We start from the raw sequence: 72,089 nt of genomic DNA, 5'->3' as shown, positions 1-72,089 counted from the left end.
TAAAGACTTTTACACCACTGGCGGAGTGCAAAGGGAGTGTAAAATGCTACCATGCTGATAGGGTGCCATTTTACACCAGCTGCAGGACAAAGCTTGTTGGAACAATACATTGCCACCTTTCATACAGAGCCGAGTCATGCATTCTCAGAAGTTCAGCTGAAAGGAATCCTAATGTCTGATGTGATGTGGCTCACTCTAGCTAGATAAGCAAAAAGAAAAGTAGTACTTGTGGCACCTTAGAGACTAACCAATTTATTTGAGCATAAGCTTTCGTGAGCTACAGCTCACTTCATCGGATGCATACTGTGGAAAGTGTAGAAGATCTTTTTATACACACAAAGCATAAAAAAATACCTCCCCCACCCCACTCTCCTGCTGGTAATAGCTTATCTAAAGTGACCACTCTCCTTACAATGTGTATGATAATCAAGGTGGGCCATTTCCAGCACAAATCCAGGGTTTAACAAGAGCGTCTGAGGGGGGAGGGGTAGGAAAAAACCAAGGGGAAATAGGTTACCTTACATAATGACTTAGCCACTCCCAGTCTCTATTCAAGCCTAAGTTAATTGTATCCAATTTGCAAATGAATTCCAATTCAGTTTTCTTTTCTTCATTCCTCTTGCTTTCCTTCCCTGTCTCTTCTCATTAGTCGGTTTATGTCCATTTCCTCTCAGTCAACTTTTTGAAACATCCATTTGTTCTGTTAAAACCAGCTTTTCTTCCATCCTAAACTGTGTCTCTGTTTTGAATCATCCTTTTCCCTAATAGCCAAAGAGATATATATTATGTATTATGCCTGTTTTTTCCCTCTCTTCCTTGTTTTCTTTCCCCGGGGGAAACGTCTTTTTCCCCCTCTCCTTCCCGTTTCAATCTTTAGCTCTCCTTCCATCCCTTTTTCAAAAAAAAAAAAAAAAATCTTTCAACAGCTTCCTGCTTCCCCCGGCTCCATTCCTTCCATGTTCACCCATCTTCTCTTTCTTCTTCCTCCTCTTTCCATTTTCCCTTTTCTCTCCTGACCCTTGGTCTACTCAAAGAATCTGCTCCTCTCACTTGCCTGGGTAGGAGATCAGGGCTGCTCATTACTAGTGGAGAGGAGGAAGCAATGACTGTTACTCCCAATTTAGGAGAAAGACAGCTGAATGGCAACATCAAAATGAGCAGTGGGGTGGGCAGGAGCTCTGTACATTACATATCTTAAGTTATCAAACCCAAGGCCAGATTTAGGGGCAGGTGACAGTCTAGGTCAGGGGCAGGCAACTATGGCACGTGTGCCAAAGGCGGCATGCGATGTGCCACAAGTACTCCTTTTCTTTTTGCGAATACAGACTAACACGGCTGTTACTCTGAAACCTGATTTTCAGTAGCACTCACACTGCCCGGGTCCTGGCCACCAGTCCCAGGGGCTCCGCTGCTGACCTGGGGTACCAGCTGCCAGCCTCCTGCCAGCTGAGGTTCCGTCCGCTGGCCCCAGGTCCCAGCCACTGGTCCCAGGGGCTCTGCTGCCGGCCTGGGGTTCTGTCTGCCAGCCCCGCTCAGCCCACTGCCAGCCCTGGGTCATGGCCACCTGTCCCGGGGGCTCCGCTGCTGGCCAACCCACTGCCGGCCCAGGGTCCCGGCCCAGCCGCCAGCCTGGGGCTCTGCAGCAGCCCCCAGCTGTGGCCCTCAAGCCCCAGCCTGGGGCAGTGAGGGGTATAGACAGGGCCAAGAGGGGGCACAGCTCAGCATGGATCGCAAAGATTCTTTTACTGGCACATGAAACTATAAATTAGAGTGAACAAATGAAGACTCGGCATACCACTTCGGAAAGGTTGGCGACCCCGGTCTAAGTCAATAAGAAAGCACTAGTTCAAAAGTGAGATTTCCCATGAGCATAAAATGCCTAGAAATAGAAATGCAATGAATATTTTGTAGGAAACAAAAACAGGCATCCAACGTTTTCAAACACGGTCAAAGGAAGATTCTGAACTGATAACTGATGAAAAAAATGGATGAAAAAGCTCCTGCCCTCATGGGACAGATGTCAAGCAGATGCTCACTTGCTTACAAATTGCTGAAGTTCCATAAAAGGAAAAAAGACAAACTGTTATTGTATAACAGATGCTTAAGTGCAGAATGGGAACGAAAGCCTTTTAGGTTTAAAAAGCTATCAGCTAGTCTCATTTTCACAATACGAAAGGCAGCCGCTATATGAAAGAAATAAGTCTATCAGAGAAACAAATCAAACAGATTTTGCTGATATGCTCAGCTTAGCGTCCCCCCCCACCCCAATACCCAGCCTTGACTCTAGTAATAAACATTTATTCCAAGATCAAACTCCTCTACATTCAGATAAAACTAGCAAGATGCCCACGTGTTATAGCACCATCTATTGAATCTGGATAAAATTATATCCACTTACATTTTCATCTGGCCATTCAAAGCTGCAAGCTAGTGACTTCCTTCATGCTGATGTTTTCAGTATTTCCATTCTGGTTTTCATTATACAGATGCTATGTGCTTATATGAAACTTCAGCAATATTTCCACAGCCTATGGCAGCTCTCTTAAATGCAAGTTTTAACACAGAAAATATATTCATACACTTTTGTTACAATGAGAGGACAGGCACTGTAAGCGCGTTATCAGTGTTTGGTTAGATCAGTGGTTCTCAAACTTTTCTACTGGTGACCTCTTTCACGTAGCAAGCCTCTGAGTGCGACCCCCCTCATAAATATATTAAAAAGTGTTTTTAATCTAACACCATTATAAATGCTGGAGGCAAAGCGGGGTTTGGGATAGAGGCTGACAGTTCGTGACTCCCCCATGTAATAACCTCGCGACCCCCTGAGGGGTGCTGACCCCCAGTTTGAGGACCCCTGGGTTAGATAATATCCATAACTTCTCTGAAAAGGCTCAGCCCACCCCTTGTTAAAACAGGAATCTAGCAAAACATGAATAAAGCAGACAGCAGAGGCAAATTGTTTGGTGCCATCTTTTTCTCTTTTCCTTTAGTTTTTAGTAAATTTTATACACCTAGAAAATGCCTGATTGCACTGTGCCCCTACTGCATATAAACAGCCTTCCATTTATTGGGGAGCCAAACTTCCTGCCTTGTCCTACCATCATGCCCCATTCTCCCTAGAGACCATCTAAGAGTAATGGGCTGAATCATCCTATGCCCACTCAGAGCTTGGCCACTCTGCTCAGACTGCCAATCAAGGTGGCAATTATTTACATTTGTTAGGGTGGCTTGGTCTGAAATTAACTGGGCAGCACAGCATGGGGAGGAGGTGACCAGCCCTCTGTAAAGAAAGAAGTGGTTTGGGACTATTTAGAAAAAGCTGGATGAGCACAAGTCCATGGGGCCGGATGCGCTGCATCCGAGAGTGCTAAAGGAGTTGGCGGATGTGATTGCAGAGCCATTGGCCATTATCTTTGAAAACTCATGGCGATTGGGGGAGATCCCGGACGACTGGAAAAAGGCTAATGTAGTGTCCATCTTCAAAAAAGGGAAGGAGGATGATCCTGGGAACTACAGGCCAGTCAGCCTCACCTCAGTCCCTGGAAAAATCATGGAGCAGGTCCTCAAGGAATCAATCCTGAAGCACTTACACGAGAGGAAAGTGATCAGGAACAGTCAGCATGGATTCACCAAGGGCAAGTCATGCCTGACTAATCTAATTGCCTTCTATGACGAGATAACTGGCTCTGTGGATGAGGACGTGTTGTTCCTTGACTTCAGCAAAGCTTTAGACATGGTGTCCCACAGTATTCTTGCCAGTAAGTTAAAGAAGTATGGGCTGGATGAATGGACGAGAAGGTGGATAGAAAGCTGGCTAGATTGTCGGGCTCAAAGGGTAGTGATCAATGGCTCCATGTCTAGCTGGCAGCCGGTATCAAGCGGAGTGCCCTAAGAGTCGGTCCTGGGGCCGGTTTTATTCAATATCTTCATAAATGATCTGGAGGATGGTGTGGATTGCACCCTCAGCAAGTTTGCAGATGACACTAAACTGGGAGGAGAGGTAGATACGCTGGAGGGTAGGGATAGGATACAGAGGGCCCTAGACAAATTAGAAGATTGGGCCAAAAGAAATCTGATGAGGTTCAACAAGGACAAGGGCAGAGTCCTGCACTTAGGACGGAAGAATCCCATGCACCGCTACAGACTAAGGACCGAATGGCTGGGCAGCAGTTCTGCAGAAAAGGACCTGGGGGTTACAGTGGACAAGAAGCTGGATATGAGTCAACAGTGTGCCGTTGTTGCCAAGAAGGCCAATGGCATTTTAGGATGTATAAGTAGGGACACTGCCAACAGATCGAGGGACGTGATTGTTCCCCTCTATTTGACATTGGTGAGGCCTCATTTGGAGTACTGTGTCCAGTTTTGGGCCCCACACTACAAGAAGGATGTGGAAAAATTGGAAAACATCCAGTGGAGGGCAACAAAAATGATTAGGGGACTGGAACACATGACTTATGAGGAGAGGCTGAGAGAACTGGGATTGTTTAGTCTGCAGAAGAGAAGAATGAGGGGCGATTTGATAGCTGCTTTCAACTACCTGAAAGGGGGTTCCAAAGAGGATAGAGCTCGGCTGTTTTCAGTGGTGGCAGATGACAGAACAAGGAGTAATGTTCTCAAGTTGCAGTGGGGGAGGTTTAGGTTGGATATTAGGAAGAAGTTTTTCACTAGGACGGTGGTGAAACACGGGAATGCGTTACTTAGGGAGGTGGTGGAATCTCCTTCCTTAGAAGTTTTTAAAGTCAGGCTTGACAAAGCCCTGGATGGGATGATTTAGTTGGGGATTGGTCCTGCTTTGAGCAGGGAGTTGGATTAGATGACTCCTGAGGTCCCTTCCAACCCTGATAGTCTATGATTCTAAGACCAACCACGTTCCACAGCCTCTGTAAAGTGCAAGAGTTCATTTCAAAATTGTTGACCCAGAGATTAAAGGCTCCATATCTCATTCCCATGAATATGGTAGTCTCCCTTGAAGATTTTTTTGGTAGAAGCTGAGACCTTAAATAAAATACATCAAGAGAACTTGAAGTGGACATCAGCTGTAGTGTCTCTCAATATCTCTGGAATGCTTGATCTATTTTTAAACCCAGGGAAATTAGAACAATATGTTCCTCCTTTTAGCTCCTTATTTCATTCTCTGTCTCACCTCGGGTTCCTGCCTGTTTCACTTGCATTTCTCTATTGAGTCTTCATTTCCACATCCTGCACAGTGCATGTTCTCTGAAAGCTTTCCTGCTTCTTTTGATTGTTCTTCACGTGTCTTATGTCTGTTTTTTCTAAACTTTCTTCAATAGCCATTTTAGGAGAAATGGTTATAGTCAGTTACTGGGAACAATTAAAAGCTGTCAAGCATTCCTGAAAAGTAAACGAAGAACAAGAAAGTATTTGTAATTTTTGTGCAGAATTTCCTCCAATGGGCTAGTTTACAGAGCGAGCCAGACCAGTAAATAAGAGAGGAAGCAGGGTTTTTTAAAAATAACCAGTAAAACCATTTTTTAAAAAACATTGTACAGGCTACAAGAAATTAATCTTTATTTACACCTATTGTGTTCTTTAAAACCCACTGATGTGATAGTGTTATACAGCTAGAAATCATTAGAAGTTTCTTAGTTCCTTACAATATTCAATTGATATGACTGTGAATGTAAGGGCTCTCTTTTGATCTTACATGCTATATCACTGTATTTACTATTACTGTGTATAGTAAATTCCAGGGTTAGGTAATGCCAGCAGATGCACTATAAACACTGACTCTTAACGTAAGAAATATTTGACTGTACGTGTGAACCAACAGGGCATATACAGAGAAAGTTTCCCTCTTTTATTACAAGGTTCCTTTTTTCATTTTAATAAACTGAATAGTTCATTGCCAGCTAATATAATGGGCCAGTTTCACTGGTACATGCCACCATTACGTTGTACCATTCTGGCAAGGAAAAGCAGCCACAGTCTTGGCTAATCCGAGTCCCTGGAGTGGTGCAAAGCAGCTCGACTGCACCAGTGTAGCTCACTTATTATATTTAGATGGCATGATTGTGGCTATTGCAGTTTACCAAATCCCCTTTGACCTAATCCAGATCTCAATTTTACAGGTGTAAATCAGGAATAACTCCATTAAGTCAGTGGTATTTTACTGCTTTTTTACCAGTGTGCATTGGACAAGAATCAAGCTCCTTGTGTGTGTTACAAATGTTCCCCTTTCACTTGAAACATGCTATAATTTACTGTTCAAATGAATATTCTTAAGATTAAGCATAACTCATTAATACCTGGGGCTCAGGGTAGAAAAACTGTTAGATGAGGGTCATCCAGGAACTCTTGAAGACAAAGAATATAAAACCAACAAACCAAACAACAAATTCTTAAAAGATGTGGTAGAAACATCACAAATCAAAGTCAAATTTAAGAGTTTGCAGAACCATATATCTGAGGAAATACTGCACTAGGAATAAAAGATCAAGTGATATTTTTGAAGAAATAAATGGAAGAGGCACTCTCATGCTTTCATTTTTTTTTTAAAATAAGGAATTATCCATGGGTCTGACAGCATTATAAACCAAAACAAGTTTAGTGCTATTTCTCCCCATCCTCCTAATATGATAAGATAAGAATTTCTTGGGAGAGAAATACTGTACTTTCATTTATCTAAGGCTGACAAACATACAGGTTATTCCTTATGTTTCACTCCCAAAAAAACTTTTCAGTGCTTCTAAGATGTTCAGCCTGTATATTTTAATTTCCATCACTGTTTAGAAAGCACAACCCCTGCACCTCACCCCCCCCGCAAAAACAAAAACCCAACAACCCCTCCCACCAGATCCTCTTCCTCATGTTGAGTAATCCTACTGAAGTCAATGGGACTATGTTGAGTAAGGTCCTAGATAATGTGAATAAGTGTATTAGAAGCCAATCCTGAATAATATTTTAATCCTAAATCTGTCCTTTTATGGGAAGTCTAGAAGCATTTTGTTCTATACATTACAGAAAGCTAAATCATTTCTGCAAAGTTTCACTTCCTAATTTCCTTGTGACTGGCAATTTTGTTTGTTGTTTGTTGATCCAGGTAATCACAGTGCACTTCGTCACCAAAATGTTGTCTCCTGTTTCTGATGGATTCATTCCAAGGATACAAGTAGCCTTTTGGCTTTATTGTTTGGTCAGTGTAGTGACTTTAAACAAATGACTGTACGGTTCACATGGGAGGAAAGAGCCACTGTACATTTGTGGATAACGGCAAAGCATTCTGCTCTAACATCTGAGTACAAGTAATGTAACAATTTCTCAGGGGCCCAGGAAAGCTATCAAATGCATGTCTCTGATGAAAAGTTATGATTTTCACATGGGAGGTGATAAAGGTCCATTGAAAGAGAAAGTTACAAACTGAGTCAGATACAAGAGTGTAAGAAAACAAAGTAACAGCTGCAACAAACGAACATATTTTTGTCAAAATCCTACTATAACTGAATTGCTTTATAAACAGAACCAGAACTGGATCATTCATACATTATATGGGCCAAATGATGCAGTGCTTATTCTGCCAAGGATTCCAAATCCTTGGGATTAATTATAAATGCTCCAGGATTTGTCCCTGTAATACTACAGGCTTGTCAAAACTTAAAACACTACAGGGGCACAGCCTGCAGCGCGTCAGCATGGACACTACCTACACTGACAGGAGGGATTCTCCCATTGGTGTAGTTAATTCACCTCCCCAAGAGGTGGTAGCTATGTCAACAGAATAATTCTGCCATTTACCTAGGGCTGTCTACACAGGGATTTAGGTTGGCTTAATTAGGTCACTCAGAGATGTGACTTTTTCACACCCCATGAGCAGCGTAGCTGGGTTGATCTCGTTTTCTAGTGCGGACCAATCCTAGATGTTTCCTGTAAACTAACAGCGATTACCACTTGGAAACAAGTAGGCCTGGTTGAACTCTATGTTGTGAAAATTTGTTGGGAATTCATCCCTTTTTTCCCTGTCTGGAAACCAACCTTGACTTTTTTGAACTTAGTTATTCACAAGGACTCAATACTTTTGATTAGTAATTTTTACCCTATTGATTGTTTGCAAACTGTTCTCCTGTAATATTCCATTTTCATGATTTACATCATGCAATCGATCCCTTAAGTCATATGGTAGTATTTCTGCTTCCTGACTAGAACTTTCTAAAACAGGAGAACAAAGGATTTCAGATTAATTAATGCTAAGCTTGAATGATCTGGGGGACTTGGAGCCACTTTCATGCAAAGCGGGTGGTTGTCCAAACAGTGAAGAGTAACGAAAAACATGACCCAGAAATCACAGCAAACTCAGCTTGGTGCTTTGTTTAGGCTGGATAGTCAGAAAAATGATTTGTGAATGTTTTCCCCAATCTAACAATACTGACCATTTTTGTATGGTTGCCATTTCTGGGTGTCATATCCAAAGACGGTAGGTAGCTTAACAGTTCCCCCCACCCAAAAATATCTAAACAAAGCCATATATATTCTGATGCCCCGATTCTCCTCTGATTAAAAGTGATATGAGAAGTATCTCCACTAAAGTCAATGGAGTTACATCAGTACAAGACTGTTGAGAGGAGAATCAGGCTTGGACATGGAATGGTATGTTTACCAGAACATTGCTCTTCCTCTATTTACACAGCATTCTTCTAGTGAAACAGCTCCCTTCATGTACCTGCTTTTAACTACAACAGAATAGTGGGGTGGACGTTTACAAGGTTTTCCTGGCCTCGTTCCCTAACACCATTTCACTGTTGGTATGTTTTCATTTATAGTAGTAGGGTATATGGTTTCTCTTCAGAGGATTTTTCTTTAGTCACCAGCTACTGTACTAACAGATTACATTGATCATCTAGTTGCAGATAAAGTGAAGTAATGTGTGCCCTCCTATCCCTCCCTGTGCTTTGTATCATGCTCCATTTTGTACATCATCATTTTTAAATGATACTATTTACTAATACAGGGCCAAGTTCAGCCTCCCTTATGCCGAGAAATACTGATGTGAATGGTTATGTCTCAGGGTCACACTGTCAGCGTGAAGGCAGGCCACAGACCTGATACGTCATTCCCTGGGCAACAGCAGTCATGGGGTCCAGCCCTGAGAGTCCACACAAAAAGGAAAATATTTCCACATCCCACAAGGGCCAGCCCCCTCCCACACACAACGGAGGGGAGGCCAACTCCCAGGAAGTCTCCGCTCTCAGGATTTAGTCCCGGAGGTTTCCGCAAAAGAAACCAACTGGGCCTTGTTCTTTCCTCAGAGGTCTCAGGCTGGCAGAGCTCTCAAGCCATTCTCCGGCCTATAGCCCACACACCCCTGGTAGGGAAGAGGGAGTTCTGCTTGTTTCAGAGTAACACTCCAGCTAGGTTGGGTTCCTCCCTGCTAAGGGCCTGCCCCCAGGCCTGACAAGCCACACAGGTGCAGCAGGTGGTTATGACCACAGGAGCTCTTTAACCCCTTCTTCACTGCTGCGGGTAGGGTCATCTGCCCCCACCACACTTGGGTATTCCCATTCAGATCAGTGGGGTTTTGCCTAGGATAATACATTACTCCTTATGAGGAGCAAAATGTAGTCCTTAGACGTTTAGATTTCAAAATCATTGTTTTATTAAATATTTTTAAAGCAGTAAAGAGAATTAAAAGAAAGGCTGCCATGTGGATTCTGGCATTTCTCCTGTTGTACCAACAGGAAACATTTCCAACTACATATTTGTGATGCTCTGTACCTCAGGGGAACACCCAGCACCACGTTCATCCTTATAATATGATTGTGTGGTATCTAATGCAAAGGTTTGCCATGTCGGGTGTCTTCGGAAGGCTCATGATGTACTGAGCATTGTTCTTATGGTAATGTTATAGTAATAGTTGTTATAGTCATGTTATAGGTTGTAATTTCATATATATATATAGTTATGAGGCTGGAAAATGTGTTCTCATGGCTTAAAGCAAGCCCAAGAGGCCTTGTCTGCATGTTGGACTACATGGCTGATAGGATACATCCATCGGACAAAATGTTTATGTCATCTACATGTCTGCCATAACTAAGATGCATTGACAAGAAAATGCTAGTGAATCTGAATCAAATTGGAAATTGATTACAAGCACATTACAGGGCCATTTGCACCTGAGGTACAATGCAACCGTCCCTGAATAGACCATTGAGAAAAGCAACTCTCCTACTCAGGAGGTACTTATGCCAACCTGAACTACATGATTGCATTACATACACATCTTCCCTTTTAACATATAAAAAGGGAAAGTCTGACAGATTTTCCAACTGCTTTTGATATTGCAACATGTACATGTTACAGTAAACCAGAATGCAGTTTAGATCTTATCAACCAAATGGTCCTTTAAAAAGAATAAAGAAGAGAAAAGGTTGAAGCTGCCAGTCCATGCTTAGACTATATTGAGAAGAGGAACTTTCCAAAAATTGTATTAATAAGGGCTAGATTGAGCCCATATGTCATTACACCACCTCAAAAGTATTTCAGGCTCATGGAGCATAGTTCTCTTGGCTCCCCACTTCCTCCATGAAGGGAAAAAGAAAAGGAGTACTAGTGGCACCTTAGAGACTAACCAATTTATTTGAGCATAAGAGCTACAATTGGTTAGTCTCTAAGGTGCCACTAGTCCTCCTTTTCTTTTTGCGACTACAGACTAACACGGCTGCTACTATGAAACCCGTGATCCATGAAGGGAGTACTTTGCTGATGGTCTATACCAACACGTTATCAACTCCACCCCTGCTCAGTTCTACTAGCCAATGCCCTGAAGAGCAGAGCTAGTGCTCTACCTCCACCCACTGAGTCCTTGCCCAATGGCTTGCCACAAGCCCTCCATATTGCCTCAGCAGACCCTTATGCCCACACCGAGCCCCAGTGAAACGACTGGGCTCTGCACAGGCACAGGGGTCTGCCACTGAAGATGCACTTGCATCATCAGGGCCTAAAATAGTAAAAAATAGACAGACAGATATGCAAATAACGGCTAGCAAAAATATCTTGTGCTGATAGCAAATAACGTAAGCTATACGCACAAGTACAAATGCAGCCGATGAAAAAAAGGAATTTATATTCAGGATGCAACTAATCAGTTAGTACTTCATCCTCAGAGCCCATTAGAATTACCCATCACACCACTTTTTCTAAGCTGTTCAGCAAGAAGTGTTTTAGCGCATTCTATTCAGAAGAAATCTTTTTATCTTGAATAGTTAAAACACATTTGGCAAGAGGAAGCAGTGATGCATTAGAATCCGATAAAGTACACTCGGAAAGAGACTCTGACTCTTAGATCTATCTTGCTTGCCTTGTTAATTAAGTTAGTTCCTATTCTGTAATCTGCAAAGGTGTTTTTAAAAACAACTGACCTATAAACATGGACTGAACCAAATTTAATGGGAGAATGGCTCCATTAAGAACTGATTCAAATGATTCCAGGATATGACTATAATTGACATTTTCAATATTGTTTATGAAAACTGATCTATTGAATCACAGTCAATAATTGCTATCCAAGGGACTTACCTTTCACACAGTGGAAGACCCCTAGGGACTCGAAAGAGTAATTGGAGTACTAAACCTCTGACTGCTAGGAGCTGGGACTGGATGACAGAGGGTGGATCACTTGGTAAATTTCCCTGTTCTGTTCACTCCCTCTGAAGCTTCTGGCACTGGCCACAGTCAGAAGGCAGGATATTGGGCTAGATGGACCAGAGGTCTGACCCAGTATGTCCATTCTTATGTAGCATATCACATTAGTCATTGCAAGTTAAGAATGGAGCCCTTTTTCCATTTGCCTGTCATTCATGAACCAGTCCTATTTCTTTGGATATATTTGTCATTTGAGAATTCTTTGAGTAGTCGCAGAAAACAATATGAAATAATACAAAAACTATTTATGTGAAATTTTTCTTCTTTGGCTAGTCATCTAAATCAGTGTTTTTCAAAGTTCGGGTCGCGACCCAGTGCTGGGTCGCGGCATGTAAGGCACTGGGTTGCCTTGCTCAACACCCAGGGACCCTAGCGGCTCTGTTCAGCACTGCTGACCAGGACGTTAAAAGTATGGTATGCGGTGCTGCCCACCTAAGGCAGGCTAGTGCCCACCTGTTCTGACACCATGCTGTGCCCTGGAAGCAGCCAGCAGTGGGTCTGGCTTCTAGGCAGGGGGGCCACAGGGCTCCACACACTGTTCCTGCCCCGAGAATTGGCTCCATATTCCTATTGGCTGGTTCCTGGCCAATGGGAACTTGGGGGTGGGGGAGGCTGTGTCTGTGGGTGAGAGCTGCTCAGAGCTGCTTGAGCGCCTCTGCCTAGGAGCTGGACCTGCTGCTGGCTGCTTTCGGGGTACAGCGTGTTCTGCGATGCCAGGACAGGTGGGAAGCCTGCCTCTGCATCCCGGCTGTGCTGCTGACCGAGAGCTGCTGGAGATAAGTCTGCATCCCAACCCCATGCCCCAAACCCCTGCCCCGAGCCCCCCAACCCAGAACCCCTTCCTGCACCCCAAACCTTGCATCCCCAGCCCCACCCCAGAGCCTGCACCCCCAGCCCAGAGCCCTGACCCCGTCCTGCACCTCAACCCCCCACCCCAGCTCTTAGCCCTCCCTGAACCCAGAGTCCCTCCTGCGCCCCAAACTCCTGATCCCCAGCTTCATCCTAGAGCCTACACCCCCAGCCCAGACCCCCTCCCGCATCCCAACCTCCTGCCCCAGGCCAGAGCCCCCTCCCACACTCGGAGCTGCTTCTGCACTCCAAACCCCTCATCCCCGCCCCACCCCAGAGCCTGCACCCTCAGCCTAGAGCCCTGACCTCCTCCTGCACCCCAACCCCCTGCCCCAGCCCAAAGCCCCCTCCTACACCTTGAACCCCTCATCCCCAGGTCCGTTGAGTCACGGGCATCCACAATTTTCTTCAACTTGGTCCCCAGAAATTTTTTTTGGAAACCACTGATCTAAATCATATGCTGATATTTCTGCTTGGATGACTGGAAAGCTTTACATAAGCTTTCCATTACAAACAAATAGAAAATGAATTTCTACTAGGAATACTCAAATGAATTAATCCTTTGTGCTAGAATTCAGGAAATTTTCTGGATTCACATACACTTTTGTTCATTATTTTCAAATATTTGGACAGACGGCCCCATGAATAGCAGGGGTGTGACACGGGGCTTCAATTCACAAATAAGTTAATGAATCGGGTTTGGCACTATTCAAAAAGCTACAAATGAAACCAACCGGATATCAGTTTTAGACACACTGTTCACCTCCCGTCTGCCGCAGAAATTAATGTGGCTGTTTGTATGAGATAGAACCCTAAAAAAAAAAAAAAAAAAAAATCATCACTCTTTTCAGGCTACTACACTCAATTAATTTTGTTGTAAATACTCTCAGCACCTGGTTCTTCTCACTGAAGTCAAGGAAACTACAATGATGTAAAACTATCATGAGAAGAGACTCAAGCACTCAATCACTAGTTAATACCACCACTTACCGCGCTGCTAGCCTGAACGCTGTGGGATTTTGCTCATGCACTAACAAGCTAGAACACACAATAATAGCTCTATTAGGTCAATCATCTTCAAACTAAACACTTGTTGGAGGCAGGCATACGACACAAAAGGCATAATGGCATTTACTTTTCTACTCCATTGGGGTATGTTAAGGCAGACACTATCTGTACCAGGGACCAGCCAGTGAGAGCAACACTGGAACTGTTAAGCAAGGCTGCAAGTTTGACACTAGACAGAGAACAGAAGAGATGTGAATGGTCTTCTCTCACAATGTTTTTAATAGTTAGCCTATTCAGCACAGGGGAAAGTAAAAGTGAAAACATTCACATGACCTTTAATATTTTTTGTTGTTGACAACAGCAACGGTCATCCAGGACTCAATGTACACTTTCTCCACCCAAGGGGGCAATGGAGAGCTGTGGGTGCTCTATAATGCCTCAGGTGCACCACAGTGCCAGCGATCAGCACGGAAGCCTCTATGCCTGCCAGACATGCACACACAACTCAAATAGAAGGATTCATCACGAGAGCGGACAGAAAGGAAAGGCTGCAAAATACCCTAGGGATGAAGGCTTACCCAGGCATAACCAAAGCTAAATGCATCATGATCAACTTGGCCCCCTGGAGCAGTCTGTTAGAGGACTAGTCTAGCTTCCTGGGACTATTCAGGCCTAGCACCTGGGGTACCCCATTCTAGTTTATCTCTGCATTTGAGGGCAGTTAGATGGGCCTGAATCTTGGCCAGTGAGATCTATAGGCCAGTACCTCCTTGGGTGTTTTTTTCGGAAGCCATTCTGCTTAATACTTAACAAGAACGTCTGAAGGGGGGGTGGTAGGAAAAAACAAGGGGAAATAGGCTTGAATAGAGACTGGGAATGGCTATTTCCCCTTGTTTTTTCCTACCCCCCCCTTCAGACATTCTTGTTAAACCCTGGATTTGTGCTGGAAATGGCCCAACTTGATTATCATACACATTGTAAGAAGAGTGATCACTTTAGATAAGCTATTGCCAGCAGGAGAGTGGGGTGGGAGGGGAGGTACTTTTTCATGCTTTGTGTGTATATAAAAAGAGAGCTTCTACACTTTCCACAGTATGCATCCGATGAAGTGAGCTGTAGCTCACGAAAGCTTATGCTCAAATAAATTGGTTAGTCTCTAAGGTGCCACAAGTACTCCTTTTCTTTTTGCGAATACAGACTAACACGGCTGTTACTCTGAAACCTATTCAGCTCTCTGTTGCACAGCCCCTGTCCCTGCCCCCCACGGCTTCTGTTCAGATCTGTATGCTGTATCTTCTGCTAGATCCCGCCTAGGAGAGCCTGGTTGTTGTTGATGCTGCTGTGACATACTGTCAAGGCTGAATTCCCCCCTCTGTCACTTTGAGTACAGAAGGTGGGGGCCTGCAAGGATTTTAAAAATTAATACTTGCCACTCCAGGCTTGTCTTAAACTCCCAAGGTTACAGCTTTTCTCTGACCTTGGCTTGGTAAACGCTGCCACCACCCAAATGCCAAAAACCCCCTTGGACCTAGGAAGAAGCACTTGGGAATTCCTCCCTGTGGGGAACCTTCAAGTCCTTTCACCCCACCTCTGGGGAAGAGCTGAGAAAGAAAATAAAGGAAATGAGCTGTTGCTACCAGCTAATCAAACAACGTGCACAAACCTCGTAGGACACCAAAAATCCAATCCTCTTCTTAAAAAAAAAAAAAAAAAAAGGTAAATGTTAAAAACAAAGAGGAAGAAAATACATCCAGAATACATACATACAATAAACACATTTAGACTTTTGCTAGATTTTAAAAGAGCAATTCCAAAAATTAAGCACCCAAAATAGCTTTCTTGGGGGTTAGTTTAAAGAAGGCATTCTCAAACTGGGGGTTGGGACCCTCAGGAGGTCATGAGGTTATTACACAGGGGGTCGCGAGCTGTCAGCCTCCACCCCAAACCCTGCTTTGCATTCAGCATTTATAATGGTGTTAAATAGATTTAAAAGGGTTTTTAATTTAGAAGGTGTCGCACCCAAAGGCTTGCTATGTGAAAGGGGTCACCAGTACAAAAGTCTGAAAACCCCTGGCTTAAAGGTTACAAGCAAACAAAAGCATCTGGGGTTAGCACAGAGGAGTCCACAAGCTCTAAAAAAATAAACAGAAATAAACCTAATTGCATCTTCCTAAACATTCCTAATTTACTTAGGAATCTGGGTTGTTAAAAGTAGTTCTAGATATGATCTGATGGTTTTCATATCTGCTTCAAACTTTACAGAGCATTCCTGCTGCCCCTCTCTTCACCCCAGAGAAAACAAAGGGAAAGTTTCTTTCCCCCATTTTAAGAAGTTCTAGCCTTCCCATTGGCTCTTTTGGTCAGGTGTCCCCCCCCCCCTCCTTTACCCTGGGGGACTTTTTAACCCTTTAGAGGTAAAGCAAGTAGAGAACAGCTACTAAGACAGACTAACTGACGGGCTGGGTGTCCATCAAAGGGAGCTAATGGAACAGATCCTTTTAAAGGATGTCACACCTCCATGCACAACTGACTAGGAGAAGGAACCCAGTCTGCTGGCCTACAGCCCACAAGAACTGACGGGGGAAAGAAAAAAGAGTAAATCTGCTTCTCAGCAGATTGATCCTTCATACTGTGTGATTCGAACCGGAAACCCACAAACAGAATATTAAAGCTAGCAATGACATTTTCAAGGACACCCACACACCGGGAGACATTTCTGATGTTCAGTTCTGATGAAGTGATCACTTTTGTGGAAAGCTCTGTACAAACTGCTGCATTTCAACCCACGCTCTGCAAATTCTACCCGCGGTACATTTCCCAGAGAGAGTTTTGAACAGCTTTACTGAAGCTTTTTTGACGTGGAGACAGCATTTTCAAACAGGAAATGACCTGTAAGGTCATTTGGGCTCCCACTGCAGGAGCATTTACCGTCACATCTGCCCCTCCCTCTGCCCAGCAACCAATCCTGTTCTCCCCCGCCTCCATCCAGCCTCATCCCTGCTCCTCCTGGGGCTCTCTACCTCTCTCTCCCAGCCCTGAGGGTGGAGAGCTGCAGCTGCATCTCCTCTCCCCATTTCATGGGGAGGGACTCCAGGTGTCCTTCACCCCTTTGCTCCCGTCTCAGGTGTTGGAGGGAATGAGGGAGGACCAGAGGAGTCTTCCCATTGCTTGCAGGACAGGACATGCAGCAGAGCCGCCCCGAGCTGCCAGGCTCTTTCTGCCGCCTCCCTTCCTGTGAGGACAGCCTCAGCTTCTAAGAGGAACTCTGCTGGCTTCCTGAAGCACCTTGATTAGCTGCTCCACCTCAGGAGCTGAGGAAGGCTCAGAAGGGGTTTTTCCCCCCAGCCAGGATTGAAATTTGCTAGAGGGCTGGAGCATCTCAAACTATCATCAGCCCGGCTCCCAGCTCAGCGGGCATCCCATCGCTCACAGAACACAAATCACAAGAGTCGGCGACACTGTAATTAGGCGCCTCGTGGAAAAGCCAGCCTTGGAGAAGGGCTCAGCAGCTCTCATTGTTCTCAGTGGGTGCTGAGCAATTCTGAAAGGCTGGCTACTCACGTCTTTTAGGTACCAAATGGCTGCTGAGCTCTTTTGGAAACCTGGCCTCCCATGCCCTGTCTGTTTTCTGATTGGCATCACAGCGTGCCTGCCAGTTCTGCCTCCCACAGGCACCATCACGCATAGGGAGGTCAAGCCAAGGGAAGACAATATGAAGACAGAGCTAATCATCTGGTTCCTGAATGCAAGCTAAACAGGTTTTATTGATGAGATGCATGAAAAGGCAAAAAAAAAATAGATATAGTTCTAGGTGCTGTATGCAAAATTAGCCAGGCAATAAATTCTTAAAAAAAAAAAAATTGACAACCATCTTTGCCATCCCAGGTCACCCAGCATTTAGCATACCCCAGTAAATATGTGGGATCTAATTCACTATTGCCCTGCAAATTGGGTAGTAATTTACACCTGTAACATGCTACCAGAGCAGAACAATTGTTTTAGATTAGGGCAGGAATGGTCTGTTTTTTCTATGTTTGTACAGCAATGAAAACAAATTCACTCATTGCTAGGCACTCCCTCATGGCCAGGTACAGCATAGCAGCTCTCTCCTTTCACAGGTACCTCAGGCCAACAGTTGCTCTAGAGCAGAGGTGGTTTCTCTGCCAGTAACTCAGCCTTCTGGCCAGGTCACCATCTTAAGTCCAACCCTTCCAGGTGGGCAAGTGTCCAAACTAAGTTCTCAAGTGACTTACCAGGAAAAAAAAGAATCCTTCTGCCATGGGACTCTTTTTCAGTCTGCTTTCAGTCCTTATTCTGCAGCCCCTTTGTCACCCTAGATAGCCCTTGAAGTTAGCTTATGGCCTCCTTCCCTGAGGCCAGCAGGAAGAACCTAATCCCATCATCTACTCTGGTTTCCAGCCAGGGATTCTGTACTGGACACCTAGACCTGCTCCTTTTCCTGTGCTGCCATTTTCTCTGGGCCACTTCCTAGCTCAAAGCTTCTTGGGTTGCTCCTCTACCCTCTGTGCTCCTACTTTGAGGCTCCTACTTTTGATTCCCCCTCCATCTCTCCCAGTCTCTTCCCTGCTTAGCTAGGGTCTCTCCCAAGCCTGGTCTCTCTCCTCACTCTCTGTACTTGAATCTCTCCTGCTCTGAGCTTCCTGCCTCTCCCTCTAGTTCTTTCTTCACCTGAACTGGCCGCTCCCTCTTTACTGTAGCCACCTTCTGCTCTTTATGGGGAATGGCCTGATTCCTCTCAGTGGGGCTTATTATGTAATCAGGCTGGCTTAGCCACAGGCTTTCCAGCCCATGGGCCAAGCAACCTTCTTATAAGTATCTACTACAAAGGGGGCTGCTGCACCCCTGGCTTGAAGTTGTCTCCATTATATACAGGGTTTACAGTTTGCTTCAATGGCTCTCAACACCCCCACTATACACATTGTTTCAGCACCCCTGATCGGGTCGTGGTCTATGACTGGGGCTTCTAGGCACGAGCATAACACAAATATATAGGGCTGTCAAGCGATTAAAAAAATTAATCATTGCACAATTAATCGTGCTGTTAAACAATAATAGAATACCGTTTATTTAAATATTTTTGGATGTTTTCTACATTTTCAAATATATTGATTTCAATTACAACACAGAATACAAAATGTACAATGCTCACTTTATATTTTTTTTTACAAATATTTGCACTGTAAAAAACAAAATAAATTGTATTTTTCAATTCACCTCATACAAGTACTGCAGTGCAATCTCTTTATCATGAAAGTTGAACTTACAAATGTAGAATTATGTACAAAAAAACCCCTGCACTCAAAAATAAAACAATGTAAAACTTTAGAGCCTGCAAGTCCACCAGTCCTACTTCTTGTTCAGCCAATCGCTCAGACAAACAAGTTTGGTTACAATTTGCAGGAGATAATGCTGCCCGCTTCTTGTTTACAACGTCACCTGAAACTGAGAACAGGTGTTCGCAGGGCACTGTTGTAGCCGGTGTCACAAGATATTTACGTGCCAGATTCATATGTCCCTTCAAGCTTCAACCACCATTCCAGAGGAAGTGCGTCCATGCTGATGATGGGTTCTGCTTGATAACGATCCAAAGCAGAGCGGACACCACCAGCAGAAGGTTGATTTTCTTTTTTGGTGGTTCGGGCTCTGTAGTTTCAGCATCGAAGTGTTGCTCTTTTAAGACTTCTGAAAGCGTGCTTCACACCTCATCCCTCTCAGATTTTGGACGGCACTTCAGCTTCTTAAACCTTGGGTCGAGTGCTGTAGCTATTTTTAGAAATCTCACATTGGTACCTTCTTTGTGTTTTGTCAAATCTGCAGTGAAAGTGTTCTTAAAACGAACATGTGCTGGGTCATCATCTGAGACTGCTATTACAGGAAATATATAGCAGAATGCGGCTAAAACAGAGCAGGAGACATGCAGTTCTCCCACAAGGAGTTCAGTCACAAATTTAGCTAATGCATTATTTTTTAATGTGCATCACGAGCATGGCAACAAAAGTGCCATGTGAACACCTGTTCTCACTTTCAGGTGACATTGTAAATAAGAAGCAGTCCTACTTCTTGTTCAGCCAATCGCTAAGACAAACAAGTTTGTTTAAATTTACGGGAGATACTGTTGCCTCTTTCTAATGTACAATATCACCAGAAAGTGAGAACAGGCAATTGCATGTCACTTTTGTAGCTGATGGTGCAAGGTATTTACGTGCCAGATATGCTAAACATTCGTATGCTCCTTCATCCTTCGGCCACCATTCCAAAGGACATGCTTCCATGCTGATTATGCTCATTAAAAAATAATGCATTAATTAAATTTGTGACTGAACTCCTTGGGGGAGAATTGTATGTTTCCTGCTCTGTGTTTTACGTGCATTCTGCCATATATTTCATGTTATAGCAGTCTCGGATGATGACCCAGCACATCCTCATTTTAAGAACACTTTCACTGCAGATTTGACAAAATGTAAAGAAGGTACCAATGTGAGATTTCTAAAGATAGGTACAGCACTTGACCCAAGGTTTGAAAATCTGAAGTGCCTTCCAAAATTTGAGAAGGATAAGATATGGAACATGCTGTCAGAAATCTTAAAAGAGCAACATTACAACACAGAAAATACAGAACCTGAACCATTAAAAGAAGAAAATCAACCTTCTGTTGGTGGCATCTGACTCAGACGATGAAAATGAACACGCGTCAGTCCGCACTGCTCTGGAACATTGTCGAGCAGAACCTGTCAGCTGTATGGAAGCATGTCCTCTGGACTGTGGGACTGCATTGGTTTGGTCAAGGCCAAACTATATTATAATCACGTTATCAAATCATACAAAAGTAGGTCTGGAAGGGACCTCAAGAGGTCATCTAGTCAAGTTCATCCCCCTCTGCTCTGGCAGGACCAAGTATACCTACATCATTCCTCACAGTTGTTTGTCTAACCTGTCCTTAAAAACAAAGAATAATAGGGATTCCACAACTTCCCTAAGTAATTCATTCCAATACATAGCTATCCTTATAGTTAGAAATGTTTCCCTAATACCCAGCCTAGATCTCCCTTGCTGCAAACTAAACTGATTACTGCTTGTCCTACCCTCAGTGTACATGGAGAACAACTGATCAAATATGTAAAAGGTTGTTCTAAACAGCATGGTGAAGACTGTTACCTGTCCGCCTCATCCTTCTCATCATGTTGTATCCCTACTGGGCATATTTATAGTAGGTTAATAGTGGACAGAAATCAGCAAAACTATTTACTGTGTGGAAAACTGAATACTTGATTAAGCTAATGGAGAGCAAATTCTTTGCTGAAATTAATGAACCACATACAATATTGCTTAGCATTTTAGAGGACAGAGGAAAACAATGGAAGAGACAAGGTTAGAAGAAAATTAATACAGTCTAATTAAAAATACATTTACCTTTTCTTATAGAAATCTGTATTTTCCAGCATCCTGAGGGAAGACAAAAATAAATCGGTATTTGAAATGTTATCAGAAGAAAGTGTAACTGGATTAGAAGTATGTATTTAAGATTTTAGAAAATGAGAAAGCAACAAATATTAATTTTATACAGTGATGGAGATACAAGTATCTTCAAACGCACAGCACGGTTATTTAATAGGGTCCCAGATTCCATGTAATTTGAAAAAAAATTACTACATTGCTTGCCAGGGAGTGCAGAGCAAGGAATAACTGTGCCTTGTAATCACATGAGCCAATAATGTGATTATGTTGAAACAGTGTCCCAAGTACAACCAGTAGGTCCCATAATATTATTAAGAATTAAACTGATAAAGACAAGAAAGGCATTATCATACCCTGTCAGTCATTTTGCCAATTAATAGTAGACATGTGTTCCGTATTACTTCTTGGAATGAGTGAAGCAGATTTCAGTTTGTAATAGCCTGGTATGCAGAAAAGGGAGACTATGAAAACATGTAAACAAAGGGAGACTATGAAAACATTTAAATCTGTAGCAGGAAGCTAAGCAGGAGAACAGGGCACATGTTCTAGGCAGAAGATCTACAGTAAAGCAGAGCGAGAGAGAGTAGAATTAGAGAAAATGTTATCCTCCTTATTATAATAAAGCCCCTTGTTCAGCGTTAAAAGAAAGTGACTTTCTGTGTATCTTTATCATTTTCATGTATTTCTTTATCACCTGGATTTGGATCACACATTAGAACCTGCCTACCAGCAACTGAAAGCGATGAAATTACAGGGTCACTTTTTTTTTTTGCAAAGAGACACTAACGGGGTGACTTCAAAACCTCTTCATTTTTTCCATAGTGTATCCATTTATTCAAGCAATAAGGGACAATCAGGATATACAGGAATTATAGGGTTCAATTCTGCATTCCTTATGCACCCCAAACTCCTACTGACTTCATGGACTTCAATGGAGTTTTAGGCTCACAAAGCGTACAATTTTGAGTCTATGCAGGGAAACATATTAACATTTTTCAGAGTAGCAGCTGTGTTAGTCTGTATCAGCAAAAAGAACAGGAGGACTTGTGGCACCTTAGAGACTAACAAATTGATTTGAGCATAAGCTTTTGTCATTTGTCTGCTACTGTTGTTTAACTCCTTTGGCTACAGAGATCACATTAGGTTTTCTTTTAGTCAATGTAAAAAAGCTGGCAAAGTTGTTGGTCTATTTAAACAGAGAATAAAAAGCAGCTGGATGCTTATTTCTCATGGGTTGAGTGGGCTTCTAAAATTTTACTGTTTGGGAACTGGCAGTATATCTGATGTGTAGGTATAGATCAGGGGTCTCAAACATGCAGCCCACAGGGTTATTTTCTGTGGCCCACCAGCTCCCCGCAGCATCCCCGCCCCCCCAGCATTTACCTAGAGCGGCTCCGGCCCGGCGCGCACCATTCCTGACCAATGGGACCGTCAGGGGAGGTACCTGGAGGAGCGGCCAGGGCAACACACAGACCCCTGTGCCCCATCCCCCTCCCCCAGGTCCCAGCCGCTTCCCAGAGCTGCGCAGGGGCAGGGCAGGCAGGCAGGGAGCCTGCCCTGCCCCCGGTGTGCACCAGGCCGGACCCGCCCCCCCGAACCTCTCCTGCAGCCAAACCCCCTGCCCTGAGCCCCCTGCTGCACCCCACACCCCTCCTGAACCCCAACCCCCTGCCCTAAGCCCCCTGCTGCACCCCTCCTGCACCCCAGCCCCCTGCTCTGAGCCCCCTGACATACCCCACACCCCTCCTGCACCCTGACCCCCCTGCCCTGAGCCCCCTGCCACACCCCGCACACCTCCTGCACCCCAACCCCCTGCCCTGAGCCACCTCCTGCACCCCCACACCCTGCCCTGAGGCCCCTGCCACACCCTGCACCCTTCCTGCACCCCTGGAGACAGAGAGGGGGCGGAGTTGGGGTGGGGATTTCAGGGAAGGGGTTGGAATGGGGGCAGGGAAGGGGGTGGGAAGAGGTGGGGCAGGGGTGGGGCCTTACAGAAGGGGTGGAGTGGGGTTGGGGCCAGGGCAGCAGGGGCAGATGGTCAGTGGTGCAGCCCTCGGGCCAACGTACTAGTCCTCATGTGGCCCTTGTGGTCATTTGAGTTTGAGGCCCCTGGTATAGCTCAACGAATGTCCTGTCAATATCGGGCAACTGTAAGTAGGAGGCTGTAGAAATCTCTTTGCCTTAGTTAGCATAGAGAATTAATGTAACAAGAATAAATTGGTGCCCACAGTCAACTGCCTTAGGGTTTTATATTTGTGGATCTATTGATTCATTGCAAAGGCGGATTTACAGTGAAACACAGGGTGCCCTGGCACAGGGCCCCCCAAAGACAGGGGGTCCCAGGGCCAGGCAGCTGCGGGGGGTAGAAGCTTGGTCCTGTTGGCTCCTGGGGCTCCTGCTGAAGACTCCGCCCCCACCGGCAGCCAAGTTCCCCCCTCCCCCACCTTCTCCCCCAAGCGTGCTGTGTTCCCGCCCCTCCCCCTCGCCGAACAGCTGTTTGCCAGGGCTCCGGGCACTCTAGGAGGGAGCGGTGGGGCCGCAGTGCCCTTAAGGGAGGAGGCAGAGAAGTGGCGGGGCAGGGCCTTGGGGAAGGGGGTGGAATCAGGGCAGGGCGGAGCAAAGGCGGAGCCCCCGCACTCCCCCTACACATACCCCCCTCCCCACAGCCCCCTGCCGTGAGCCGCTCCTGCACCCCTTGCACCAAATAGGAGCTGCCCCAGGTAAGTGCTCCACACCCCAACCCTCTGTCCCAGCCCTGAGCCCTCTCCCACAACCTAACTCCTGGCCAGATCCTGCACCCCGAAATCCAGCCTGCTCCTGCACCCTAACCTCCTCCCAGACCCTGCACTCCCAGCCCTGAGCCCCCTCCTGCACCATAAGTCCTGGCCAGACCCCACACCGCAATGCTTTTTTGCATTTTTTTTTATAAAGTGCTCTTATCCAAAGCACTTTACAATAGTTAGCTAACGGTACAAACAATATTTGGAGAGATCATTAAGTGATCCGCTGAGACCCTCAGCGATTTTCAAGTGGTCTGTGGAAAAATAAGTTAGACTACAAAAACAATCAAGGTACCTCACTTTATTTTCATTTACTTCCTATTACTTATAGGATGAGGATGAAGAAATTTTTCAAGCCATAGGCGGGAGGGAGATAAGAGAGAATGTTCTTTTTCTTGGGTGGGTGCCAACGAAGGGCCCCAAAAATGAAGCTGAGCACAGGGCCGTAGGCCCCACTAACTCTAAATCCGCCACTGGTTCATTGACTCATGAATGCCATCTGAGATATGTAAGTTTGACTGTTAGCCCCATTTTACAGAGGGAGGCAATGAAGAGGTGAGATTAAGAGACTTTCTCAGATTCAGAGATTCCAAGGCCAGAAAGGACCCGGGTGACCATCTACACTGACCTCATAGAATCATAGACAATCAGGGTTGGAAGGGACCTCAGGAGGTCATCTAGTCCAAGCCCCTGCTCAAAGCAGGACCAATCCCCAATTTTTGCCCCAGATCCCTAAATGGCCCCCTCAAGGAGTGAACTCACAACCCTGGGTTTAGCAGGCCAATGCGCAAACCACTGAGCTATCCCTCCCCCATATCACAGAGGCTACAGAATTTCCCCAAAATAATTCCTAACACAGATCTTTTAGAAAACCATCCAATCTCGGGTTAAAATTTGTGAGTGACCCTGGTAAGTTGTTCCAGTGGTTAATTACTTGCCCTGTTAAAGTTCACATGGTGCGTATCACCTCCAGCACTGGAACTCAGGAGTTCCTGGTGCTCAGTCTTCTGCTTATTTCCACTAGATCATGTTCGGTCCCCCCTCCCACCCCCCTTAAGGATCCTGCAATAAAGCAATTTTGGAAAATATAAGGGTCAAAAGAGGCTACTTGGAGTAAAATGTGTTCTCTGTAGTATTTTACATCTTATTACACAGAGATTACTATACAGTGATATGCTGCACACCAGTGAACATAGATCTTACCACTGCTGCTCCTCAGAATCGAATCTCAGGCCAGGCTACCTGCAAGTCATAAAAGAGTCAGTTTACACAAGAACTTTCTTAACAGTGACAGTGAAAGTGATGACGTGAGCCGTAGCTCATGAAAGTTTATGCTCAAATAAATTTGTTAGTCTCTAAGGTGCCACAAGTACTCCTTTTCTTTTTGCGGATACAGACTAACACGGCTGCTACTCTGAAACCAGTGAAAATACAGTGGCTTCTTTCAGATGCCTCTTCATTAACTCTTTTTATATCATAACAAATGAGATCTTTTGGATGGGACATTTTGATGTGTCACTAATTGAGACTGAGTCATATTACTCCATGAATCCATTGTTGAGGGATGCCCTCTACAGACTTATTTGTAAAATGATTCAAAATAAATCAATCCCTCTCATCATTCAGAGAACTACTTTGGAATTTCTAAAGTAACCATTAATTCTTTTCATTCTCTTTCTATCTCCCATGCATCTTGGCCGTGTGGGGTATTATGCCATTAAATTATTGCAAGTAAGGCTGCAACATTACTGAGGTATAGTTCTCGTAGAAATTCAGATTCCATACATTCATAATAGAACATAAAAATGAGAATTTTTATCATTGAGATGGAATCATGTTACTTTCTGAATCTGTTTGTAAAGAGATGCCCTCTAGAGAATGATTTATGGAATGGTTCCAGATAAATTATCCCTGCTCATTATTTACAGAAATACTCTGAAATGCCTAAAATAACCAAGCTTCCTATAATTCTTTGCTTTTCTTCCCCCCTTCACCCATACACTGGCCATCTGGAGTACTATACTATTGAATTACTGCAAGTCAGGCTACACAGAGCCACGGCATAGTCCTTGTATAAATTCAGTTTATAGGGCCCAGTCTTGCAAGCCATTATTCACATAAGTAATCCTCAATCAAGCATCTAATCTTACTGAATTTAATGGGAATACACTTGTGAGTAAGGAGTACATGCCATGCATAATAAGAGCTGGTCTACGCTTAAAAATTAGATTGACTTAGCTACATCACTCAACACTGTGAAAAAATGTGTACCCTCAATACTGTAAGGTTTCCAAGTAGCAGCCATGTTAGTCTGTATCCGTAAAAAAAAAAGGAGGACTTGTGGCACCTTAGTATGCATCCAATGAAGTGAGCTGTAGCTCACGAAAGCTTATGCTCTAATAAATTTGTTAGTCTCTAGGGTGCCACAAGTCCTCCTGTTCTTTTTCCTCAATACTGTATTTAGGTTGACCTAACCCCAGTTGTAGATATAGCTAAATCAATGGCAGAATTCGTCCATCAATTTAGCTAGCTACCTCCTCTTGAGGAGGTGGGTTACCTACCGTGGTGGAAAACCCCCTTCTATAGACAGGTTTCAGAGTAGCAGCCGTGTTAGTCTGTATTCGCAAAAAGAAAAGGAGGACTTGTGGCACCTTAGAGACTAACCAATTTATTTGAGCATAAGCTTTCGTGAGCTACAGCTCACTTCATCCACAGTATGCATCCGATGAAGTGAGCTGTAGCTCACGAAAGCTTATGCTCAAATAAATTGGTTAGTCTCTAAGGTGCCACAAGTACTCCGCTTCTATAGACAATGTCTACAGTCCAGCGCTACCGCATTTATGGTCCTAAGCTTACAGCTCTGGGAATGAGACCAAAATGGTATTGAAACGAAAGCTTTCGCGTATGCTCGGCTTTTACGACTGTATGCTATTTTGACATTTAACTTAATATGTTTCAGCTACAAATGGATGCATTTTTTACAATGTATTTAAATTAGGGGGGAATCTTTCACTTGACACTCATGATCCAATTGGTCTGAACAGGACTGTCTAACTTCCTGCCCTCCAGAAGTTTGCCAAATTGCCTTGAGACTTCACCACCGCCCACTGAGAAGCAGATAAAGACAAATGGGATTTTCAAAAGTGCTCAGCATTGGTCCAACGCTTCTTCCATGTAAGTCTCAATGGGAATTTTACCAGTGATTGCAATGGGAGCAGAGTTAGGCCAACACCGCATGTTTTTGAAAAATCCCATCCTCGATCATTTGCCTACCACCAACACCATGATGGCTTTTTAGTTCAGCTGTAAAATGTTTAACAGTTACTGCAAAATTAATGGTATGCGACTCGAACATCCAGCTGCTCCGTGAAATTAATTATATTTTAAATCCTTGTGCCCTCTTTCCTGCTGCAGATTGCAGCTGCTCCTCTGAGCTACACACAGTCGAGTTTAGCCTTTGTGCCAGAGTGCGATCTTTGGCAGGCTTTTTAGAAGTTTTAATAAAACCTATCACTTCAGCTCATGGTGGAAAACTATTGCCCACGGAGTTGAAAATTGACCAGTATTCACCCTGCAGCTAAGGTCGTTGTAATCCACCATATGGAACTCTCAGTTTAAGTGTACCCTTCCACCATATGGCCAAACTCCACTCAATGTATAATGAAATAATACATCATAGAAGATGCACTTATTACATGGAAACATTGCCTTTAGACAGGAAACACCCCTCCCTGTGTGATTCTAATTGTAATCCTACACCGCTGTATTGTCTTGGCATGCATTTACCCATCTAGTGCATTCCAAAGCAGTTCACCTGCACAATGGGTGCCCATGGATTTTGTGGGCACAAGTTTTTGCATTCATCTTGGGAAATTTGTATTGTTGTACAATAGGTTGCTGTTGTACTGTGCCTTACATCATGGAGCCCCCCACCTTCATCCGGGATGGATCCTCAAAGTGCTTCTGTAACAAAAAAGAATAATGTATTATGAGAGAGACAAGATGCGTGAGGTCATATCTTTTATTGGCCCAACTTCTGCTAGTGAAAGAGACAAACTTTCGAGCTAACACAAGAGCGCTTCCTCAGGTCTGGGAACGGTACTTAGGGTAACACAGCTAAATACAAAGAGGAACAGACAAAGAGTTACATGTTGCAAGAGACCATTCTAGGGGAAGTAAGCAGTCAGCACCTCTATGGCTGTAGGACAAAGGGGGGCTTAGTGGGTTACAGATTGTTGTAATGAGCCATAAATCCAGTGTCTTTATTAAGTCCATGATTTTTAGTGGCTAGCAAAGTCATGAATGTAACCTCCCAGGCTCGTCTTTTGAAGGTGTTGTGCAGGTTTCCTTTGAGGACAAGGACTGAGAGATCAGATATGCAGTGATTGCTTTGTGAAAAATGTTTGCCCATGGCTGATGGATGATTTTGTCTTTTATCATTTCTCAGTGTGAGTTTATTTGAGAGTGTAGTGATTGTCTCATTTCACTTAGTTGTTATCGGGGCATTTGGTGCACTGGCTGAGGTACACCACATGTTGTGATCGGCAGGTGTAGACCCATGGATCTTGAAAGGTGTGTTGTGGGCAGGGCCTGTGTAACCACTAGGTGAACTAGGTGGTCGCCTAGGGCGCCAAGATTTGGGTGTGCCAAAAAGCAGTGCCCCCCAATTTTGTTTTACACTATTGCTTAGGGGCAGGTACCTGTCAGTCTCCAGCGCTCGGGCTGCACCAGGGCCAGCATCCTCTTCACCTCGGAGTCTCCCCCATTTGCTCGGGGGCCACTGCTCCTCTCAGGCTCCCCGGCCGCTGCGGCCGCCCGGGAGGACACAGGCGGGGGGCGCCGCCGCGGAGGAGACGCAAGGGGCTGTCCTCGGCTGGCACCCCGCACCTGCCGACCGAGAGCAGCAGGAACCAGGTGCCACTGTGGGGGGCCAGGCGGCCCGAACCCAAGGCGCTGGCAGCCTCCGCACTAGCAGGGGCAGGCAGGGAGCGTAGGTGTCCTGGGCTTGGGCCGCCCGGCTCCCACCCAGTGGCGCCCGGTTCCTGCTGCTCTCGGCCGGCTGGTGTGGGGCCCCAGCCGAGCCCGGCCCCTTGCGTCTCCTCCGTGGTGGTGCCCCCCGCCTGCATCCTCCCGGGCGGCCGCGGCCGGGGAGCCTGAGAGGAGGAGTGGCCCCCGGGCAAGCAGGGGAGACTCCGAGATGAAGATGCTGCTGGCCCCGGCACAGCCCGAGCGCTGGAGACTGACAGGTACCTGCCCCTGCCCCATCCCGGCACCGCCTGCCCCCCAGCCCAGTGAGTGTTACCTGCCCCACCAGCCTCAGTGCCCTGCCCCATGCTGTCAGCCACCCCAAGCTCACTGTGACACCAGCACCCCTTGGCGAAGGGCCCCCTGATCTTCACAAACAGTTGTCACCGCAGGCCTGACAAACTCACTGCACCCCACACGTGTCTGACAGGGCACTTACCCACAAAGAGGAACGTGGAAGGGATCTACACAAGGCTGGTAACTTGTCAAGAGTGAGAATCTTTGTGAGATGTGTGCATGGGTAATATTGGAGGAATAATGTATTTACCTTAAAAGTCTGCTTTACAGACTTGGAGTAGAAATTAGTCACCAGGGGATAATGGCCCTTCATGGGCAAGGGGGATTTGTCACCCTGCCTAACCTGGCTGGTGATGCAATGCAAGGCTCAATTGTTTAGCTTTGCACAATAGTAAGACTTTGAATGAGACACCATCAGAGGCAATGGCAAACAACTGCAATGCCTTAAAGGTAAAAAAGAAACATTACAACAGCCCTTACCCATTCTGACAGGCTGTTTATAATGCTAAGTTTAATAGTTTTTGGAGGTTGTGGGGGGAGGGGAGAGGGGTTGCCCAAGGTGGAAGTTTTGCCTAGGGCCCAAAATATCGTTGCACTGGCCCTGGGTGTGTGTGTGTGTGTGTGCGGGGGGGCGGGGGTACTGATCATTATAGCGTGGGAGATATGTCTGCAGGTTTCTAGTCTGTTGTTATGGCTTTTGCTGGTGCTGCTTTGAATTGATGTGTCTGGGGGAAGCTTGCTTCTGCTGATGAGCTTGGTGAGGCTGGGCAGTTGTCTGACAGCCAGAAGAGGGGAAAAGAGCTTTCACGACGTGGTTTATTTCCTAATTATTATTGTCAGTACAGCGATCTCCTTCAAATTCAATTGACTTGCTAGCATGTCTGGGGGAAAGAAGACTGAGGAGGGACCTGGCAACAGTCTTCCAATATGTTATAAAGAGGAGAGTGATCAATCGTTCCCCACCTCCACTGAGGGTAGGACGCAAATGGGCTGCATGGGAGATTAAGGTGCCATAATAGGAAAAACTTTCCAACTCTCAGGGTAGTTAAGCTCTGGAGCAGGCTTCCAAGGGAGGTGGCAGACTCCCCACCACTGGAGATTAAGAACAGGCTGGACAAACCCCTGTCAGGGGTAGTTTTAGTTTACTTGGTCCTGCCTGAGGGCAGGGGGGCTGGACTTGAGGACTTCCCGTGGTCTCTTCCAGCCATACCTTATCTGTGATCCCATGGCTAAGGCTGGAGCTGGAGCAGTTAATGCAAAGTGGATTTAGACGCAGAGCAGGCAGAGATGGAAGACACGTGTTAGGCAACCAACGCCTCCTCCATCCCTCGCTGGAGCCTTGCTAGGAGGACGGAGTAGATGTCGCCTAATGACCAATTCCTTCCCACTGGCTCTCCCCTAGTCCCCACCGCAGGCCCGGCTCGGAATCCCCAGAGCAGCGAAGCGGGGCTCCGGCCAGCCCCGGGTGCGGAGGCGAGCTGCGGAAGGATGCCCAGGGGCTGGAGCTGGGTGAGTGGTGGCTGCTAGCCCGGGCACGGGGCTGGGGGGCGGGCGCTCGGGGCTTTGAGTCTCGCTCAGCGGCGTTTCTCCGGCTGGCTACAGGCGGCTCGTCGCTGACTCCCTCCCTCCTCCGCTCCCCCAATACGGGGCAGGGCTGCCCGCCCCTTTCCAACGCTGCTCAAATGCCGGCCCCGGCAGCGGGGCTGGGCGGGGGCCCCCCTCGGCTCGCCGCCGGGCCATGGAGGGGGACGCCCCGCTCCGGCTGGGCTTCCTGCGCTGACCAGGTAGGGTGGGCACCGGGAGCCGGCCCCACGCGTGTCCGGAGCCGCGCGGCGGGGACCGGCCCCCGGCGGGAGGAGCGGGGGGCCGGGGTGGGCGGGGAAGGCAGCGGACCCTCCCCTGCGCATCGCGGCGCACACCGAGCCCTGCTGCCGGCGCCTGGCTCCCTCCGGGCCGGGTCCCGGCTCGGTGTCCGCAGCTCCGTGCAAGCGGCGGGGCAGGGGCCGTGCCGGGCTTTCGTTCCGCTGTATTGCAGCGTCCTTCTGTCCCGACCCGCCAGCCGAGGCACGGGCTGGACCCACCGGGCAACGCTTCACGCCTGCCCCGTGTGAGGAGTCAGCGTGCCCCACCCTGCCCGCTTGCCACTGGGTAAAGAGAGCTGCCCCTGGGCACCGCCACCTTCGCCGCCTGGCTGAAGGGCGTTCACGCCCGTGAATGAAAAGTTTCAGAGTAGCAGCCGTGTTAGGCTGAATCCGCACAAAGACCAGGAGGACGTGTGGCACCTTGGAGACTAACCCATTTATTAGAGCCTAAGCTTTCCTGAGCTACAGCTGTGGCTGAATGCATCCGATGAAGTGGGCTGTAGCTCAGGAAAGCTCATGCTCCAATAAATGTAAAAAGAACAGGAGGACTTGTGGCACCTTAGAGACTAACCAATTTATTTGAGCCTAAGCTTTCCTGAGCATAAGTTTTCGTGATGCATCCGATGAAGTGAGCTGTAGCTCAGGAAAGCTCATGCTCAAATAAATTGGTTAGTCTCTAAGGTGCCACAAGTCCTCCTGTTCTTTTTACATCAGTTAATGGACTCTGTCATTTTACATTTAAATAGAGCCAAGCTGGACAACTATTCTTCTTCGGCTTGATCCACGCCCAGCTTTTGTACCAGTCTAAGGAACTTAGTTTATAAACTTATATATTTACATGGGAACAACTCCCCCAGTGTGGACACAGTTATACTGTTAAAAAAACGGCTTATCTAGGCACATTGATAATTGACAGAAATGAGCTCTGTGGTACAAGCACTTCGATGCTGGTACAGCTGCTTCACCACTGGGTGGGTTGCATGAGTGTAACTACATTCAATTCGAGCCAATATAGTCTATTTAATTGGTACAAAACCTGCAGAGAGCTACAATCCAAAGGAGCAGTCAGTTTCATTTCATGTATTACATAATGTATGGAGCTCTGGGTTATCATCCCTGGGACTGGCAAAATTGATGTATTTGCTGCTAGATGAAATATAATGTTTATTTGCGCCAGTCAGGCAATGGGGCTGTGTTTTTCCTCTGCTAAAACTGTGAATGGCTAAAGGTGTATAGGGTGGAAATCCTCTTACTTGAAATGATTTTTTTTATAGGGCTCAGCTGCTTTGAATTGGCATAGAGGTACCGGCTTACAGCCACAGAGGATCCGGCCCATAGATGTGCATTTACTCAGGGGTATCTGTACTATTTACTGTGGATTCAGTAGAACAGCAGCCAAGTTCTGCAGTACAGTGTCCTGCCGCACTAGTTTTAATTAGTGTAACTCCACTGATTAAAATGGACCTATCCCAAATGTGTACTGGTGCAAGTGAGAGGAGAATCAGACCCTAAGACTACAAGTTAGCACTGAAAAGCAACCTGAAAGACATCCATTAAAACAAGTTGGTGCTATTGTTCTTTATCATAAAACGTAATACTTTGAACCTAGCCTGGCATATTGCTCGTTCATCTCACAATATGCCTTTAGGGCAGGGGCAGGCAAACTTTTTGGCCTGAGGGCTGCATCTGAGGGCTGCATCTGAAATTGTATGGAGGGCCAGTTAGGGGAGGCTGTGCCTCCCCAAACAGCATGGCATGGCATGGCATGGCCCCCTATCGGACCCCCCACCGCTTCTCACCCCCTGATGGCCCCCCAGCAACCTCTGCCCCCCACTCTCTGTCCCCTGACCACCCCCCGAAACCCCTGTCCCATCCAACCGCCCCTTCTCCCTGACCGCCCCTGGATCCACTGCCTCTAACTGTCCCCCGCCGCCCCATCCAACCCCCCTCTCCTTCCTGACTACTCCCCCGAGGCCCCTGCCCCCCCGCTCTATCCTCTGACCGCCCCCAGGACCCCTGCCCCATCCAACCACCTCTTCTCCCTGACAGCCCCCGGACACTCCACCCCTAACTACCCCCCGCTGCCCCATCCAACCTCTCCTCTCCTTCCGGACTGCCCCCCAGGACTCCTGCTCCCATTCAACCCCCCTGTTCCCTGCCCTCTGACCGCCCTGACCCCATCTACACCCCCGGCCCCTGACCATCCCCCGAACTCCCCTGACCTCTATCCAACCCCCCCTGCTTCCTGCCCCCTTACCGTGCTGCCTGGATCACCAGTGGCTGGAAGCGCAGCTGCACCAGGACAGGCAGCCGCGCCGCGTGGCACAGGACACCAGGCCAGGCAGGAGCTCACAGCCCAGAGCATGGCACCGGTGGCACGCTGAGGCTGTGGGGAAAGGGGGACAGTGGGGGAGGGGCCGGGGGCTAGCCTCCCAGGCCAGGAGCTCAGGGGGCGGGCAGGACGGTCCCACGGGCCGGATGTGGCCCGCGGGCCGTAGTTTGCCCACCTCTGCTTTAGGGGGTGATTTGAGCACGCAGGTTACCTTCTAAATGGAGAAGAAAATGTTTTCCATTTTCTCTTTCCTTTTATTTGCATATCCATGGTTACAAGCAGCAGGCAAAACAAACACCGTGCACTAAACAATCCTGTTGACAAAAGACTCACTTTGCTTACGGTCTCCTAAATATTACATCTCAGGAGCTACAGGGTATAATGTCACCAAAGCAAACAATGACAAATTCTGGGCTGGAGTCCTACAGCTGTTAAATGGAGGTACACCAGTGTACTTCTCTGGATCAAAGAGGGCAGGTATAAACGAGAGCAGAATCTGCCAGCAGTTCATGGGCTGAGTGTGAACTCTTCGACTCCCCGCCCCGGATATTTTAACCCCAAGACTTCTCTGTGACTCCTTTATAGAGGACACAGTGGAGATCACAGCAAAATGAACAGGCAACTGCCCACGGGGATTTTTCTGAATAGTCCCTGTTACAAACTGGTTTATAAATTCTCTGGGCCTGACCCTGCTCCCATACTTAAATTGTGAACTCTTTGGGTCAACTGCCTTTATTGTGTGTGTGTGTGTGTGTGTCCACAATGCCTAGTACAGTGGATTCCTCATCCTACACTGGGGTCTCTGGCTGCTACTGCAATGCATACAGTAATAATATTAATTGAAGTCCATGGCAAAACTCCCCTAATCAGTTTTCTCTTTAGTTTCTAATGCGACATGTGGCTTGGTGATTTGATCCAGGACGAGTTTACAAGAGTGATTTACTAGTGGATCATGCGTATGTCAGGCAATATACTGTACCACTACGCACCTGAGTAAATGGTAAAATGTGATGACACTTTTTGGCTGAATTACTTCTGGGGACGCTGGCTGAGACACTTGACACTGTACATTGTTTACCAGTTTTAAAATACATTTGTATTCATGTTCAGAATTCACATTTTAATCTGATGAGGTTCTCACTCAACTAAGACCAGATTCTGTCATTATTTCTCATGTTTAGTGGTGCCTTCTCTGTGTTTTTCATTTTGACAGGGATTCAATTTATTTTAATGGTTCAGAATTAGATCCTTTACCCAGCTCTGTTTTTATATAAGCGAGCCATTGGCTTTTTTTATGGCCAGAATCTGATATCTTTTCTCACACTGAGAAGTGCCTTAGTCCGCAAATAGTCCTAGTCACTAGTGATTTATAGCAGGACTACCCCTGAAATCAGATATTCTTCAAGATGAGGAAAGCTATCAAAATCTGGCCCTCCAATTTTTGGGGCCAGTCTATCCATTTCTCCATTACTATATTCTGACACCTTGAAGCCAACTTTGCACGGTCTATATTCCAGGCTCTTCTGGGGACATGCCCAGCACCCAGGATAAATTACAGCAGCCTCTCCAGGGGCCATTCTGTAGCACAGACTAGCTCAGGTACAGTCTGTTCTGCCCCCTCCTCCATTACATGCCCTCGGTAAATCCCTTATGCTGGGGGCTGCAGGAGACAGTGTAGATCTGTTGTGGCAGCTATATAGTGCCTGGGGACCGCCCCCTTATGCCAGAATTATTACCCAGGCGTGGTTCCAGCCCCTTTATGCCATGAGGGCCACAGGGTGCTGCAGAATCTGAGCTCTCATGGCATCACAACTTTTGGTTCTTAGAAACAGCATCGGGTCTTAGTCCAGTGAGTCGTCTTCGTTCAGTCATACTGTCTCAGTGCAGAAGGAAATGGGGGGGGGGACGGGGGACTTGCAGAAATAAGGTTTGAAAATTGCTGAGTACCTTCAACTTCCACTGACTTCAGAAGTAGTTTTAGGTGGCTTAGCACCTCACAGTGCTTTCAACTGTATCAGATCAAGACCCTATTTATTCTAGGACAGGTTCCAGTCAGTCAAGTGTAGCAAATGAGCCAAGTATTTAATGGTATTGATACAAGAGATTTTTTTCCAGCTGCTCAATTCTGTGTTGGAAATACGGTATTATGGACATTGCCCTCTCACCTGAAGCAAGGGAAAGATTGAAATTAAACTTATTTCAATTAGAGCAGGTAATGCATCAGAAACGGTTATGGTTAGGAAAGACATGTTTCCAGACAATTAAAAATACTATTAATCCAAACCATGCAATTACATTTTCTCATTGCTGTCCTCAAATTATGCTCCTTATAGAAATCAAAGCAGAGGGTACTTTGATGATTGGGGTGGAGGGTGAGAAGAGACAGGGAAAGGCCTAAGTTTATTGCTAAGTATCTTCTCCTTTAAGAAAAGGAGTACTTGTGGCACCTTAGAGACTAAACTAATTTATTTGAGCATAAGCTTTCACGAAAGCTAAATAAATTGGTTAGTCTCTAAGGTGCCACAAGTACTCCTTTTCTTTTTGCGAATACAGATAACACTGCTGTTACTCTGAAACCTATCTTCTCCTTTGAATTTTTCCCCATGACAACAAAAGTAATGAATAGGTCATCTAAGCTAATGGTGCAGGAAACTGAACTCTCCCACTACATAGCCTTGGTTTTATCTTTTATTAGGTAGATGACTGAATAATTACCTCCTCAGGCAAGCTCAAATTTATAGGCTCATAAGGGAGACTGACTGTGAACAATATAGGAATGGCAGAATCTGGGCTTGAAGGCGCCAATCCAGCAAGGTATTTAAAGAGATGCTCAACTTTCAGCAGGTGAATTGTCCCATTGATAGGACAATTCACCTGCCAAAAATTAGGGCACACACTCTAAGGGTATCATTGTGCAACCCTTACTTATACTGCTGGGTGTTTATTTACACAAGGTCTTCTTAAAGCCAGTGGGACCGCTTGCACGAGTCTTCACCAATGTAAGGATTGCACAATCAGGCTATCAATAATTTGGTGCTAGAAGGAGAGTGTACCTCCAAAAGGTAGCAGGAGATTCTGTGGGAACCCCTGGTCCCCAGTCCTATATTCTCTGTGTGTGTGATGGGGCACACCACTCACCCTCTCCTCCTGGTCCCTCTGGGAATTAGCTCTTGAGGGTGACCCCCCTTACTGTGATGCCAACACACCACCTCTCTCTCTCCAGTCTGCAACTCCTCTCTCATTCCAGGAACCGCAGCGTCCTCTTTGTGACTCAGCCCTCTGGCTAGGTCACTCAGCCTTTCCCCTGCTTCTAGGAGGAAGGGGTATACTCCTCCAAATTCTCTGTCACTGCCACAGGGACCCAAGCAGTGTTCCAGTTCACTGCCCTGCCGTGCCACTTCCCCAGTGGCCTGGACCTGCCTTCTACTCTGGGTTCCAGTCAAGGGACCCTCAACTCAGCAGTTCAGGGCTTTCCTCTCCTAGCCCTCACTGCTCCTTCCCTGGACTGCTTGAGGCCACAGCCTGTGGAGTTAATAGGCCTACGGGGCCACCTTAACCACTTCCAGTCCTGTGTGGGATGGACACCCCATCACAGTGCACCACACAGTTTATAGTGAGTCTATTTCTGTTTTAGGGAGTTTTAGAAAATGTACATTAGAAATATTGCATATTTTTTAAAGCTAAGCCTCTATTAATTTTTCATGTTAAAAATCTAGTCAGGTTGCTCTGTGTCCTTATGTTAAAAAAGAACTCTCATCTACCCTGATAATTGTGACATCTTTTACAATTGAAACTGCAAATCTACGGCATGAGAATCTTATTAGAACACAACTTTTTCATTAGTATTTAAGAATACCCAAAGGCAGGAAGTGGTCTCTTGTTTTGGTAAGTGATTTTAGGCGAGCAACAGAAACCACTCCTTTGGTCAACTTAATGTACCCTCTCACATTCACATCATACATAATCTGAAAGCTTTTTATGTCTACTTTAAGATGAGGTATGATGTACAGCTGTCAGGTGGGGCTTTTACCAAAGAAAAAGGGATAAACACCAACACATTAAAATGACCACTTTGAAATATTTGCATTCATTTTTGTTAGTTTAATGATTCTGTGTATTATTTCAAGACATAAACATGGATTTATTTGTGATATCAAAGCATCAGAAAACAACCTAAAGGGCAAAACAAAATCTAACAATACATTTGTACACGTATCATTGAAATGTAATAGCACTGGTGACATTTCTAGTCAACATCATCATTGTTACCTTGTTCATCATCATGATCTCTGTCAAGAGTGCATGGATCACCATAGCTTCATTGCCTTGGCATGTACACAGTTCTGTGCAGGGAAGATTGTTTTGACTACAGACACAGTTGATTGTGCAGTGATCCCTACTGGTACAGGCACAAATAAGGTCTCAAAGAAGCTCACAAGCCATTTGGCCCTTGGGAAAAAAAGAAGAATTCGCTTATCAGCCACATTTTCCCATCTATGTCGCAATGGTGATCCAATATTTGGTTTACTTATGTGCGAAGACATCCAAATCTTTGTTTGCCAAGACGCTTTTTTGACATGCTCTTCAAAACTGTCCTCACATAGTGTGAATTTGGCCAGTGACCTGTCCTTTTTGATGGCTAGATTGAGGCACAAGCAATTCTGGTCTCTGTGGATCTCCTTTTTTCTTGCTGTGGTCATACAGCACTGCTACCAGTTTCCTTGCTGGAGAACATTAAATACAAATTTTTCCCCAATACCAAATAGGGATGACACAGAGTCACATCCTGTCACTGCGTTGTAAAGCAGGAAGCATGTTGCGGAAGTCAGATGTGATTGCAGCACAAATTGCATGCACAAGTATGAAGCGAAGCTAGTCAGTTGTACTGGTAACAGTGCACATTTCAATCCACATTTTATCTATGTGGTCCATTTTTGGGAAGTAGTGATCAGCAAGGACCAAAACATCTGTATCAGGTGACCTAATTATTATGGTTCCTTTGACATCAAGCAATCCAAAAGCCATATTGGCACATACAGCATGCAGAAGCAACCTTGTGTCCACTTCCTCTTGCATACTGTACAGGTCCTGGGCTTCTTCAACATCTCTACTGGTGATGGACTTTGCTATTTCACCATTGGAAAAGCTTCCAGCAAGGAGAGTTTGTGTTGGGTAAGCTTCTATGCTGTCAGGTGCATTTTGAACCATACATTCACAGAGGAATTTTACAAGTGATTGCTTGTTGAATGCCACGTTTAGAAACTTTTTCCATGGAGGCATAGGGCATCCACCAATCACCTGATATTACTTGCATCCAACATTAGATCCTGTCCAGTGCTGTCTTTCTGCAGTTTTCACAGGGTTACTGTTCTCATATTTGTCAAACACTTCACATACAGAGTTTGCTTTGTCAAATCCTTTAGGACCTACCTCAACTGCTCAGCAGACAATTCATGAATGCGTGGAATTTGTCTCCAGCTACATTTGTATGACAGCCATTGTATCTCTGATGTACACTATGGACTCTTTGTTGCATGCTGTTAGCTCATGGATTCCTTTTAGCTTGAGCTTCCACCTGATGCCCTAATTCAGCGTGGTCTGTTCTTATTGTTCCATCAGCATGGAAAAGGGACTTAGGCACAGGTCCTATTGGGTGACTAAGAACAGTTACCATTGAAACATCATCTCTTGCTAAGGACAGGGCTGTGCAGAAAATAATTTCTTGACTGATGGCTGCTCTGATTATGTCTCCCTTGCCGGACTTAATTTTGGTCTTCTTGGCCATGTCAGCAAATGTTTTGATATCAAATTTAATGACTGGGCTGAAGAAGCTACGTGTCCTATTAGAATCAAGTGCATCTCTCACAATCTCTCCATTTGTTTTCAGCAGAGGCTCTTGTACATCTGATATTACATGCAGTCCAGCAGAGGTGTCAGTAAGCACCTCTGGATGTGATTCAGGATTAAAGGGTTTGGCATATTATTGACGAAGGGGTCGGTAAAAGATGCCTCTGCACGGAAGAGGAGTGAAGAGCATGTTGCAAGGACTTGTTTGTGGACCTTGTCTTTGCTACTTCTTGTTAGGCCACATCTGTTTCTCATAGTTTTTGCATATTCATAATATGAAGCTGTATAATGTCATCTCCAACACTAACAGTGACCCGTGCATAAGGGTCAGTGAATTAAAAAGCTAGCTTCTTGAATATTTCAAAGGCTACTACTGCATGCATAGGCATTTACAAATTAAAACCTTCTACTAGGCAGACTAGATCCTATACGGTACGTACAAAAGCTTACAAAGGAGAAGCATTACATTAGGTGTTCACATACATTTATATCTATCCCCGGTGCAGTACAAACTGTGAGCACGCAGTCTACCGCTGCTCGTGCACAGCCTTCACTGTAAGACTCATCTGGTCACCAAATTTCAATTTAAAATCTAGAAAACTATTATCACACTTGTGAGACACTTTGACAATTAAGAATATGCAATGTGAAAAAGTGAAGCTGAATGAGGTTTAAGTTGAACAAGTGAAACTTTATTAAAACCTGTGCATTGCTCTTTCTGTGTGGCTGGGTAACTCCCCATGTTCCCTCTTCCGTAAGTGACCCATCACTAACAGAGGCTCCCGGGAACATTGGCTCTCTGACTCCAGTTCCATTGTTTCTGATACAGTGGTTGGCTTATACCCTGAAGTTGACACATTAAGTACTAGTCTCTGTCAGAGACCGTTTACCAGCACCTATAAACTAATCATCTAGAACTGAGAGCTATATCTCTTTTAAAGTTTTATGAATTTTAAGCCATTTCACTGATTTGGGGCAATGCATCCCCGCATTGTAACTGCAGGGTTTTCTAGAGAGAGCCACAAGCTGACTAAGCAAAATAGGTGCTTCTAATGGCATGCACTCACCTCATGCAAGCGTCCCCTGGTTGAGTGTGTGTGTTTGTGTGCAGTTTTTCCTCAATTTCCTCCCCTCACAGTGCCTCGTCAGCTGCTGTGCTTGTCAGGCAGGTCTTCGATGACTCAGCCCTCTGTGAAGTCAAACACAGTCCTTGTGTGAAAACCAAACCCAACACAGTCTAACCAGGCCTGTCTCAAAGCCCTCAGTAATGTCCTGTAGCCCTCCCTGGGCTTAGTCATTTAACAGTCCAGCCATCAGAGTATCCTCAGTTGGTGTGTCCCTGCAGCGCTTCCTGGGCTCCGTCCTTCCACAGCTCCATAGGGCCCATCACGGTACCATCAGTTGGGGTCTAGCTAATTTGCAAAGGTTCCTGGTCTGGAGGGGAGCAGCACCCACAGGGTTTCCTCCCTGGAGACTCTTTACCTTTACTTTGAATCATCAGTGACCGCAGTGCTCCAGCTGAGTCAGTCTCAGTTTGGCCCCCTTTTGGAGGAGAGGGGGTAACAGTTCCACATACAGTCCCTTCCCTGGGCCTATCTAAATTCCCTTCTCTCAGGGCATAGTCACTTCCCTAGTGTCTGGTGGGGGTGGGGAGACTCGGGCCTGCCCACTACTGCAGGGACCTTTTAAGTATAGCAGCCTTGTGCCATGTCCTTTTAACTAACTGCATTTCCCTGGGCCACTTCCCTTGTCTTGGTTGAGTCCCAGCAGCCAGCCAGGAGCACCTTCCTTGCTCCCCGGTCCCTGCCAGTAACTACCTGCCTTGGCTCTTGCAGCTCCTAGAACCTGCCAGGAGCCCCTTCCTTGCTCCCCAGTGTTAAAGTACAATTTAAAAAACTTTGATTTTTAAACAATTTCTTGAATATATATCTACATAATTGTTCTAGGTTTGTCATGTTTAGTATCATGGTGTTCGTGCGAGAAAGGACTTTTGAATGATATCCAACTCAATCTATTTCTGATGCCATTGTATTATCAACATTTCCACCAACTGGAGGAGCTGGAGGCTGGTGGGAGGGGCAGCAAGCACTGAGACTGAGGCAGAATAGGAGGAGTTTGTGGGGATATCAAAAGGATACATTTTATATTTCAGTTTCATAGCAGTTTAACTGGAAATGAATTTCCTGGGCAATCTAACCAGAAAATTACTTGCAAAATTGTACAACTTAAAGACTGACTAATAAAGAATGTTACTGAAAGTAGGTTTTTTTTGTTTTTGTTTTTTTTTAAAGCAACTTGAGATGATGGTGGCTGGAAATAAAAGTAATTTCCTCATTTCCAGTTGCTATGTTATATTAGCTTGTGTCTGGCATATAAGATTAGTATTTTGTTATACAACATTAAAAAGCTTGCACGGATACTAGAAAACAAACCTTTTATTAAGAGATAAATTGAACGGCACAAGGAAACTGAAGACTTAAGTCTGTGGGCCAGACTCTCTACTGCTTTCACTTACACTTGTGCAAAGTGAGTGTGAAATGGTACCATTCACATTTGATAACATTTCTTCCCCCACTTCACCTAAATGTCAAGGGCTATGCAAGGCAGTGGAGAATCAGACTCCATGCTGCATTTCTGACAGAGACGCTCCATCTCCAGGGAGGAGAAGGTGGTTCCTTAAAATGCCGTCACCAGCCTGGAGACACAGCTGACATACCTGGCAATGCCCCTATTTTATTATGATTCACCAGAGGCCCCTGTCAACTTGGAACATTTGTTGTAGGGTGTTTGATTACCCTAGCCAAGGGAGCAGCAAAGGAAGAAGCCATGACTCCTTGTCCTTGCATGGATCCAGGGTACGTCTACACAGTAGCTGGAAGGTGTAGTTCCCAGTGCTGGCAGACATACATGTGCTAGCTCTTGGCCAGCAAGCACCTAAAATTAGCAGTGTGGCTGTGGCAGCTTGGGCTAATCACCTGAGCATGTACCCAGGGGATTGGGTGGGCTTGTTCTCACATAGCTAATCCGTGTTACCAGCCACAGCCACGCTGCTATTTTTAGGCTTTCGCAGAGCTAACAAGCATAGGTCTACCTGGGCTGGGAATTGCACCTCCCAGCCACTGAGAGGACATACCCTTCGTCAAGGCTAGAAGGAACGTGGCAGTCTAGGCCTGAGTTACTACATATTAAACGCAACTTGGTTGTGAAAGGAAGTTATAGTAACTACATTACAAGTATCTCAAGACCCATTAAAATAGCTCTAGCAAACCGAATATATTAATCAAACTAAGAGTGTCCTACAATGCTAGGCTTAAAGCGGAACGGGACCTGGAGATTTATCCAGATCACCCGTACATGGAGCACAGATTATTGCCTTGTTTATTTTTCTGATCTGTGTATATCCTACCATTCTCTGGCTCCCATGCTGCCGTGGCTGGAGAAGATCTGTTTGCATACTTGGCCAAAATGACTGCGCTAATGGAATAATAAAACAATATTAATGTTGAAAATCTATTTGACCAGTCAGTTGTTTCTGCCAACATTTAAATAGCTGATTGTTTTGCTTAAATTCTTTCTCCAGCTTTTTCCCATGTCATCATAACTCTCCTTGAACACTAGAAACATGAGCCAATCACTCTACATAGTAGCAACTAAATGCTAGTCTGTTCCTTGACCCAAGCAGATCTCAGGGGATCAGCCAGAAATCAAGGCCATACACAGCGTGATCCCTGGCTTCTGCATTGCTGGCCGGCTGTCTGGCTTCCTACAGTGCCAAACAGCACGGGAGGATTCCACAGCACAGAGGGCAGTGCTTAACTTGTAATGAAAGAGGTGCCAGGGCTCAAGCAATTTTTTTACTTTCTTAACCGATGCTGCAAGCCCAGAGGTGCTGGGGCTCAGCCCTGGCACAAATTAAGCCGTGATTGAGGGGGAATCTGTGCTAGTTATTGCAGACTCAGTCTGCAGCAACTTGCTTCCATTTGCCCTATGGGCTTTGTGACCAGCCCTATCTCTGTTCCTCCCCTCCCTAATTGCACAGAACAGGAATCCCACAGACCAACCACCAAGTAACTCTGGTGGGAAAGGGGTTCCATGCTAGCAGCACCCCCTCTTTCCATTCACCCCCTGCTTGCCACAGCTGGGATCCACAGCTTTCAGCCCCCTCTCGCATTCTTTCCTCCTCTGCAATTTTGTTTAGTCACCTGTGCTCAACAAGTAACACATACAGCCAGGTGTCTGACACTCCACCTCCATTCTGGCTCTCCTCACTGTTTACATTGATACAATTGCTCTGGCCTATTTCATGGTTCTTCCGGTCCTTATCATTCCCAAATATTTGCCCCTGTTTTCTACAGTTCATGTGTTGAATTAAATATACAACAGTAATATTTTTTTCAGATGAGTTCTTATAGGGAGTTCCAGTACAAAGCATAAATTAGGGTTTAATTGGCACATAAATGGCATGGTATTTTTTCACACAACACACAGACCTGTGGAACTCCTTGCCAGAGGATGTTTAGAAGGCCAAGACTATAACAGGGTTCAAAATAGAACTAGATACTTTCATGGAGGATAGGTCCATCAATGGCTATGAGCCAGGATAGGCAGGGATGGTGTCCCTAACCTCTGTTTGCCAGAAGCTGGGAATGGACGACAGGGGATGGATCACTTGATGATTACCTGTTCTGTTCATTCCCTTTGGGGCACCTGGCATTGGCCACTGTTGGAAGGCAGGTTACGGGGCTAAATGGACCTTTGGTCTGTCCCAGTATGGCCGCTCTTATGGTCTTAATACTTGCACACTGCACTGGGGTGAATTTCACCCATAATGAAAGGACGGAGCGGATGAAAATCTGTAATGATACAAGATGGCAAATTAGAAGTCTAACTCCCCATTCCCTGACACCAGTGGGTATTTCGCATGCACAAGGACTTCAGCATCAGGGACTGGGAAAGATGCAGGAAACAACTAATGATTGACAGTACAGTAATAATTGACAGTACAGCTGATAAGGTACAAAAGCCAGATTCCTTGTGGCCAAGAGCACCTGCCAGGTGTGGGAACAGAGCTCGAAGCAGCTCATGTTATTCCAAGGGAGATCTCTAGCCAGTAGAATGTGATGTGCACAAAGTCATTCTTTATGGAATGGCCTGGAGACAACACAGGACATTCTAAACAAGCCACTTTAACTTCATACCCAGCCTGTAGTTCCCTACAGCCGAGGCCATTTTCCCTCATGGAATTAAAAAATAATCGGAAGGCAAAGGGTAGCCATAAACTGAGCTGTTCTCAAGCTGTAACAGAAATTACAAGCAGGGTTCCAAAGGGATCAATATTTAATGAACCTCTGTCTGTGTTTTATTAGAGAAATGGGCCCACGTCTGCAGTATCCTCCTTTGGCTGGTAGATTGGAGGAGGCAAAGGATGCACAAGTTCCATTCTTCCCCGGGCCTGTTTCCAAAACACTCCTCTGTGCTCTGCAGCTTCTTGTGGTGTGAACTGCCTGCGCTGATTCACACCTGCAGTGGAAATGTTCCAATCCCACAGTGTTCAGGGTCTTCTGCAGCCCTTCCTGTGGCTGCAGGATCTGGCCTCTCCTGAAGACCAAGGACCTGATCCAAAGCCTTTCCCCATCCATTGTACTCTTACCACTGAGTCAACAGGCTTTGCCCGTGGCCCTAGGGTCTCATCCCACATACACAGACAAACTACAAAACATGCCCAGTACTTTTTAATGCTGGTTTTAGCACAGTGCTGGTTATCAACATTTTTACAACTTTCTGCTAGTGAGTCCTAGTCTCTCTCTTTTGGAAAATGCACAATAAAAAGTAACAGCTCTGAAGGGGTCATTCTGGTCAAGTAAATATTATGCATTTGAAAAGGGTCTAAATATAATGCAAGTTGCACAGTCACTTAAATGTACACATTTGGGAGTCCTTATGTACCATACATAATATTACATTAAAAGAACATTACAGTTGCAAAATCAAGCATTCAAAAGCTAGGAAATGCGAGAATTAAGGTTGATCGGGCAACCTTAATTCAGTCCCCATGCGCATATGCATTATGATACAATATTTAATTACATGGTCTCATACCTTTTTCCCCCCACAGGACCTCTGAATGGGAAGTTTTTCAATATTTCTGTTTATCCTCAGTCAGTGTGTGGTCCCATGTATTATTTAAAGCACACTATCCAAACCCTGCCCTGAATACATTATTAATTTCCTCACGGGTATTTCTATGGTGATCTCATTACAGTGTCTGAGTGCTCCACAAGCTTTAATAAACTTATCTTCAAGACCCTGTGAGATTAGGTGATGTTATTCACCACAGAGAAGGAGAATAAAACAGAAGAGGGCATTTTTGTCATATATTTTTGGCAGTTGAAACGTGAGTGATGCAGCCTAGAAAAGTGTCTTCTTCAGTGACCGGTTCTATGAACAACTCTCACATTACTTCTCCTTTTGCTTTATTGCACTTGAGTTTGCGAGGTACCTTCAACGTCTGCTGAAGTTAATTGTGGTTTTAGGTGCACCAGGGATGAGCCATGGGGAGGCATAAGTAGCAGACTCATGTTCTCCTAGCTAATCTTAGAGTGGCTTGGGGGGAGGCAGTATGCTACAGTAATAGCTCTGCTAGTCAAAGCTTTGTGTCTAGCTTTCAGAACAGTATTTTTCATTGGCAAGATCCATTCACAGAGAGTAAAATCTGAGTTCTGCACATACACAGTAATGACTTTTTCTGTCGTTGAGCAGTGCAGTACTACCTGCATAATTAAATATCATAGATAACATCTATGCAGAAATTTTTCAATTTAGCAAGCTCTGTATTTTAATGCAGAAACAGATTCTGTAATGAAATCTTTATGCTCCTGTGTAGCTTATGAACTCCACAGGACGGAGCCTTTTACCTGTTAAATGGTGTTAATTAATTAATGGTTAAGACCAGTCCTCGCTTACAGACAGCCCCACACCCTGAAGCAAATACTCACCAGTAACTACACACCACACAACAGAATCACTAACCCAGGAACCAATCCCTGTAACAAACCCTGTTGCCTACTCTCTCCCCATATCTACTCTAGTGACACCATCAGAGGACCCAACCACATCAGCCACACCATCAGGGACTCATTCACCTGCACATCTACTAATGTGATATGTCATCATGTGCCAGCAATGCCCCCTGCCATATACATTGGCCAAAACCGGACAGTCTCTACGTAAAAGAATAAATGGATACAAATCAGACATCAGGAATGGTAACATACAAAAGCCAGTAGGAGAACACTTCAATCTCTCTGGACGTTCAACAACAGATTTAAAAGTAGCCATCCTTCAACAAAAAAACTTCAGAAACAGACTTCAAAGAGAAACTGCAGAGCTACAATTCATTTGCAAATTTAACACCATTAATTTGGGCTTGAATAGGGACTGGGAGTGTCTCGCTCACTACAAAAGCAACTTTCCCTCTCTTGGTGTTGACACCCCCTCATCAATTATTGGGAGTGGCCCACATCCACCCTGATTGAATTGGCCTTGTCAAGACTGGTTCTCCACTTGTGAGGTAACTCCCTTCTCTTCTTGTGTCAGTATATTTATGCCTGCATCTGTAATTTTCACTCCATGCATCTGAAGAAGTGGGTTTTTTACCCACAAAAGCTTATACCCAAATAAATTTGTTAAGTCTTTAAGTTGCCACCAGACACGTTGTTGTTTTTCACCTGTGGTGGTTGTAATCATTGCAAGAGCAAACTTTGGGGCTACAATTTCTGGTGGGGCTACAATTTCTGTCTATGGAGCTGCCCAAGAGCATTGCCGGTTCTGCATGTAAGTTCGAGTCTGCTAGCTCTGCAAGCCCAACCTTTGGCTGCAGACCAAGAGAGCTCAGCCTGGCTCAGAAGTAGGATGCAAAGGTGAGTCTTGCTTGTCAAGAATCACAGAAAAGTCTCCTCCAGATCAGGATTGTCTAAATGGTCCAGGCTAGGAATCCTTGCTGACCTGCAGAGCTTTCTTTCATGCTGCTGTAACAAGGATTTTTGAAATGCTTGGCAGGAGCTTCACAGCAGAGTTTGCTGTGTCTTTATGTTAGGTTGGAGCCCAGTGCTTTGACTGATGGATGCTGGCAGGATACGTTTCCCTTAAATAAGTAAACCCGTAGTCCAAGCATACAATGGACAGCTTTGCTTTCATGTCAAAAAGTGCTGAAATTATTAGTTATGAATGTTAAAAATATAGGGCAAACATTAACTTAACCATATATTCTTTTATGAAATCCAAAGCCCAAATGCTATTCATACTACTGCTCTAAACATGTATAAAAGCCTAACCATTAAGCATTTACAACACCCAGACAGTAACAAAACAGTTACAAATTTATGATCATTTATACTCACTGATGGACCAGACCAGAGAAGAGTCCTTTAATCCCAGTTCGCCGCAGTGTGACTGGACTGGATCTGATGAACAACCTCAAATTTATGGCTCTTCAGCAAACATAATTGCTAGTGTCAGTAACACCCAGTCAGGGACAGTTCACCCTTGCTACTTTCCTTTTTCTAAGGCCTTCCCTTCTTATCTCCTCTTCCCATCTTTCTTATCAACCGTTTTTCTTCTGTTGCCCTTTTCTTCACATGGGCCTCAGTTTCAAGATAACATTGGCGCGTGGGAAGGTTTGTGCTTATTTTTTACAAGATAGTTTTTCTTTGTCTTGTAGCTACAGCCCCCTCTTGTTGAGAGAAAACTTTCCTGTATTTTATTAGTTACTTTTTAAACCATACATCCTTCCCATTACATTGTGGTCTTCTAACTCATTGTTCTCACGGCCTTCCTGTACTTGCTGATTAGGATCTTTCTCTACTTACCACCACAAACTAGAAAGCAAACATATAGTTTTCTTAACCAAAATTAAGCTACCTTTAATTCTTTCATTCCATAGCTATCCCCCAGAGAGCTTAGGGGTGTGAGTGGTTTCTAGGGTCTGCTCCTCTGAATGATCCTCCGTGGGAACAAGAAGTTCACAGTGAATTTTGAGTCCTCTGCCTCCTCTGGATCGTGAGGGGCAGAGCTGTGAGAGACTGGGGGAACTTACTCTGTGGGCAGGACAGCTTGGGGAGGGAGAATTGGGAAGTTCACTCTCTTGAAGTGGAACAACAACGGTCTGCAGGTACAGAGGTTTCTTGTGAGCATCCTGGACAGATGCTTGATGGACCAGAGATGCTCTCAGCTTCCAATGCCTCACTGTCATTGGGCATAAGAGTCCAGAACAAATATCAAGCAGATGGAGTGGCAGAGGATAGATGTCATTGACCACATCTACTGGAGGGAGCATGCTTCCACATGGCCTGTCTGAGGCCTTGTCTACACTACGAAATTATGTCGAATTTATGGAAGTTGGTTTTGTAGCAAACATGGGATTGACTCAGCCAGGTCATTTCCCTTTTAAGTTTCGTTTCATGGCAATTCAGTCCTACCGGCAGTGCACTGTCTTTTAATCTGCAGCCAGCAGAAGATGATGGCTAGTCGTCATACTGCACCGTCTTCTGCCGAGCACCCAGGATATGACGATGGCTAGTGGTTGTACTGCACAGTCTGCTGCCAGCAAGATGTATAAAGATAGATGAAGCGGATCAAAACAAGAAATAGACCAGATTTGTTTTGTATTCATTTTCTCCTCCCTCCCTCCATGAAATCAATGGCCTGCTAAACCCAGTTTTGAGTTCTATCCTTGAGGTTTTGAGTTCTATCCTTGAGGGGGCCATTCTGTTACTCGCAAAACCACCCCCTTTGTTGATTTTAATTCCCTGTAAGCCAACCCTGTAAGCCATGTCATCAGTCACGCCTCCCTCCGTCAGGGCAACAGCAGACAATCGTTCCTCGCCTTTTTTCTGTGCAGACGCCATACTACGGCAAGCATGGAGCCAGCTCAGATCACTTTGGCAATTAGGAGCACATTAAACACCACACGCATTATCCAGCAGTATATGCAGCACCAGAACCTGGCAAAGCGATACCGGGCGAGTAGGCGACGTCAGCGCGGTCACGTGAGTGATCAGGACATGGACACAGACTTCTCTCAAAGCACAGGCCCTGGCAATGTGGGCTTCATGGTGCTAATGGGGCAGGTTCATGCGGTGTAACGCCGATTTTGGGCTCGGGAAACAAGCACAGACTGGTGGGACCGCATAGTGTTGCAGGTCTGGGATGATTCCCAGTGGCTGCGAAACTTTCGCATGCGTAAGGGCACTTTCATGGAACTTTGTGACTTGCTTTCCCCTGCCCTGAGGCACAAGAATACCAAGATGAGAGAAGCCCTCACAGTTGAGAAGCGAGTGGCAATAGCCCTGTGGAAACTTGCAAAGCCAGACAGCTACCGGTCAGTTGGGAATCAATTTGGAGTGGGCAAATCTACTGTGGGGGCTGCTGTGATGCAAGTAGCCAACGCAATCAAAGATCTGCTGATATCAAGGGTAGTGACCCTGGGAAATGTGCAGGTCATAGTGGATGGCTTTGCTGCAATGGGATTCCCTAACTGTGGTGGGGCTATAGACGGAACCCATATCCCTATCTTCGCACCAGAGCACCAAGCCGGCGAGTACATAAACCGCAAGGGGTACTTTTCAATAGTGCTGCAAGCACTGCTGGATCACAAGGGACGTTTCACCAACATCAACGTGGGATGGCCGGGAAAGGTACGTGACGCTTGCATCTTCAGGAACTCTGGTCTGTTTCAAAAGCTGCAGGAAGGGACTTTATAGGCATTTCAACATCCCCAACGGTTATTTTCTGGTCTGGGAATAGTTATCCTTGGGGACCCAGCCTACCCCTTAATGCCATGGCTCATGAAGCCGTACACAGGCAGCCTGGACAGTAGTCAGGAGCTGTTCAACTACAGGCTGAGCAAGTGCAGAATGGTGGTAGAATGTGCATTTGGAAGTTTAAAGGCGCGCTGGTGCAGTTTACTGACTCGGTTAGACCTCAGCAAAAACAATATTCCCACTGTTATTACTGCTTGCTGTGTGCTCCACAATATCTGTGAGAGTAAGGGGGAGACATTTATGGCAGGGTGGGAGGTTGAGGCAAATCGCCAGGCCGCTGGTTACGCGCAGCCAGACACCAGGGCGGTTAGAAGAGCACAGGAGGGCGCGGTGCGCATCAAAGAAGCTTTGAAAACCAGTTTCATGACTGGCCAGGCTACGGTATGAAAGTTCTGTTTGTTTCTCCTTGATGAAACCCCCCACCCCTTGGTTCACTCTACTTCCCTGTAAGCTAACCACCCTCCCCTCCTCCCTTCGATCACCACTTGCAGAGGCAATAAAATCATTGTTGCTTCACATTCATGCATTCTTTATTAATTCATCACACAAATAGGGGGATAACTACCAAGGTAGCCCAGGAGGGGTGGTGGAGGAGGGAAGGACAAGGCCACACAGCACTTTAAAAGTTTAAAACTTATTGAATGCCAGCCTTCTGTTGCTTGGGCAATCCTCTGGGGTGGAGTGGCTGGGTGGCCGGAGGCCCCCCCACCGCATTCTTGGGCGTCTGGGTGAGGAGGCTATGGAACTTGGGGAGGAGGGTGGTTGGTTACACAGGGGCTTTAGCGGCGGTCTGTGCTCCAGCTGCCTTTCCTGCAGCTCAACCATATGCTGGAGCATACGAGTTTGATCCTCCAGCAGCCTCAGCATTGAATCCTGCCTCCTCTCATCACGCTGCCACCACCTTTCAGCTTCAGCCCTCTCTTCAGCCCACCACTTACTCTCTTCAGCCCGCCACCTCTCCTCCCGGTCATTTTGTGCTTTCCTGCACTCTGGCATTGTCTGCCTCCACACATTCATCTGTGCTCTGTCAGTGTGGGAGGACAGCATGAGCTCAGAGAACATTTAATCACGCGTGTGTTTTTTTTTCGCCTTCTAATCTTCGCTAGCCTCTGGGAAGGAGAAGATCCTGTGATCCTTGAAACACATGCAGCTGGTGGAGAAAAAAAAGGGACAGTGGTATTTTAAAAGACACATTTTATAGAACAATGGGTACACTCTTTCACAGTAAACCTTGCTGTTAACATTACATACATAGCACATGTGCTTTCGTTCCAAGATTGCATTTTGCCTCCCCCCAGCGCGTGGCTAGCCTCTCATCCCTCCCCGTGGCTAACAGCGGGAAACATTTCTGTTCAGCTACAGGCAAACAGCCCAGCAGGAATGGGCACCTCTAAATGTTCCCTTAAGAAAAGCACCCTATTTCAACCAGGTGACCATGAATGATATCACTCTCCTTAGGATAACACAGAGAGATAAAGAAAGGATGTTTGAACGCCAGCAAACATACACTGCAATGCTTTGTTCTACAATGATTCCCGAGTATGTGCTACTGGCCCGGAGTGGTAAAGTGTCCTACCATGGTGGATGGAATAAGGCTGCCCTCCCCAGAAACCTTTTGCAAAGGCTTTGGGAGTATATCCAGGAGAGCTGCGAGTACCAGGGCAAATTAATCATTAAACATGCTTGCTTTTAAACCATGGATAGTATTTTAAAAGGTACACTCACCAGAGGTCCCTTCTCCATCTGGCAGGTCCGGGAGGCAGTCTTGGGTGGGTTCGAGGAGTACTGGCTCCAGGTCCAGGGTGAGAAACAGTTCCTGGCTGTCAGAAAAACCGGTTTCTCCACTTGCTTGCTGTGAGCTATCTACAACCTCGTCAATCATCATCATCATCATCATCTTCCTTTTCCCCAAAACCTGCTTCCGTGTTGCCTCCATCTCCATTGAAGGAGTCAAACAACATGGCTGGGATAGTGGTGGCTGAACCCCCTAAAACGGCATGCAGCTCATCATAGAAGCGGCATGTTTTAGGCTCCGACCTGGAGCGGCCATTTGTCTCTGGTTTTCTGTAGGCTTGCCTCAGCTCCTTAAGTTTCACGCAGCACTGCTTTGGGTCCCTGTTGTGGCCTCTGTCCTTCATGCCCTGGGAGAGTTTGACAAATGTTTTGGCATTTCGAAAACTGGAACATAGTTCTGATAGCACTGATTCCTCTCCCCATACAGCGATCCGATCCCGTACCTCCCGTTCGGTCCATGCTGGAGCTCTTTTGCGATTCTGGGACTCCATCATAGTCACCTCTGCTGATGAGCTCTGCACTCACCAGCAGGTAATTACTCCCCCCACCCCGCTCTCCTGCTGGTAATAGCTCATCTTAAGTGATCACTCTCCTTACAATGTATATTTTTTCATGGTCTGTGTGTATGAATAAAATCTGCTCACTGTACTTTCCACTTTATGCATCTGATGAAGTGAGCTGTAGCTCACGAAAGCTTATGCTCAAATAAATTGGTTAGTCTCTAAGGTGCCGCAAGTCCTCCTTATGTTTTTTTGGGGACTGGCTTCTTGTTTTTAAGAACACGTGGGATTAACTGTACTGCCAGTGTCCTACTTAAGCCTTCCAAATAGGCTGTGAAACTTAACTGATGCAGCAGCTTCATGCTGGCCCTCCGCATGGGTGTAAATTTCTTACATTTTGATTGCACAATCCCATTAGCTTTATAAAGGTATGTTACAGTGCTTTGTTTACCCTGCAAGACTATTGGGGATGCAGCATTGCTTGCACATGCTGCTTCATTCCTTGGTGTTTCGTTTACTTTTCATTAAGTATCTCAGTGAGTCTCAGCAGCAACCCTGCAATGTTGGTAGCGGGGCACCTCCACAGGTTTGTCTTGCTTAGTAACAAAATGAAGCCAAATATGACTTTTAAAATAAGTCAGAACTGCCCACCGATTTCTGGTGTTTCTACTGGGACAGAATGTGTCAGTATCTTAGTAGCCCAGCAGTGGAATAAGGTCCATATGTCACCTATGGTCTACCCAGAGCCTGTCTCTGGAGGTACGTCTACACTGCACAGATCTTATGGTGGCATATGGAGGACATGCACTGCATGCCCCTAGCAGGAGTACAAATAGCAGTGTAGACGGTGAGGCATTGCTTAGACGAGTAAACCCTGTGGATATGTACCATGCACAGCTCTCTCTCGACATGCCCAAGCAGTGCCTGTCCCGTCTACACTGCTGTTTTTGGCAGTGTAGTTTCCGGCTGCCTCCCTGCTGGCAGAGCCTTTCCCCACTGCAGGGAACTTCTGGAGCCTTTCCCTTGCCATAGATCAGAGCTAGCGAGGGAATTTACCCTATTCCAGCTCTAGTATACACATCCCTTCTTCAGAGCCCTGCCTCAAGGCCCAGTCCCGGGCGTCATTATTTGCCAGTATCTATATTCACACTCTGTTAACATACTTTTAATGCTCTTGGGCCTATCACAATTCTCCGTTAAAAAGAAGATCCTGCCAACATTTCCCTTCTCTCCCCATGACTAATCACGCTGGTGGATGCTCATAAGTTCAATTTACAACCCAGTCAAGAGAAACAAATATGGGAAGTGTCTTGAGAGCTTCCTTTCTTATTTATTATTTGTGTCTTCTGTCACCTATTTTAATATGAGGTTAATTGGTCTTATTATTAACTAAAATCAACACTGCTCCTTTGACCTAGTTATATATGCCTGATCAGTATATAAATAAGCCTGTTTTAATTAAATTACTTCCAAATTGTGAGTTGTACATTGGACAGAAATCTGACCTTATTCAGTACCTAATTTAGTTGAGTTTCAAAGTCTCCATCTGGAAGATAAAACTAAGAATCAGTTTAAACCACTTGGGTGCTGAAAAGAAGTTAGGGTGTCTGGAGTCGCTGCAGATGTCAAGACACCGATGTAGCTGTAATCTGGTGTCTCATATCAGTTTTACATGGGTTGTGTCACAAAGGTTAAAAGTCTGATATGGGTTAAGATGATCATTAAGAATGAGCAGGATCTCACAATTCTACTGGAGCTAGAGGGCAAAAATAGAGTGTGTGACATATAAACAAAGGCTGAAGCTAAAATTTCTGCACAGTATAACTCCAAGAGTTGGTGAAAGTGTGGTGGAAATATTTTGTCAGCTGTATTATTAATATTTGTTGTGTCTTTCAGGTTCAAGGTGAAGAAAAAAATCTTTCCTGCACAAAGATTTCTGCTTTTCACCTCCTTTTAATTTTATTTATAGTTTTATATAAAAGCATAGGGCCAGCAACAGAGCTACACCGATTTACATCAGCTGAGGATCTGGCCCATAAAGTGTTACGTATTACTGTGATATATTTTAGGCAGTGATCTACAAAGTTACTTTCTGTACAAGACAAATAATGCGAAAGGGTTTCATAACAAAATTTCCCTCTTTTTCTCCATTGGAAGGCTTTTCTGAACAAGGCTGATTTGCTGTGGGACTTGAGGCCTGCTTTTCAGAGGTGGTAGGTAAGTACCCCCAGTGTCCACTGAAGTCAGCCATTTTGGTTGGTGTGGTGTCCACTCATTTCTTGAGATGTACGGACATGCAAACCTGGGAACATCTGGGTGACTTATTGTAACTGCACCCACCAGGCAATCCTCTTGTTCTGTAGCAATCCTTGTACTCACATTGGTCTATATTAGCTCCCACACAGCATCTGCTGGGGACGGTCCTTGCAGAGCCCTCATTTCTGATTAAACGATCCCCTTTTCCTCTGAAGTTAGTGACCCCTTTCTCTCTGAGATCGATGACCAGGTTCCCTGACTTATGAACATCTGACAAAAGCATAGCCCTAAATGTGCAGACTCTGCCACCAATTACACACATGCAAAGTGAAACAAAGTTTGAAAAGAGAGAGACAAAAATATCTAAATAAAAATTAAACACAATAAAAGCATAGCTGGGCTGGCACTGAGAGAACAGGTTCAGCTCTTGGTTACAAATGAGTAGTAAAGCAAAGGAAAAGCGAACACTTTTATAATTTCCTTGTCTCTCTTTACAGCTGCACAACTCCTGTGAGTGGCATCCTATTTTGGTGTGCCACTGGTGGGCCAGCTTATGAACCCCTTCCTCACAAAGCAGTTCCATTGATGACAACGTTACTCATATGAGGAATAGCATTACAATCTGTCCCTAAACCCCTACATTCTATGCCCCAATATTTAGGTGGGAGCGGGAAAAAAAGCACTTCAAACATTGATGGAAACAAATAAGGGGAAAGACATGTTTTAAATTCCCATGCGCTTTCTTCTAGTTTGTTTGCAAAATATTATGGTTCATGCAGCAACCTTGTCATAGTAAAACTGAAAAATATGTTAGACCAAGTCTTTGCAGTGTGAAATTCTGCAAGATGTTCTGAAGTTCCAAGGCAGGTGAATGGTTCAGGTGGAAATGTTAACCAGCTGCATTCAAACAGGCTCAGCGACACCTATCTATTGAGCTACTATCAATACAGTATTATTACTGTGACTCAATAGCTGAGCTAGCGTATGATCCCTGACTCCTTAGCACAGCTGAGCAAGTTGGGTCACAGTTTGGCTTACAGTGTTATTTTCAATAGGTTACTGTGTGTAGTTTGATGGGTGGGGTGGGGAAGGGAAGAGAAAACTGTAGCGATCACATTGCCTCTAAGGGCCACTCTAGAATAGTCAACAACACTATTGAAATATCTGTGGGCAATTACTGACACAAGTTTGACATGGTCAGACTCAGATGCCTGTGTCATCAAAACACTCCCACCTCATTTCTAATACTAACAAACATCGCCACGCTACCATTCTTGGTGAGTCAAATCTACTGCGTTCCAGGATGATGCAGAACTAGGTTAGGTTTCTAATATACCCAAGGAAGGCACAAAGATGGGAAACATTTCACAAGCCAGCAAATTAAATAAAGCACAAAGAAACATAATTCAGTATTTATTATTATTATTTATAAATCGCATTACAGTAGTACCTAGATTCTTCAACCAAGATCAGAGCGCCATGGTGCAAGGTGCTGTACAAACACAGAATGAGAGATGACCTCTGCTTTAAGGATGTTACAATGCGAATACATGAGATGGACACAGAATGGGAAAAGCAGTATTATCTACTTTTTATAGATGGGGAGCTCACAGAGAGATGAAGTACGACTTACCCACAGTCACATTGGAAGTCAGCAGCAGAGCCAGGAAATGAATCCAGATATCTAGAGTCCCAGGCCAGCACCTTAACTGCTAGATGATCCTAAGCACAAAATATAAATTTCCTGGTTTAAATGTCTTATTTCTTGTTAAAAGAAAGAACAAACAACAAACAAAGTCTCTGTGAGCGAGAGAGGACAGTGATTCACTAATACTCTACACCTGAAGTGAAACACAGTCTCTCAGTTGCCATTGCAAGTAGGTAGCAACTTCTCTTCATTGGAAGGTGCAACTCACAGAAAACAGAACGACCACATCCCCTTTTAGATGCACAGCGATACGCACCACAGTAGAAATATCCTGACGTTAAAGTCTCATGATATCTTATGATCTACAGTTGCTAGAAACAAAAGCCTCATCCCATCAGAAAGGGAGGATTCCTAGATTCCTAATGACTGAAATCTCCTTATTCTAGCTCTGAGGGGTGTGAAGTACCAGATGGAAAGGCCTACATTTTTTAAAGTGGCCATTAATTTTGGGTGCCCAAATTTAAACACAGCGCCCACAGAAGCCACGTCTAAGCAGGAGGCCCAAGCTGTCTCAAACTGGACACCCAGAAACCACAGCACCCAAATTAGTGAAGGAAAGAAGGAATAACTTTGATGGTACATTGTATATTTTGGGGAAAAAAAAAAAGCAGCAGCTGTTTGTGGTTGCTCAGGCGATGGGCTGCTATAATCAGTCCTGGCAAATATGAGTGGGCAGAGGGCAGGTGCCAGATGTGGTATATATATAATTGTTTGTACAGGTATTACAAGATTATAAAACAACAGCAGTGCCTATTTTAATGGGAAATGGGCACACAGATCCCTTTAGGCAGCTTTCAGGCATATTATAATGTGCTCTTGTTTTTAATCTTACAAGGCACAACTCAATATGAATGAGGAAGTGGATTCCAATTCTTCACTCAGTTGGCCTCAGATGCTGAGTTTCAATGGGACATACACGCATCCATACCCAGACCACAACATTTCCTATGTGGACTTCTACCTTCATCAGCCAGCAGTGGCAGCCGTCTTCATCATCTCCTACCTCCTCATCTTCCTCCTGTGTATGCTTGGCAATGGAGTGGTTTGCTTCATTGTTCTGAGGAACAAGCACATGCGCACAGTCACAAACCTCTTCATCTTGAATCTGGCTGTCAGTGACTTACTGGTGGGGATATTCTGCATGCCCACCACTCTCCTGGATAACATCGTAACAGGTAGGTAGAACCTGATGATATAAATGTTGGAGCGATCATGGAAATCTCCTACAGAGTTTGGTTCTCACTCAGGATGTGCAAAAGAAGAACCAACAAAAATCTTTGCCCAAGCCTGCCCTGGACTAGAGCCCTAAATATATATCGAGTTCAAGAACATGCAGAGCCAGATCTTTGGCCCCTGCTTTGGCTTCTGGGCACCATGAGAGTGATTCAAAGGCGCCAGGAAGCTGCCATCACAGCATAGGTGGTCTCACTACCCTTAGTGAGGGTGAAACCCGCCCCCACAATGGTAAAAAGTCAGCATAGCTAGCTCTTCACCACCACTTCCAACTCCCCCTGGCATCAGGGGGTTATGGGGGAAGGCGATGTGTGTTGGAGGCATGAGTTAGCATGCCCCGAGGCTACTCGGACGTACAAAAGGGAGCCAGTCCAATCCCTGGCTGCCCCCCAGGATCGAGAGGGCACCAACTTGGCCGCCTTTCCCATCACTTCCGTGGTCCTGCAGTGAGTGAAGCTTGGCTGGACCTAAGGACCTGGCCTCCAGTTCACATTTTTTCTTCATTGTTTTTCACGTCCCTGCACTTCCAAGTCCTAGCCAGAGCTGGGAATGGAAATTAGACCATGAGCCAATCTCCCCTCTTTCTGTTTCCAGATGGATTAAAATCAGACCGCTTAAAAAAAAAAACAACCTCACAACATATTCTTTTTTTTGTAAAACCTCAAACCCAGTTTTGCAGCCTCCAAAGGCTCAGAGATATGTCAGAACCTTCTGAGATCTGCCTGTCACCAATCCTCAACTAACCATGGCAGAGGTCACCAAAACGGCATACAGGGCTGTCGTCAATAGTGAGTGGTTGCCAGTCATTCACGCATACGCACAGCTAGGGCATATCTGTTTCTTCAGGGTACCTCACGCATTCCTAGAAGGCCAGCACACTAGGTGTACAACAGCAAAGCTCTGTTGACTTCAGTTGACCAAAGACTGGTGTAACCGAGAGCAGAACCAGGAACAGACTAGGAAATAGCGTGGCAACTGTGTGTGATCAGTTGGCAAATTTTGACTTTTTATATTGACTATATGCTAGAATTTTCATGTGGTTAATTTAATATAGGTATATATATATATATACACACACACATTTTTCATTTAAATAGGTATTGTCAGCCCTGCGATTGGACACAATTACACAATGTGATGAGTATTAGTGGTAATAACTTTATACATTTCTTCCCCACATATTTTTTGACAAGTGTCCACACCCAGTGCTGTGATATAAGCCAGTTAGAAGCCTGCGTTAAACTACACACCTTTCTTCCTCTCTTCCCCCTTTCTGTCACATAAGTTGGCTGTATAGATTTCAAAGTCCTGTCTACCCTTTCTGAGGTCCATCAGTATCATTTTTGGACAGGTGTGCATTTATGGTGCCATACAGCTTGAGAAAACCCTATTTTTTTTAAATCTATTCTTATGAGACTGACTAAAGCCGAACAAACATATATATATATTTCATGCCCTTTCCTTACCTTTTAGGAAAATGTGCTTTTATGCAGTTAGCATAAATCTAAATATATTCAATTAAATCATTGTACAAAACTACTAGTACAATTCTAAATCAATTAAATAAATGCAGAAAGGCTTGGTGACAGAGGCGTAAATGGGAAATAATATATATTTAATGCATTTTGCCTCTTTTCAGATGAAATTATTCTGGTATGCCGTTAGTACCATTCGGTATAAATCAAATTAAATAAACACTCAGATGCTGCAGAGGAGTTTGCGGAAAAAAAACACTCCTCATTTGCTGAGCCAATCAAAAGGTATTTTTAATGATCTTTAATGGAATTATACATCAGAGCACATTAAAATGTACCACATTTTCCTGAGTCAGCTGCAGGTTTTCTTTAACCCTGTGGCTTTTTATGGAACTATGCATAGGAGCATATTAAAATACAAATTAAAACTTAAATACCAAAATCAGAAGAAGCACACATCTAGATTTATTTATCAAACTTTAAAAAGACCCTTATGTACTATCTACTAGTGAGCCAGGTTTTTAATTTTCAACCAGGAATAAAGTTTTCTCTTTCTAATAAATCCCTCTAACAGCTGTCTTTAAAATCTGGTAGCAGCTGTCTTTCAAAACTGGTAGAGAGCCCCTAGAGGTATCATAGGTTTAATCTCTATTCATATTCCATTTGCTCAAAGGAATACCTTTCGTCTTATCTTTTTACATTTATTAGAAATTAGGACCTATTGGCTTAAACTGTATAAGAGGCCTTTTAATTTTAGTACATTTTTACCTAATTAATTGCATAGGATATAAAATACCCTATAGAAGCAGTTTATAAGTATGTATTTACCCTGTCATGGAAATTTATCATTTGTGAATTGCAAAGAATGTATTAGTTTCAAGGACACAGCAAAAGAACCCTTGCTTCCATAGTTGTGTTAGAGTAAAACAAGCATGCAAACAAACAAAAAATCATATTTTTGATGAGTAGCTATTGACAAAAGAGCCTGTCTAGCACTTGTGTACCTATCAGAGGAATGTTCGTCTAGATTTCTGTATCAAATTTTAAAAATCTATTTAATTTCAAATTATTTTAACAGATATAATGGTATGCATAGTATGTGAGCAATGCAACATAATGGCACTCAAACCACACGGGATACATAGACACAGCTTTGAATTTGTCTGGTTAAGACCATAGCCCATTGTATGGGTTGTATTACTTCTACGACATTGAATAATAGGTGTTTTGTTTTTTTAAAGATAAGACAAGACTTTGTGTTCCAAGTATCCTTTATTTTATGTATTATCTAAGCTCCCACATGCATTTTGGATCTCAGAGCCTGCTGTTAATATTTGAAGAATGACTGCATAGACTTTCATAGATTCAAAGATACTAAGGTCAGAAGGGACCATTATGATCATCTAGTCCGACCTCCTGCACAACGCAGGCCACAGAATCTCACCCACCCACTCCTGTGAAAAACCTCTCACCTATGTCTGAGCTATTGAAGTCCTCAAATTGCGGTTTAAAGATTTCAAGGAGCAGAGAATCCTCCAGCAAGTGACCTGTGCCCCATGCTACAGAGGAAGGTGAAAAAGCTCCAGGGCCTCTTCCAATCTGCCCTGGAGGAAAATTCCTTCCTGACCCCAAATATGGCGATCAGCTGAACCCTGAGCATATGGGCAAGATTCACCAGCCAGGCACCCAGGAAAGAATTCTCTGTAGTAACTCAGATCCCACCGCATCTAACATCCCATCACAGGCCATTGGGCCTATTTACCATGAATATTTAAAGATCAATTAATTGCCAAAATCATGTTATCCCATCATACCATCTCCTCCATAAACTTATCGAGTTTAATCTTTGGTTTTGTTGCTACTGTTTTTGGAATATATAAAATAAAAGGCATCTTTATCTTTTTTTTTGTGCCTAATCTTAGCCCGTACACTAGTGTACAATGTTAAAATAGTAGAGGAATTTTTACCCTGATCATTGAGCTACCACCAACTTTGCTGCTATCATTAAACTAGAGATTTAAACTAGAATACCCACCAAAAGGAGCACACATCTACAGTTATCTAACATATCTAAATAAATTTTTCCACACATTCCCTCTTATATGTTTATTTAAAACTAATAAAGAGCCCCTAATGGTATTACAAACCCTGAGCCCCTCATCCCCAAATATTCCTATATTTCTCCCACCGACTCATAAATGTTATGTATTTCTTCACGTAACTTTGAATTATTGGAAATTAGCTCCTTTGGCTCAAACTATGCAAGAAGTCTGTTAATTTTGGTAGTTTTGCCTGGTGGAAAACATAGCATTCAAAAAACAAGAGAAAACAAACAAACAAACCATCTTGCAGACAGTTTACAATGCTGCATTTCTTTCTTATACTGGATGTAAATTAAGCAAGTTTAATTTCCAGGAGAATACAAACCCCTCACTCACAGAGCAACAATCCATAATTCTGTAACAGTTTGAAGCACAGAGATAAAAATGTTATTTGTTTTGTTTGTTGTTCATTAGACTTCTAATGAAACCTCAAAATGTTTATCAGAAGGAAATGGAGAGGCTGGTACCCAATGAACATCTCTTTTACCATCAGATATCAGGAAGAGAAGGGTAGAGAAGTGAAGGATGGGAGTTTGTGTGGATGACAGATGTTGCAATTTTTATCTCTGTACTCCAAACAAATAGAAAAGCATAGACCATGAAAATTTGTTTGTGCTCTTTTTTTTACTATAATACATCTCTGTAAATGAGGGGGTTGTTTGCTGAATCCTGGAAATAAAACTGCCTTCTCAATTCACAAACGATGAATGTTTAATCCAGGTGTGACCATCATGGAGCTGCTATATATTAAGCTATGAATCATATTTAATAATGATATGAATATTGTAAGTGACCTGGTCAGTGAGGTAAACTAGCTGTATAATTACGAAAATTTGGAAAACCCATGCAATATATATCATCACTTCCCATTTATTCTTCTGAATAAAATTTATGTATTTATTTAGATTTGAGCTAGTTGCATAAAAGCATATTTTCCTAAAAAAATTATTTGTATTATTTATTTAAAGATTCACATAAGGATGCATTAAATAGAAAATAAACACTCTTTGTTTTCCAAAATGGTGGCACGGCAGTGAAAATGCGCACAGGTCCAGAAACGATACCGAGGCACTTTTGAAATTTAGGAAAGGGCTGGCAGGACCTTCATAGCCATGTAACCAGATAAAAAGAGGGTGGGAAATGGGAGGGACATGATGTCTAAAATGAAATTTTGATTGGTGCATTATTGTCCGGTGTCACACAACAGAGGTGGGACATTGACACCTGCCAACCAATACAATGTGATGAAAGGTACAGAGTTATTACTGGCTTCAGAGCAGCAGCCGTGTTAGTCTGTATCCGCAGAAAGAACAGGAGGACTTGTGGCACCTTAGAGACTAACAAAGAGTTATTACTATGGCTATTTGCAATCAGTGTTGGGAATTAAACACATTCAGAGGTGGTGAAGGAGACAGTCTATGTTAGATGTACAGTCACACTCCATTAGCCCTACTCACAGACATTTGTAAGGGGGTCTGAAGTAGTCTTTGCTGGTGGAACTTACATGCTGAGAAACCAGGAAGTGTAATTTAAAATAAGATGTGGTCATCTTCAACACACACCTTCCTATATCTTCTCCTAATTGCTTTTTTTGCTACATTCCTCCTTTCTACCCCTTGGCACGTGCGTTTTCCCAGATTAGATGCTGTTGCTCTCTGTTAGATTCAGTAGACTCTGTTGGTCTGATGTAGAGATGACATGTAAAGGGTGGCGTGTAAATTGTTGGTAACTAGGAATGAGTTTAAGTGATTAACCAAGTCTAAGTAATTCTAATGGAGTCTAAGTTGATACACACTGTGGGGGGCTAGGAGAAGGTGAAAGTTATACCTCTGTAAGGTAAGGTCCCTGTTTTATATGGAAGCGTGCGAAACCATTGCAGCTATAGTGTCTATCTCCCTTTCCTCTCACATGGTGCTGCTTTAACCGGTGCTCATGCTAATGCTTCAGATACATGTGTGCTGCGATCAGTCATCAGAAGAACATCTCTGGCCAGACTTTGACATTAATCTCGGCCCCCCTTTTATTACCTTGTGGTGGGGCACTGTGCACCATCATTCACCTGCCCTTGGACAGCATTATGCCTGGGGGGAGCACTTCAGCTCTGGGAGTGTTCTGGGAAGGATGCTCCTTTACTGAGCCTTCAGTGCTGAAGTGACATGGAAGCAATTTACCTTTTTATGGCTATTTCAATTTGTACCTTCCAGGATGGCCCTTTGGCAGCATGGTCTGCAAAATGAGTGGGATGGTCCAGGGAATCTCTGTCTCAGCCTCCGTTTTCACTTTGGTTGCAATTGCAGTTGACAGGTAAGATGATGTAAAGCTCTGAAACTAATATTCAGTAAAAAAACCAAAACAAATATATTGCTTATCATCCCGGGATCCCCAGCATTTTTACAATTACCAATTCATCCTCATAACACCCTGATGAGATGGGGTGTATTGTGCCCATTTTAGGGATGGGCAGAATGAGGCATGGCTAGGTTAAAGTTTGGCCATCATCATTTTTTCCCCCACTTGATTTCCATAAAGATGGTAGAGGAGCAGGCATTGCAGGGGAACCCCCTTAGTGTGGCTCCATCTCTCCCGCCTGCTGCTTGCAGAGCTGAGAACAACGGGTCTATATTCTGAGCCCAGGGCCCTCTGATCTGCTGCTGAGGGAAGGGGAGAGAAGTCTGAGAGTCCCCATCCCCCAGCAGAGCAAGGAATTCGCCCATCCCTGTCTGGGGAGAGTGCCCCAGAGGGGGCTGGCAGATCCTGTGTCTGCTACTCTCCCTTCAGGTGGCAGATCAAAGAGCTGCTGGGACCAGAAGGCCCCCTCCCAGGTCTGTAGCAGCAGCAGGAGGGGTGGCAATTCCATGCTCAGGGCCAAGATCACAGGACTTGGCCTGCTGGGCTACTCTAAAGAGCTCCTCCTCCCTCCCAGCCTGCCCATCTTTTATGAAGGGATGTATGTCTTCTCCCATCCCCGAGCCAGGCTGCTCTGGGTCCCTCCTGGGGGTAGGGGAGGATGTTATAAATACTTTTTCCCAGCCTCTATTTCTGCCTCTTCAATGCTGTGGGGAGGGTGTTTCTCCCTTGTTCCCCGCCCAGAATACCACTGGGGTAGTGAGATAGCCAGTTGCTTCGCCTCAGACCCCTGCTGCCGCTCTCATCTCATTTTGGGAGCAGGGGTAGGTCTCTCCCTTCCTGCCCCAGATTCCTAGCCGCTTCCTTCTCCCTTCGACGCCACCCTTCCCCTTCTTTGAAGCAGCTGCAGTCTCTTCAGGCAGCTTCCGCTGGCCCCACCCCTGTGGTGAGGTAGCAGTCTGCTGAAGCACAAGGAGGGATTCGGTCGAGGATGGTCAAAATTAGCATAAAATAAACTTCTTTTTTTAAACCCAAGATTGGCCATTTGTTGGGTCTGACCCTTTTTTAATGGCGAGTGATGTCAGTGAGCAAGACCACATTTGATGCGACTGTCCAGTGTCACACAACAGAGAAGAGGCAGAGCTGTGTATACAGCTCTGCATCTGGGGGCCTGGCCCAATGCTCTGTCCAATAGACCAAACCCCCCAGGCCGTGCACCTCCTTCCTAAGACGTGGTAGAAAATTTCTTGTTCGTCAAGTACTGCAGGCCCAGCGAGAGAAGCTGATTTGCAGTGGAAGTAAATGTTTATGAATCAGCTGTTCCAAAACTGTGGTCCATGTGCTTCCGGTTGGCAGAACTGATTAGTCACACGGTGCTGACTCCTCCTCATGGCCAGCTGCTAAATGACATTGAGACACCTAAAACTACATGACATACTTTCCTAACGCCACCTTTCCACGTAAGCAGCTATTGCTGTTGCCACAGGAATGTTCTTCAACTGTCACTGGGCAGAGAGGTGGCCCAGCCAATCGTGACTAGGAAGGGAACGGTCTATGAGGCAATTTCTCTACTGACATACGGACCACACTGTCAAGTTTGAGGACCCCCTGTTACAAATCATGGGCCAGATCTTCAGCTGGTGTCAAATGCAAAATTCCACTGATGTCACTACATTGATTTACACCAACTGAGGCCCTGACTGCGCATGCGTATTTCTTAGGTTTAAAATAAATGATTGAACTGGGTTTTATTGACATTGGTTATATGGCTTTTAGATCTATTCTCTGGCATTTCATCTCTTCACTGCAGGTTCCGATGCATTGTTTACCCATTTAAGCAGAAGCTCACCATATCAACTGCGGTTGTCATTCTAGCAGTCATCTGGGTTCTGGCTATTGCCATCATGTGTCCGTCTGCAGTCATGTTGCAGGTACAAGAGGAAAAGTATTTCAGGGTGATCCTCGGCTATGGCAATCAAACCAGCCCTATATACTGGTGCCGGGAGGACTGGCCCAACCAGGAAATGAGAAAGATCTATACAACGGTGCTGTTTACCAACATCTATCTGGCCCCCCTTTCACTCATCGTCATTATGTATGCCAGGATAGGGATCGCTCTCTTCAACAAAGCGGCACCTGTACAGGGAAAACAGAGCCAGGAGCAGCGCCACTCCGTGTCCAAGAAGAAGCAGAAGGTGATCAAAATGCTCATCGTTGTGGCTTTGCTTTTCATCCTGTCCTGGCTCCCCTTGTGGACTTTGATGATGCTCTCAGACTATGCCAATCTGACAGCGGTCCAACTGCAGATCATCAACATTTACATCTACCCCTTCGCTCACTGGCTGGCCTTTTTCAACAGCAGCATCAACCCGATCATCTATGGCTTCTTCAACGAGAACTTTCGCCGAGGCTTCCAGGCAGCCTTTAAGCTTCAGCTCTGCTCTGGGGAAATGATGCGCAGGGAGTTCTACTCCCAGCGGGGCCAAAGCAATGCCATATTACCGGCAACCACCCACCAGCTGCTGGAGGACCAACCTTCTCAAAATGCCAAGGATGAGGGGAAACCAATTCAGAGAGGGAACTGGATGAACAACCAGCACGACTTGATGATGGAAGACCTAGAAAAGGCAACCAACGACAATGGAGTAAAATGAAATTTGCTGTGAACTGGTTTATTCCAACTTCCCTTGGCAGAGTCTGATGTGGTGTGAGGTTCACACGATTTAAGCCCAGTCCCCTCGCTGGCAAAAACAAAACAAAACACATCTTAAGAAGTTACTATTGTAAAGTATGTATAACTTGTATAATATCTGGTTGCTTGGACTAGATATGAGGCCTAATTCTGCCCCCCTTTATACCAATGTAAATCAGGAACAACTCCAATATAAGTATAAGTGAGAGCGGATTGAAGACCACTGATTTAAATGGAGATGCTCCTGATTTACATTTGGAGAGTAGAATCAAGCCTGTATTGTTTTAGTTTTACACTGTTCTCAGAATCGGTGAAACAGGGTTGCATAAAGTTTTGTTAGAGAAATGTTACAGCATGTAATGCTATTATTAATCCATACAACAGTTTTGTCAGAGTAGAATTGGAAGAGGTTATTGATTTATTTAAAATCCACTTAGACTTTGAGGTTTGGACTGGGTGCAAATCGTGGAATGATTCTGCTGGAACATTTTCATTATTTTTTCATTAGCCAATTTTGGACACGATCAAAATTTTATTTTGCAGATTAGGATGGTGGTTTATGAGACTAATGAAAAATCCTCAACTTTTAATTGAACAGTACCAATTTTACAAAGTCAGGATAATCGAACACACCCTCATTTTTACAAGTTAGCTGTTAAATTCACTTCATTTATTAATAGCCCCTCCCAGTATCATTGTTTTATATTTATGGATCAGACATATTAGCCTGTTCCTGAAATCATTCATTCTGCTATGTTACCATTACCATTACCTCAAATGTTAGAGATTTGCTTAATAGATCAGCATTAATGTTTTAATATCTCTGAATGTAGAATATTGTGCCACCCAGCTTCCAGGCAAATGTGTAATTTGTCTTCACAGTGCTTCTGGCCTGGAGATGTTGTATGCTGTCTGTTTTTTTAATATATCTGCCTGTTTGAACTGGTGTGAGGTATGCAGCTTCTATGGCTTCTTATTTGTTCCACTTTCTGGCTGATTCTTTAGTTAATTTTGTGATTGAACTGTCATTTCAGTTTCTCTTTGTCTGAGAAATAAAAAGGATTAAGGATGTGAGAAATAAAGGAAAAGCTGCTTTTATGCTGCAATTTTGGTGGGTTCTCAGCATCTTGTTCTTATATTTTTTCAAATCTTTGATAAAGAAATATCTTGCCAAAATATCGTGTTCAGTGTCTAAGTTGCACAGTTTGATGGTAGCAGTACTGGAGACCATGACGTAATTGCTCCACCAAGAGACAGTAACAGGAGTATTTTATGGTTCCGATCCTCCAATCAGGTCCGCAGGGGCAGAGACTTACACCCACACAGAGCTTCACTGAAGCCAAAGCACACACGCTTCTGAAATCACTGGGGTTCCACATGGACACAAGGCTCCATCCACACAGGATAGGCACTGAACTCTAAGGTAGGCACTGAACTCTAACTACCTGAGCTATTCAAAGGTATGACATGGTTATTGATTTTTAAGGGTAGGCACTGATCTCTAACTACCCGAGCTAGTCAAAGGAATGACATGGTTATTGATTTTTATTAGGATTATTACTTCATTATTTTTATGTTGTATGCAGTGCTGTCAATTTGACATAGCAGAGTGGAACGGCTGAGCTATTGGGTTACTGCCAAAATTGGTATGACTATAAAGACTTCCAGAAAGTCCTATTACCCTCCTATGCACCTTTAAAAAGAAAGTCGATTTAGGACAGAAGATAAAATACAGGCGTTCAAAAGCCTCCCCCAATAGATAAACTTTCCTATTTTTTTCTTTTATTTGGCAGAGCACAGCCACAAATTAAACATAGAACTTTACAAAACACAGAGTAAGGCATGTACCCTGCAGCAAAAAGCTTATTGACTGACAGAGACAAGCCAAAGGTGAGACAAGACTACAATATAAGTGAAGGAGAGTGTAAAGAAGTTATTGGTGAGGATAATGAGGGATGAAGGATTTCTGGAAGACATGGGTTATAAAGAGATGGTGCTTAGCAGACAATAAAACAGAAACTGTTCCAAGTGCAGGAAGCTCCATTACTGGAGGCACAAAGCAGACCACGATCTGCCTATTTTTGTGTGTGTGTGTTGTTGTTGTTGTTGTCGTCATCTAGTGTCTGGCCCACAGGGATGATAAGAGATTTACTACCAACTCCAGTTATCATAGGGTCTGGTCTCAGCTCTCCGGGTGGGAGAGTGTGACTTGCTCTATAGCTGTGTGCATGGGAGTATTAGAGAACAGGGAGCAAGAAGACAACATATGAGAGAGCAATCTAGATTACAGTGTCAAGACAGGACAAGGGAGGGAGGATTTCTGGAAGAAATCTAGGGCACTGAAGCTGAGAACAAGGAACCTGAATCTAATGAGGAGAAAGCCACAGAAGGAGTGATGCAGTCAAAATGGCAGGCACAGATGTATTTACCAGTGGTGTTTTAGGCTGTCCAAATTGGTGGAGAAGTTGAAAGCCAGAAGAGGAGTCATTTAAGGAAATCAAAGGGATTCTGAATGACCAGCACCTCCCCTTCATATCAGAAAATGAAATCTCAGACACGGGTGTGTGTGGGAGGATATGCATTAACCTCAAGAACTCTGCAGCCTGAAGTAATGCACTGTAAGTTGTAATGTTTCGGGGGGGAGGGGGGGGGAAATTAGATCTATCAGACCTCTTCAATATTTAGAGGAAGAATTGCTGTAGGGAAGACATTTAACACTAATTTTGATTAAAACTCCCTTGACGAGACTGAACACCAAACCATTTCAGTTGTTAGAAGAAATCTGCACAGAACAGCTGCTTGGAGGTTTGTTAAGCCTCTGGAGAAATGTTATTTTCTATTCAGAATTTCATGACCCTTCACCCAGACTAGACAGGACATTATCACAACAAGATAAACAGCATTTAGAGAACAAAATTCCATCAAAGCAGGGCCCTGCAGAGACCTTCTGTGGTGCACTCCACTAGTTGGTGCGGCAGCCAGAGTAAATCTCAAAAACAATGATGAAAGGGAGACGAGGAAGGAGATCAATTCTGCAACATGCTGGTCCTTACATGGGCATGGAATGAGAATTGTGTAACTTTACTTGCATGAGTAGTCCTATAGCTTCCAATGGCTAAGTGACCAAAATTAAATACGTGCCTGAGTGTTTGTTGATTTGGGGCCTTAATCTCTTTCCCACAGACTTTAGAGTTTTTTGTTTTGGTATGACACAGACAAGTCAAAGGCAAAACAAGACCCAAGATAAAATACAAGTAAACCTGGGCATGAAAAGATTTTTGGCGAGAATAACGAGCGACTTCTGGAAGAAATAGGCTTTGAAGGGGGATTTGAAAGATAGGGTGCTTAGCAGACCATAAAAGGGAACCTGTCCCAAGTGCAGGAAGCTCTATTTTAGGAGGCATAAAGCAGAGCCCAATCTGTCTTTGTGTGTGTGATGTTGCCACCTAGTGCTGGCTAGTCATGCCAGCTACCACGGGGTGATTTTTAGCTCAAGTGATATAGACCTTGGTTTTTGGAACAGTTTTCTCCATCAAAAACCACCTCCTATCTTGGAAATAACCTCATAGACCAATATCATGGAGACGGATTGATTTCTGATGCCCAATTTGAGACATCTTAAAGGGGCCTGATTTTTCAGAAGGTGGGTACTCATGCTTTTCTGAGAATCAGGCCTTTTTATGGGGTCCCAGATTCAGCAGCCAAGTTCACAATTCACTTTTGAAAACTTTGTCCTTAATTCACAATATGCTGTTCACCTCTTCTGCTTTCCAAACTTGAAGGCCCAATCCTGTTTCCACTGAGATCATTCACACTGTGCCTCTTACTTCATCTGGAGCAGGATCTGGTCCTGGCTCTGTAGACAGGTGAGTCTGTATGAGAGCACAACTCTAAATAATAATAGAGGCCAGATCTGGAAATCCCATCTTTTCCCCTCATCCTGAATACCTCTATCAGTCACTTCACTGATGGTTTTTATCTGCCTGTCCATCCAAGCCTGAAACCTCTCCATTGTAAAGTCCACAGGTAGAATCACAGTCTGAAGGTGCAAAAGTTCTTTCAATATTTATTTTTCAGTCTATGCAGTCAGCACGTTATGCTAGGCAGTGAATTCATCAATGGCAGAGTCTTTAAGTGGTAAAGGAGAAGGAACCCGCTGATCCCTACTTAAGCAACTGTGTCCATTCTAACCTTGCTTTGATCAGCTGCTCTGTTCATTCCAAGGGGAAATGGCTATTCGATGCCAGAGAATCTAGGTTTACATTTGGAAGAAGTATCATTGTCCTACCCTCCCCTTGGTCGACATCTGTTGTGTTTTTAAATCTTTGATTTCTCCACCCTTGCCAAAGGCATTTAGTATATTGCTGCATCCTTCGAGCAGTTTGGCTCTGACTTTACCTACTGTTCCTTTACCACCTAGCCCAGTATCCTGTTTCCAACAGTGGCCAGTACCAGCTGATTCAGAGGAGTTAGGTGCCATGCTGCTCAGGCATTTTGAAAATACCACTAGGTGCTTATCTGCATCTTTAGGTGTGTCTACACAGCAATATAAGCCTAGAGTTAGCAGGACTTGATCAGCTGACCTGTGTCAGGGAGACCTGGGCTTGAGCATCTACACTGCATTTGAACCCTAGGTGAAAGATTTTCTGACCTGTGCTGAAACCTAGGGCTCTGGCATCCACCCTGCAATGCACAGACCCGAGTCAAAGTAACCCTATGCCAGAGTGCCTAGCCCCCCTCCATCTCCAGTGCTGACATTCTAGCCCTACACATGTGGTGAACTGTGGGAAAACTCTACTGCCTGCCCACCCTGTTCCTACCTGTGGGGGTGCTATTGATGGGATGCAGGTGCTCATAAGGAGCACAAATACACAAGCTGCATACGTAGCTCCTTTTGTGGCTGGCTCAGGAGAATGACTGCCGTCTGAGAAGGCTTTACACTGAACTACCATCTAACCTGAGAACTGGGCTCCTCTCCTCTAGGCTGGGTGACATTGGCAGGAAAATGCCCAGTTCTGAGGATAATTAGCACATCAGTCTCCAGGGCTGTCAGACTAGTCCAGTGAAACTTTGCAAGGCTTAATTTTTAAAATGGAGCATTCAGTGAAGGTGTTTGGTTGGCTTTTTATTTATTTTTACCTGGCTGTTTTGCCGTTTGACATAACATGTAGGTTTCAGAGGAAAAACACACACACCCCCCCCCCAACCCCACAGGGCGGAGCAGTGAAGTGCATCCTCAGGGCTTGGGGGGCAGTATGCTCCAGCACCCCCTACTCCTTGCCCCCTTATCCTTGCCCCCGCTGCACCCAGGGAGGCAGGCTAAGGGATATCATGGAGGCTGTGGGAAGTTTTGGGGCTGACTCCCACCCACTGCCCTCACAGGGCACGCCACCCGGGTGCCTCTGCACACGCAGTCTCAGGGCGGTTGCGGGGGAGCTGGGAGCAAGGGCTAGAGAGTGTAGTGGGACCAAGCAGCTGACCTGCAGGGAGTGGAGCAGCAGGGCTCCCGGCTCAACAGGCTGGGGAAGGATGACCCTCAACCTCCCAGTGGCTGTCAGCTACCTCTGGCCTGTAAGCTTTGCTCCCTGCTCCAGGCAACCTCTGCCCAGCAGTGAGGAGAAGCCGGAGCAGGAAGGGTGAGCACGCTCCACCAGGCAGTACTGGCACTTCCGGCAGCTCTGCTGGCTGCCTGCAGCACGGCTCCTCTGCTGCCGGGAACTCTGGGATACAACTGGAGGACTTCCAGAACCCGAGTCGAGCCGGGGCCGCGTGCACACAGGAGAGCTCTAGGGCTTGAACCCTCGGTCCCAACTTAACACAGGCTTGGCCCCTCCAGCCCTGCAGAGTCCTGGGACCAAGCCCTAGATTAGCACAATTGGTGCATAGACGCAAGGGGGTTTAGGCTTGAGCCCAGGCTCATTGCTGTGTACGCATACCCTTAAAGAATCTGGCCTTAGGATCCTGGACTATTGACTTTTATTAAGACTTAGGTTCCTAAGTGCCTAAATCACATTTGAAAATGGAACCTAGACTTC

General features: G+C 45.0%; 1 protein-coding gene across 3 annotated transcripts; it reads left to right on the top strand.

Annotated features, from left to right (window-relative positions):
- Nucleotides 1–30,538: 30,538 nt before the first annotated feature.
- On the top strand, nucleotides 30,539–67,170 carry NPFFR2 (neuropeptide FF receptor 2). Of its 3 annotated transcripts, XM_073340019.1 has the most exons (7): nucleotides 30,804–30,871; nucleotides 51,699–51,750; nucleotides 52,170–52,273; nucleotides 54,400–54,459; nucleotides 57,042–57,381; nucleotides 63,221–63,320; nucleotides 65,173–67,170. In XM_073340019.1, exons 5-7 carry the CDS (start codon nucleotides 57,054–57,056, stop codon nucleotides 66,014–66,016), a joined length of 1,272 nt encoding a protein of 423 aa, XP_073196120.1. In that variant the 5' UTR covers nucleotides 30,804–30,871; nucleotides 51,699–51,750; nucleotides 52,170–52,273; nucleotides 54,400–54,459; nucleotides 57,042–57,053; the 3' UTR covers nucleotides 66,017–67,170. The 3 variants fall into 3 exon arrangements, with proteins under 3 accessions (XP_073196121.1, XP_073196119.1, XP_073196120.1); XM_073340020.1 differs by lacking the exons at nucleotides 30,804–30,871; nucleotides 51,699–51,750 and adding an exon at nucleotides 30,539–30,596; XM_073340018.1 differs by lacking the exon at nucleotides 51,699–51,750 and having other exon boundaries at nucleotides 30,793–30,871.
- The last annotated feature ends 4,919 nt before the right edge of the window (nucleotides 67,171–72,089 follow it).

Source organism: Lepidochelys kempii, chromosome 4, assembly GCF_965140265.1.
Source record: "Lepidochelys kempii isolate rLepKem1 chromosome 4, rLepKem1.hap2, whole genome shotgun sequence".
Lineage (NCBI taxonomy): Eukaryota > Metazoa > Chordata > Testudines > Cheloniidae > Lepidochelys > Lepidochelys kempii.
The sequence above is the reverse complement of the archived record's forward strand: the minus strand, read 5'-3'. Positions and strand labels throughout refer to the sequence as shown.

Excerpts from the sequence above, each read along its gene's own strand:
- NPFFR2 (XM_073340020.1), top strand. The coding sequence starts at position 57,054 with ATGAATGAGGAAGTGGATTCCAATTCTTCACTCAGTTGGCCTCAGATG. Across the intron at positions 57,382-63,220 it reads CCTGGATAACATCGTAACAG|GATGGCCCTTTGGCAGCATG; the intron begins GTAGGTAGAACC and ends TGTACCTTCCAG. Across the intron at positions 63,321-65,172 it reads GTTGCAATTGCAGTTGACAG|GTTCCGATGCATTGTTTACC; the intron begins GTAAGATGATGT and ends TCTTCACTGCAG.